The sequence below is a fragment of the Engystomops pustulosus genome, chromosome 10 (genome assembly GCF_040894005.1).
Source record: "Engystomops pustulosus chromosome 10, aEngPut4.maternal, whole genome shotgun sequence".
Taxonomy (NCBI): Eukaryota; Metazoa; Chordata; class Amphibia; order Anura; family Leptodactylidae; genus Engystomops; species Engystomops pustulosus.
In genome coordinates, this window is record NC_092420.1 from 89,126,499 (window position 1) to 89,183,543 (window position 57,045).

At 50.8% G+C, this 57,045-nt stretch overlaps 3 protein-coding genes across 5 annotated transcripts in view; all 3 read right to left on the minus strand.

Moving 5' to 3' along the window:
• Positions 1 to 262: 262 nt before the first annotated feature.
• LOC140105153 (vitamin D3 hydroxylase-associated protein-like) lies at positions 263 to 31,471 on the minus strand. 2 transcript variants are annotated; one of them, XM_072129084.1, is made up of 15 exons: positions 31,217 to 31,471; positions 20,396 to 20,509; positions 18,832 to 18,975; positions 14,079 to 14,212; positions 13,764 to 13,970; positions 12,917 to 12,957; positions 6,444 to 6,568; positions 5,694 to 5,819; positions 5,424 to 5,521; positions 5,046 to 5,145; positions 2,488 to 2,531; positions 1,417 to 1,456; positions 1,128 to 1,236; positions 837 to 982; positions 263 to 763 (listed from the first exon to the last, which is right to left on the minus strand). In XM_072129084.1, the coding sequence occupies exons 1-15, from the start codon at positions 31,421 to 31,423 to the stop codon at positions 638 to 640; spliced, it is 1,761 nt and encodes a 586-aa protein (XP_071985185.1). In that variant the 5' UTR covers positions 31,424 to 31,471; the 3' UTR covers positions 263 to 637. The 2 variants fall into 2 exon arrangements, with proteins under 2 accessions (XP_071985185.1, XP_071985186.1); XM_072129085.1 differs by lacking the exon at positions 31,217 to 31,471 and adding an exon at positions 30,003 to 30,435.
• A 10,942-nt stretch (positions 31,472 to 42,413) lies between these two features.
• Positions 42,414 to 52,167, minus strand: LOC140104941 (fatty-acid amide hydrolase 1-like). Of its 2 annotated transcripts, none has more exons than XM_072128736.1 (15): positions 51,930 to 52,167; positions 50,015 to 50,128; positions 49,764 to 49,907; positions 48,567 to 48,700; positions 48,092 to 48,298; positions 47,441 to 47,481; positions 46,171 to 46,295; positions 44,683 to 44,808; positions 44,500 to 44,597; positions 44,326 to 44,425; positions 44,068 to 44,111; positions 43,849 to 43,888; positions 43,188 to 43,296; positions 42,887 to 43,032; positions 42,414 to 42,809 (listed from the first exon to the last, which is right to left on the minus strand). In XM_072128736.1, exons 1-15 carry the CDS (start codon positions 52,125 to 52,127, stop codon positions 42,684 to 42,686), a joined length of 1,752 nt encoding a protein of 583 aa, XP_071984837.1. In that variant the 5' UTR covers positions 52,128 to 52,167; the 3' UTR covers positions 42,414 to 42,683. The 2 variants fall into 2 exon arrangements, with proteins under 2 accessions (XP_071984837.1, XP_071984838.1); XM_072128737.1 differs by lacking the exon at positions 51,930 to 52,167 and adding an exon at positions 50,238 to 51,915.
• A 2,237-nt stretch (positions 52,168 to 54,404) lies between these two features.
• NSUN4 (NOP2/Sun RNA methyltransferase 4) overlaps positions 54,405 to 57,045 on the minus strand; it is a 2,725-nt gene continuing 84 nt past the window's right edge. The window contains exons 1-6 of the mRNA XM_072128738.1: positions 56,980 to 57,045; positions 55,704 to 56,038; positions 55,403 to 55,554; positions 55,175 to 55,329; positions 54,979 to 55,103; positions 54,405 to 54,873 (exon numbers count right to left, since the gene is read on the minus strand). The exon at positions 56,980 to 57,045 is cut by the window's right edge and continues 84 nt beyond it. Of these exons, the coding sequence (XP_071984839.1) occupies positions 54,597 to 54,873; positions 54,979 to 55,103; positions 55,175 to 55,329; positions 55,403 to 55,554; positions 55,704 to 56,038; positions 56,980 to 57,045 (1,110 nt within the window). The 3' untranslated portion in view covers positions 54,405 to 54,596. The remainder of the gene's footprint in view (positions 54,874 to 54,978; positions 55,104 to 55,174; positions 55,330 to 55,402; positions 55,555 to 55,703; positions 56,039 to 56,979) is intronic.

A 57,045-nucleotide genomic window follows, 5' to 3' on the forward strand; every position in this document is an offset into this window, starting at 1 on the left:
ACCTAGCACCCAAATTATGCCTTACACCACCCTACAAGCACACACTGAGCACCCATACAATGCCCCACACCACTTTACCAGTGCACACCCAGCACAAAAACTATGCTGTACACCACCCTGCTGACCCCCAGTAGATAGGTAGACCAGCACACACCGTCCCCCAGTAGTCCCACTAAACCCCCCTGATGGCGGTCCTCCTGGTGACCTCAGCACTCGCTTCCTTCAGGGGTCACCTGTAACAAATAACCTTAGAGACTATGGGTGTCAGCACAGAGGGAATATTTTATTATGTGCAGAGATCTTAGCAGTCATAGAGGAGACCTGGCAAGAGAGGAGCAATCAGAGATGTCCCATCAGCTGGAGCCATCAGAGATGGTGAGGAGCAATCACAGTGGTGACCAAACAGAGGAAGGAGCCATCAGAGTTGACCCACCAGGTAGAGGAGAACCTGCAGGTGACAGGACTAGATGGGGAGCATCTAAATATGTGACCTACAACCGATGTCACTTGACCATTGCGGTATATGTACTACAGATTTTAGAAAATTAGAAGATGAATCCACACTGGAGGGGATGAGCTCTATGGTATGTGGTTGGGGGTAGGGTCCAGAGCAATGGGGCGATGATCTTAGATGTCCTCACTTGGGGCTACGGCCACGGGTCACAGTCTCCACTTCCTTCATGAGGCGCAGACATTGTTCTTCCTGCCACTGTAAGGCCACGCACTGCACCCCGACCGGCAGCCCGACCCCATCCTCCATGCCCTGAAATACACCAGGATCTAGTTATGTCACTCCAAGGTGATCAGGGCGGCGACCTCACACTATGGCTACTTACCTTAATGACCTCTTTGTCCCAGGGGTCATTGAAATAACCCTTATAATGCTTCAGCTCCTCCTCATCCTCAGGGGACACCGTGGTCACAGGAAGGACACCAGTAGGGAAGTTTAGGATGTTGAAGAGCATGGTGAACCCAAAGCCAGCTAAAACAGACCAACATGACCCCATGAGATCTCCAAGAGTAGCCCAAATATAGCACATATGGTGGCTCCGCCTACATGACACCCGAGGAGGGGAATAACAGGTGTCAGGGTAGGGGGAAATCGGAAATAGGAAGAAAGCTCATACCAAAGAGTTTTCCGGGGTGGCCGATATTAAAAGCAGGGCCGAGCATGGGGCAGAGCAGGGCATCGAGACCGAGCTTCCTCCATTCCTTGATGTAATCGCAGCGATATTCCTGGAAAGAAACATCCCTGCCATCAGTATCATTCCCTGTGCAAGAGATTCATATCTCAACATGGTGCAATATATGGGCATCTAACCAAGGGGCAAATAATAGTGCACCCCGGCCTACTCTATGTGATCCCTAGGGTGCATGTAGCCCCTACCCAATGACGAGTGACCCCAAAGATTTTACCTTAATGGCTGTGTAATGTTTCCACAGATCCTTCACAGAACTAAAACAAAAGATTAAGAAGTTGAGGGAATGAGTCCTGTGCGTGCACTCCTCCACACTTTCCTGCAGCGTGTGCGCCCTGATAACTCCCTGTGTCCCCCATAACATTCCTATTTCCTGTGCCTGCGCATGCTGACCCAACCTTGTGTCCTAATCCTGCACATCCTTATTACTCCCTGCGTCCTGTGCCTGCACCTCCCGACACCTCTCTGCGTCCTGTGTCTGCACCTCCTGACTCCTCCCTGCGTCCTGTGCCTGCACCTCCTGACAACTCTCTGCGTCCTGTGCCAGCACCTCCTGACTCCTCCCGGTGTCCTGTGCCTGCACCTCCTGACTCCTCCCGGTGTCCTGTGCCTGCACCTCCTGACTCCTCCCTGCGTCCTGTGCCTGCACCCCCTGACTCCTCCCTGCGTCCTGTGCCTGCACCTCCTGACTCCTCCCTGCGTCCTGTGCCTGCACCTCCTGACTCCTCCCTGCGTCCTGTGCCTGCACCTCCTGACTCTTCCCTGTGTCCTGTGCCTGCACCTCCTGACTCCTCCCTGCGTCCTGTGCCTGCACCTCCTGACTCCTCCCTGCGTCCTGTGCCTGCACCTCCTGACTCTTCCCTGTGTCCTGTGCCTGCACCTCCTGACTCCTCCCGGTGTCCTGTGCCTGCACCTCCTGACTCCTCCCTGCGTCCTGTGCCTGCACCTCCTGACTCCTCCCTGCGTCCTGTGCCTACACCTCCTGACTCCTCCCTGAGTCCTGTGCCTGCACCTCCTGACTCTTCCCTGTGTCCTGTGCCTGCACCTCCTGACTCCCCCCTGCGTCCTGTGCCTGCACCTCCTGACTCCTTCCTGCGTCCTGTGCCTGCACCTCCTGACTCCTTCCTGCGTCCTGTGCCTGCACCTCCTGACACCTCTCTGCGTCCTGCGCCTGCACCTCCTGACACCTTCCTGCGTCCTGTGCCTGCACCTCCTGACTCCTCCTTGCGTCCTGTGCCTGCACCTCTTGATGACTGATCACAGAATCAGAGAATAAGCGTCATTTTACCTGCAGCCGCAATGCGCCTCCACGTGATCGGCGATCCTGGGGAACTAAGAAGAAGAAAAGGTCAAACACTGCACGTCAGGAGGCGTCTCTCTAGTTGTTCCAGTGAAAATTCAGTGTATGATACTGGGGCCTGTGTTTTGGTTCCGCTTTTTGTGTTTTTTTTGTGACTCTTTGTTGCACATGTGCATTTATTCACCCTCCATAGTTCGCCATTGTCTCCTGTCAGCAGTGTTCCCTGTGTTATCACCTGATCCCGGGAGGTCGAGGAGCAGCGCTACCCAGAAGTAGCCATATACAACTTATATTCTCGTTATCAAATCAATAATATATGCTAAACACCACACAAAAATGTGGAAGTGTGCACCAAGCCAGTACAGTGGCGCCCCCACCTGGCCGGGACCACAAGGACAATGAATGTACATAGGTACCAGAGAAATACACAATTCAGCTCAGGAACTTATAAACTACTGATGCTCATGAGAAAGAGCCCAAAATATCAAAAATTAGCAAAAAGTGACACAAAAGATCTTAAGTCAAATGCTAAAGTCATAAGTTACCTTACGTGATGCGTCCATATAAGGGGGCATGCGTATCACCCTCAGTGGCTTTGTCAGGGGACCCATAGATAATTTTGCTAATTTTTTATATTTTTGGCTTTTTCGCATGAGCATCAGTATAATTTAGGAGTTCCTGAACCTAATTGTGTATTTCTCTAATTCCTATGTACATTCATTGTCATTGTGGTCCCAGGCATGCTGTGCCTTCCTACAGGGTGTGATTTTGGCGAGTTTTCACCTTTATAATTGTTTTTATTTTTTTTGTAATATTTAGTCTAAATGATTGATTTAATAAGAATATTAGAAGTTGTATACGGCTGCTCCTTTATTATTTATACATGTTTAAGTTGTGATTTTTTGGGCATTTTTTTTTGCAACTGTTGGTTCAAAAGTCAGAATTTAAGTGAAATGTAATTTTAAAAAGGCAAAGATAAATGTTTCCCATGAAACATACGGGCCCACATTTACTAATGGCTTTGCGCCAGTTTTCTGTCGGACTTTGCAAGTTTGCATCTATTTTAAAAGGGTCCGAGATGCATTTGTGTGGCTTGCAACCCTTTTGTGGCGCAGCTGCACACGCTACACAAATTTATGCACTGAAAGGGGCATTTCCGATGCTCAGTCAGACCGTGTGCCATATTTATTATTTAAAGTCCGACAGCCCATGATGCACTCTGTCGGAGCAGTGCAGGAGGCTCCAGATTCATGCAGAGTGTGCGCCACAATTCGGCAATGTCTCCATCCATGTGAGATACTGGGGCTAATTTACTAAGGGTCCTCGGATGCACTTTCATCAGAATTTCCGATGTTTTCGGGTTTTGCACGGCTGTGACAGGTATTTAACAGGGGATTGTGCTGTACGAAATCAGATTGTGTCGCAGCTGTGCTGCTTTCATGCGGCTGAAATCGGGGGACGTGCCATCAGACGATCTGATGGATTCGGACTGAGCGTGGGATATAACTTTCAAGTTGTGTCGCATCCAATGCACTCACATGCACCGGGAAGAAGAAGGTGAACTCCGGCGGACCTGAGCGGGGAAGCGACACATGCAGGATATCGGGCACACGATCTTAGTGAATCGCGGCACAGTGCATTATACACGGACAATGCACTTTCTGTGAACTCCTCCGGATGGGTAAGTAAATGTCCCCACTGTATCACAGTGCATCTTCCGACAGAATAGTGTCTGATAGTCGCGCTTCATCCAGCTTCTAAAACCATCTAACCTGCAAACACTTGTATTACAGTGAATTTGAGGGTCCGACCCAACATCTTCTTGGTTACTGGGCTATACAGCCTTGACACATGAACCAATCGCTGCAACCACCAACCTCAATATGGCGTCCATGTCTGTACGTAGAGCGCCAGCATCGCCACCATGAACATGATATCAGCTTCCACCAGCACAAAGCAAGGAAGTGCTCGATGGAGACTACAACTGAAGGCACAGCCCCTTCCAAACATGGATGATGGGAGGATGTTGGGAAGTCGTTCTCCATAAGAAAATCTCAGCCATAACCAGTGTGGACATAACTTGTACCGGCAAACTTATGTCGTCACCAATAAGTCATTGGGGTTGGCCCTCAAATACAGTTTAATATGAGATGGTGGGGTACGGGATTTTTAGGTCCCGGATGAAACGTATCTAATATGATCACGAATGGAGCTTGAACACAGAAGAGCAAGTGCTGCTCTCTTTATTCTCCTGGGTGCAGCAGGGAAAGCCTCTGGAGTGGATGTTCTTCCTTGTTCTCCTCCTCTCACCCTTGTCCCCCCACCCTTCTTCCTTGTTCTCCTCCTCTCACCCTTGTGCCCCCACCCTTCTTCCTTGTTCTCCTCCTCTCACCCTTGTGCCCCCACCCTTCTTCCTTGTTCTCCTCCTTTCACCCTTGTCCCCCCATCCTTCTTCCTTGTTCTCCTCTAGAGTCACAATTTGATTGCAGCTCTGGATGTGACTAGAGTATAAGTCAGGATTAGATCAAGGTTGTGATTGGACTCACCACTGGTCTCATGAAGAATGCCCCAATTTTCTTGACAATTCTCGGGATCTTGTACAGGAACAGCTGCTGCTTCAGGTTAGGATCCACGATGTCTGGGTTACTGTCGGACACATGGAAATAGATTCCTAATATCACTTTCCAACCATGGAAATATAGGCCCCCCTCACCTGGCCCCAGATACCACTATCCAACCACCGAATTATGACTCCCCTCACCTGCCCCCAGATACCACTATCCAACCACAGAATTATGACTCCCCTCACCTGCCCCCAGATACCACTAACCAAACACGGAATTATAGATTATGAATCTTTCTTTAGCGCTGGACCCCACGTGGGTGCCAGATCCTGCCCCATCATCACTAAGCTCATTACTCACAACTTTTCGGCAAGGGTCGACCCTCCATCAGCAAAAAAACCTCGGATGCAAAGCTCATTCAGGGCGTACTCAATCCTCGGAGGAGTGAACGGGACCAGCTGTAGGCAGAGTGAGGAAGAAGAGTCATTATCATCCTTAATATCACTCTCAACATCACCATCCTCCACCTCATTATCACTCCCATCATCACCATCTTCGTCCTCACTATCACTCTCATCATCACCATTCTCCTCCTCATTATCACTCCCATCACTCTCATTGTAGCAGCACCTTGTGTCCGGCCTCCTCCAGCAGGGTCTTGGTCTCCTGCACGGCTCGTCTCATGCTCGGGTGCGGGAGGAAATATCCATCAGTGTCATAGAAGCCAATGGTCAGGGGTTGTTTTCTGTTATAAATCTGTGACATCAGGATCAAGTCAGGAACTTACAGACTATACAATAAAGTTACCCCATCACCAAAAAGCGGCCATAGTGACTGCTCGTCCAATGCCCCAATTGTGAGGTGAAAGTGTCCCCCATTACAGGATAGGAGGCGGCCATAGTTACTGCTTATCCCAAAATGGAATAGTGCCCCCAGTGGTCAAATAGAGTAGCTGGGAATGATTGGGCGCAGTACAATGGGGCTCATTTACTAAGGGTCCACTGGAAGCATTTTCGTCAGGTTTTTGTTTTGCGCCGAATTGCCCCGGGATTTTGCTGCACTCAATCGGATTTTGCCGCATCGGCGCCGGTTTGCACGCAACAAAAATCAAGGGGCGGGCTGTTGGACAACCCGACGGATTCGGACAACGCGTGGGATTTAACATTTAGAATTGTGTCGCAAGAAACGCACTTACAAGCACCGGGAAGAAAAGGGTGAACTCCAGCGGACCTCGGCGCTGAAGCGACGGATGCAGGAACTCGGGCACACAATCTTAGTGAATCGCGGTAGACCCCAATCCTCGTCGGACAACGCACCTCGGGATCGCGACAGGACCGGATAAGTAAATCTGCCCCATTGAGAAATACATGATCACCGCACCTCATCATTGAATGGGACTGGTGGAACAGTGGGGTCAAGCTGGAACAGGTCATCACACACAAGGGCTTTCATGAACAAGGCCAAGCTGTCCACATCCCGTGCCATGGGACCCGTCATGGACACCGCTACAAGTACAGAAACAAAGCAGTCACATAGAGAACACAAAGCATGACATTCACACACTGAGCAAAGTAATCACAGAGAAAATCCCAAGGATGTAACTAGAAGAGGCCTGACCCCTACCCCCTCAGAAAATATACATATTTGCAGCCGCGAGACAAAACGGTGAAGAAACTTCTTAAATACAAGCAGTTTGCACCTTAAAGAACTTGCAAAGTCCGACAGAAAACTAGTGCAGGGACCTTAATAAATGTGCCCCAAGAAGGGTGGGGTGAAACAACGCTAAAGGGTGAGAGGAGGAGAACAAGGAAGAAGGGTGGAGGGGACAAGGGTGAAAAGAGGAGAACATGGAAGAAGGGTGGGGGAACAAGGGTGAAAGGAAAAGAACAAGGAAGAAGGGTGGGGGGACAAGGGTGAGAGGAGGAGAACAAGGAAGAAGGGTGGGGGGACAAGGGTGAAAGGAGGAGAACAAGGAAGAAGGGTGGGGGCACAAGGGTGAGAGGAGGAGAACAAGGAAGAAGGGTGGGGGGACAAGGGTGAAAGGAAGAGAACATGGAAGAAGGGTGGCGGGGACAAGGCTAAGAGGAGGAGAACAAGGAAGAAGGGTGGGGGGACAAGGGTGAGGAGAACAAGGAAGTAGGGTGGGGGGACAAGGGTGAGAGGAGGAGAACAAGGAAGAAGGGTGGGGGGACAAGGGTGAAAGGAGGACAAGGAAGAAGGGTGGCGGGGACAAGGGTGAGAGGAGGAGAACAAGGAAGAAGGGTGGGGGGACAAGGGTGAGAGGAGGAGAACAAGGAAGAAGGGTGGGGGGACAAGGGTGAGGAGAACAAGGAAGAAGGGTGGGGGGACAAGGGTGAGAGGAGGAGAACAAGGAAGAAGGGTGGGGGGACAAGGGTGAAAGGAGGACAAGGAAGAAGGGTGGCGGGGACAAGGGTGAGAGGAGGAGAACAAGGAAGAAGGGTGGGGGGACAAGGGTGAGAGGAGGAGAACACGGAAGAAGGGTGGGGGGACAAGGGTGAGAGGAGGAGAACAAGGAAGAAGGATGGGGGGATAAGGGTGAGAGGAGGAGAACAAGGAAGAAGGGTGGGGGGACAAGGGTGAAAGGAGGAGAACATGGAAGAAGGGTGGCGGGGACAAGGGTAAGAGGAGGAGAACAAGGAAGAAGGGTGGCGGGGACAAGGGTGAAAGGAGGAGAACATGGAAGAAGGGTGGCGGGACAAGGGTGAGAGGAGGAGAACATGGAAGAAGGGTGGAGGGGACAAGGGTGAGAGGAGGAGAACAAGGAAGAAGGGTGGAGGGGACAAGGGTGAGAGGAGGAGAACATAGAAGAAGGATGGGGGACAAGGGTGAGAGGAGGAGAACAAGGAAGAAGGGTGGGGGGACGAGGGTGAAAGGAGGAGAACAAGGAAGAAGGGTGGGGGCACAAGGGTGAGAGGAGGAGAACAAGGAAGAAGGGTGGGGGGACAAGGGTGAAAGGAAGAGAACATGGAAGAAGGGTGGCGGGGACAAGGCTAAGAGGAGGAGAACAAGGAAGAAGGGTGGGGGGACAAGGGTGAGGAGAACAAGGAAGAAGGGTGGGGGGACAAGGGTGAGAGGAGGAGAACAAGGAAGAAGGGTGGGGGGACAAGGGTGAAAGGAGGACAAGGAAGAAGGGTGGTGGGGACAAGGGTGAGAGGAGGAGAACAAGGAAGAAGGGTGGGGGGACAAGGGTGAGAGGAGGAGAACAAGGAAGAAGGGTGGGGGGACAAGGGTGAGGAGAACAAGGAAGAAGGGTGGGGGGACAAGGGTGAGAGGAGGAGAACAAGGAAGAAGGGTGGGGGGACAAGGGTGAAAGGAGGACAAGGAAGAAGGGTGGCGGGGACAAGGGTGAGAGGAGGAGAACAAGGAAGAAGGGTGGGGGGACAAGGGTGAGAGGAGGAGAACACGGAAGAAGGGTGGGGGGACAAGGGTGAGAGGAGGAGAACAAGGAAGAAGGATGGGGGGATAAGGGTGAGAGGAGGAGAACAAGGAAGAAGGGTGGGGGGACAAGGGTGAAAGGAGGAGAACATGGAAGAAGGGTGGCGGGGACAAGGGTAAGAGGAGGAGAACAAGGAAGAAGGGTGGCGGGGACAAGGGTGAAAGGAGGAGAACAAGGAAGAAGGGTGGCGGGGACAAGGGTGAGAGGAGGAAAACAAGGAAGAAGGGTGGCGGGGACAAGGGTGAAAGGAGGAGAACATGGAAGAAGGGTGGCGGGACAAGGGTGAGAGGAGGAGAACATGGAAGAAGGGTGGAGGGGACAAGGGTGAGAGGAGGAGAACAAGGAAGAAGGGTGGAGGGGACAAGGGTGAGAGGAGGAGAACATAGAAGAAGGATGGGGGACAAGGGTGAGAGGAGGAGAACAAGGAAGAAGGGTGGGGGGACAAGGGTGAAAGGAGGAGAACATGGAAGAAGGGTGGCGGGGACAAGGGTAAGAGGAGGAGAACAAGGAAGAAGGGTGGCGGGGACAAGGGTGAAAGGAGGAGAACAAGGAAGAAGGGTGGCGGGGACAAGGGTGAGAGGAGGAAAACAAGGAAGAAGGGTGGCGGGGACAAGGGTGAAAGGAGGAGAACATGGAAGAAGGGTGGCGGGACAAGGGTGAGAGGAGGAGAACATGGAAGAAGGGTGGAGGGGACAAGGGTGAGAGGAGGAGAACAAGGAAGAAGGGTGGAGGGGACAAGGGTGAGAGGAGGAGAACATAGAAGAAGGATGGGGGACAAGGGTGAGAGGAGGAGAACAAGGAAGAAGGAAGGGGGGACAAGGGTGAAAGGAGGAGAACATGGAAGGAGGGTGCCGGGGACAAGGGTGAGAGGAAGAGAACAAGTAAGAAGGGTGGAGGGGACAAGGGTGAGAGGAGGAGAACAGGGAAGAAGGGTGGGGGGACAAGGGTGAGAGGAGGAGAACAAGGAAGAAGGGTGGCGGGGACAAGGGTGAGAGGAGGAGAACAAGGAAGAAGGGTGGGGGGACAAGGGTGAGAGGAGGAGAACAAGGAAGAAGGGTGGGGGGACAAGGGTGAGAGGAGGATAAAAAGGAAAAAGGGTGGGGGGACAAGGGTGAAAGGAGGAAAACAAGGAAGAAGGGTGGGGCCACAAGGGTAAGAGGAGGAGAACAAGGAAGAAGGGTGGCGGGGACAAGGCTGAGAGGAGGAGAACAAGGATGAAGGGTGGGGGGACAAGGTGAGAGGAGGAGAACAAGGAAGAAGGGTGGGGGGACAAGGGTGAAAGGAGGAGAACATGGAAGGAGGGTGGCGGGGACAAGGGTGAGAGGAGGAGAACATGGAAGAAGGGTGGCGGGGACAAGGGTGAGAGGAGGAGAACACGGAAGAAGGGTGGGGGGACAAGGGTGAGAGGAGGAGAACAAGGAAGAAGGGTGGGGGGACAAGGGTGAGAGGAGGAGAACAAGGAAGAAGGGTGGGACCATAAGGGTGAGAGGAGGAGAACAAGGAAGAAGGGTGGCGGGGACAAGGCTGAGAGGAGGAGAACAAGGATGAAGGGTGGGGGGACAAGGTGAGAGGAGGAGAACAAGGAAGAAGGGTGGGGGGACAAGGGTGAAAAGAGGAGAACAAGAAAGAGGGATGGGGGGGACAAGGCTGAGAGGAGGAGAACAAGGATGAAGGGTGGGGGGACAAGGTGAGAGGAGGAGAACAAGGAAGAAGGGTGGGGGGAAAAGGGTGAAAAGAGGAGAACAAGGAAGAAGGGTGGGGGGACAAGAGTGAGAGGAGGAGAACAAGGAAGAAGGGTGGGGGGACAAGGGTGAGAGGAGGAGAACAAGGAAGAAGGGTGGGGGGACAAGGGTGAGAGGAGGAGAACAAGGAAGAAGGGTGGGGGGACAAGGGTGAGAGGAGGAGAATAAGGAAGAAGGGTGGGGGGACAAGGCTGAGAGGAGGAGAACAAGGATGAAGGGTGGGGGGACAAGGGTGAAAAGAGTAGAACAAGGAAGAAGGGTGGGGGGACATGGGTGAGAGGAGGAGAACAAGGAAGAAGGGTGGGGGGACAAGGGTGAGAGGAGGAGAACAAGGAAGAAGGGTGGGGGGACAAGGGTGAGAGGAGGAGAACAAGGAAGAAGGGTGGGGGGACAAGGGTGAGAGGAGGAGAACAAGGAAGAAGGGTGGGGGGACAAGGGTGAGAGAAGTAGAATAAGGAAGAAGGGTGGGGGGGGCAAGGGTGAGAAGAGGAGAACAAGGAAGAAGGGTGGGGGGACAAGGGTGAGAGGAGGAGAACAAGGAAGAAGGATGGGGGGACAAGGGTGAGAGGAGGAGAACAAGGAAGAAGGGTGGAGGGGACAAGGGTGAAAGGAGGAGAACAATGAAGAAGGGTGGGGGGGCAAGGGTGAGAGGAGGAGAACAATGAAGAAGGGTGGGGGGACAAGGGTGAGAGGAGGAGAACAAGGAAGAAGGATGGGGGGACAAGGGTGAGAGGAGGAGAACAAGGAAGAAGGGTGGGGGGACAAGGGTGAGAGGAGAAGAACAAGGAAGAAGGGTGGGGGGACAAGGGTGAGAGGAGGAGAACAAGGAAGAAGGGTGGCGGGGATAAGGGTGAGAGGAGGAGAACATGGAAGAAGGGTGGGGGGACAAGGGTGAGAGGAGGAGAACACGGAAGAAGGGTGGGGGGACAAGGGTGAGAGGAGGAGAACAAGGAAGAAGGGTGGGGGGACAAGGGTGAGAGGAGGAGAATAAGGAAGAAGGGTGGGGGGACAAGGCTGAGAGGAGGAGAACAAGGATGAAGGGTGGGGGGACAAGGGTGAAAAGAGTAGAACAAGGAAGAAGGGTGGGGGGACATGGGTGAGAGGAGGAGAACAGGGAAGAAGGGTGGGGGGACAAGGGTGAGAGGAGGAGAACAAGGAAGAAGGGTGGGGGGACAAGGGTGAGAGGAGGAGAACAAGGAAGAAGGGTGGGGGGACAAGGGTGAGAGAAGGAGAATAAGGAAGAATGGTGGGGGGGGCAAGGGTGAGAAGAGGAGAACAAGGAAGAAGGGTGGGGGGACATGGGTGAGAGGAGGAGAACAAGGAAGAAGGGTGGGGGGACAAGGGTGAGAGGAGGAGAACAAGGAAGAAGGGTGGGGGGACAAGGGTGAGAGGAGGAGAACAAGGAAGAAGGGTGGGGGGACAAGGGTGAGAGGAGGAGAACAAGGAAGAAGGGTGGGGGGACAAGGGTGAGAGAAGGAGAATAAGGAAGAAGGGTGGGGGGGGGCAAGGGTGAGAGGAGGAGAACAAGGAAGAAGGGTGGGGGGACAAGGGTGAGAGGAGGAGAACAAGGAAGAAGGATGGGGGGACAAGGGTGAGAGGAGGAGAACAAGGAAGAAGGGTGGAGGGGACAAGGGTGAAAGGAGGAGAACAATGAAGAAGGGTGGGGGGGCAAGGGTGAGAGGAGGAGAACAAGGAGGAAGGGTGGGGGGACAGGGGTGAGAGGAGGAGAACAAGGAAGAAGGATGGGGGGACAAGGGTGAGAGGAGGAGAACAAGGAAGAAGGGTGGGGGGACAAGGCTGAGAGGAGGAGAACAAGGATGAAGGGTGGGGGGACAAGGGTGAAAAGAGTAGAACAAGGAAGAAGGGTGGGGGGACATGGGTGAGAGGAGGAGAACAAGGAAGAAGGGTGGGGGGACAAGGGTGAGAGGAGGAGAACAAGGAAGAAGGGTGGGGGGACAAGGGTGAGAGGAGGAGATTAAGGAAGAAGGGTGGGGGGACAAGGGTGAGAGGAGGAGAACAAGGAAGAGGGTGGGGGGACAAGGGTGAGAGGAGGAGATTAAGGAAGAAGGGTGGGGGGACAAGGCTGAGAGGAGGAGAACAAGGATGAAGGGTGGGGGGACAAGGGTGAAAAGAGTAGAACAAGGAAGAAGGGTGGGGGGACATGGGTGAGAGGAGGAGAACAAGGAAGAAGGGTGGGGGGACAAGGGTGAGAGGAGGAGAACAAGGAAGAAGGGTGGGGGCACAAGGGTGAGAGGAGGAGAACAAGGAAGAAGGGTGGGGGCACAAGGGTGAGAGGAGGAGAACAAGGAAGAAGGGTGGGGGTACAAAGGAGGACACCTGTGCAAGCAGTTTGCACGTAAAAGAACATGCAAAAGTCCAACAGAAGACTGGCGCACAGCCCTTGGTATATGTGCCCCATTATGCTGTACAATGTTCTGCATAATATGTACATAATGGCGCATATCCTACATTCTTTATTGTACAAGGTTGGATGCAGGGGCCCCCTGATACTGCGTGCCCCGTAGCAGCTGCTACCGGTGTAGTTACACCCCTGGAATATCCTTAAAAGACTCATCACACTGAAAACTGTGGAGACATCATACAGGAGAAACCACAGCCTGAACTGCAACCAAGACACCAGAAACATGACAAACCTGACTTCATCCCACTGACTGGATTGAGAACACCAAGATTACTGCAAAAGAAACAGAAGAGAGTTACAAGAGAAGGGGAGACAAGGGAGAAGGGTGGGGGAGACAAGGGAGAAGGGTGAGAGGAGGAGAACAAAGAAGAAGGGTGGGGAAGACAAAGGAGAAGGGTGAGAGGAGGAGGAGAACAAGGAAGAAGGGTGGGGGTGGCAAGGGAGAATGGTGAGAACAAGGAAAAAGGGTGGGGGGAGGCAAGGGAGAAGGGTAAGAGGAGTAGAACAAGGAAGAAGGGCAGGGGGAGACAAGGGAGAAGGGTGAGAGGACGAGAACAAGGAAGAAGGGCAGGGGGAGACAAGGGAGAAGGGTGAGAGGAGGAAAACAAGGAAGAAGGGTGGTGGGAGAAGGGTGAGAGAGTGGGAAAACCAGCAAAAAACAGGGGGGACAGAAAGAACATGGAAGAAGAGTGGGGGGAGAGAAAGGAGAAAATGAAAGAGGAGGAAAACAAGGAGGAAATAGGGGGGAGACAATGGAAAAGGGTGAGAGGAAAAGAACAAACAAAAAATATGGGGGACAGAAAGAGTAAAAAAGAAAGTAGGTTGGGATGAGATGAGAGAGGGGAAGAACAAGGAACAAATGGGATGGGGGCCAAAAACAAGGAAGAAGGTTGGGGGGTGAAGTAAAAGGAAGAAGAAAGGTGAGGCAGAGGGATACGATAGCATTCTATGGAGGGAATGAAGGAGGAGAGAACGAATTAGGGTATTATAATGAGATAATAGATGCTTCTTCCTGCCATTACATGAAGGGGCAGGGTATCTATCCTCTGGGCCACCTCTCAGTTGCCTCCTTCGCTTACGTCAATCTGTTTCCAGAAGGCCTGAATCCACAGATCCCACAGAAGCTTGAGGGCATCCGGATACTTCCCAGAACATCTGTGCCAACACCAAGGATTGAGCCGCCACCTGCGATCAGAGCCCCCTCGCCACCGCTGGAGCCTCCACAGGTCTTCTTATGGTTGTGCGGGTTCAGGGTCTGACCATAGATGGAGTTACTGCAGTCAAAGCTGTAGAAGGAGATAAGCCATGATGGCCATGACACTTTCCACACGCCAGCAGCATATGGCCCCAGGCCAATGTGCCGCGTCACTGCAATGATGACGTCTTGCTCTTACTTGATCAGGGACTGTGGGATATTGGTCTTCACGAAAGGTATGGCTCCCTGCTTCTTCAGAACCTGGACAATCACACTGTCCTCCGGTTCATCGACCCCCAGGAAGTGGACAAGGCCACAGTGAGAGTTGTGCCCCTGAACCAAGGCAAACGGCTAGTTATAAGGGTAGAAGACAGATCCCCAATTCCTTTCCACCGGGTGAAGCCAGAGCCCAGGGTACTGTCTCACATCTCCCAGACATCACCCCTCATCCTTAAAGGGAATCTACCACCACGATTCTACCTATAAAGATAGTAGTAGGCGGATGTATGGGACGTGAGGATAGCCTAATATGTTAATTTTCTTAAGCGGCTACCAGGGCATGGAGTAGCCGGACATGAAGCTGCACGCCCGGGAAGCCTGCGTTCTGCGATATATTCAGGAGAGGACACAAGCCATGTGAGGGGTTATATACAGGAGAGGATACAAGCCATGTGAGGGGTTATATACAGGAGAGGATACAAGCCATGTGAGGGGGTTATATACAGGAGAGGATACAAGCCATGTGAGTGGTTAGATACAGGAGAGGACACAAGCCATGTGAGGGGTTATATACAGGAGAGGATACAAGCCATGTGAGGGGATATATACAGGAGAGGATACAAGTCATGTGAGGGTTATATACAGGAGATGACACAAGCCATGTGAGGGGTTATATACAGGAGAGGACACAAGACATGTGAGGGGGGTTATATACAGGAGAGGATACAAGCCATGTGAGGGGTTATATACAGGAGAGGATACAAGCCATGTGAGGGGTTATATACAGGAGAGGACACAAGCCATGTGAGGGGTTATATACAGGAGAGGATACAAGCCATGTGAGGGGGTTATATACAGGAGAGGAAACAGGCCATGGGAGGGGGTTACATACAGGAGAGGAAACAGGCCATGTGAGGGGTTATATACAGGAGAGGATACAAGCCATGTGAGGGGGTTATATACAGGAGAGGATACAAGCCAAGTGAGGGGGTTATATACAGGAGAGGATACAAGCCACGTGAGGGGGTTATATACAGGAGAGGATACAAGCCATGTGAGGGGTTATATACAGGAGAGGATACAAGCCATGTGAGGGGGTTATATACAGGAGAGGATACAAGCCATGTGAGGGGTTATATACAGGAGAGAATACAAGCCATGTGAGGGGTTATATACAGGAGAGGATACAAGCCATGTGATGGGGTTATATACAGGAGAGGACACAAGCCATGTAAGGGGTAATATACAGGAGAGGACACAAGCCATGTAAGGGGTAATATACAGGAGAGGACACAAGCTATGCGAGTGGTTAGATACAGGAGAGGACACAAGCCATGTGAGAGGTTATATACAGGAGAGGATACAAGCCAAGTGAGGGGTTATATACAGGAGAGGATACAAGCCATGTGAGGGGGTTATATACAGGAGAGGACACAAGCCATGTGAGGGGGTTATATACAGGAGAGGATACAAGCCATGTGAGGGCGTTATATGCAGGAGAGGATACAAGCCATGTGAGGGGTTATATACAGGAGAGGACACAAGCCATGTGAGGGGGTTATATACAGGAGAGGATACAAGCCATGTGAGGGGTTATATACAGGAGAGGACACAAGCCATGTGAGGGGGTTATATACAGGAGAAGACACAAGCCATGTGAGGGGGTTATATACAGGAGAGGATACAAGCCATGTGAGAGGTTATATACAAGAGAGGATACAAGCCATGTGAGGGGTTATATACAGGAGAGGATACAAGCCATGTGAGGGGGGTATATACAGGACAGGATACAAGCCATGTGAGTGGTTAGATACAGGAGAGGACACAAGCCATGTGAGGGGTTATATACAGGAGAGGATACAAGCCATGTGAGGGGTTATATACAGGAGAGGACACAAGCCATGTGAGGGGTTATATACAGGAGAGGATACAAGCCATGTGAGGGGTTATATACAGGAGAGGATACAAGCCATGGGAGGGGGTTACATACAGGAGAGGAAACAGGCCATGTGAGGGGTTATATACAGGAGAGGATACAAGCCATGTGAGGGGGTTATATACAGGAGAGGATACAAGCCAAGTGAGGGGGTTATATACAGGAGAGGATACAAGCCACGTGAGGGGGTTATATACAGGAGAGGATACAAGCCATGTGAGGGGTTATATACAGGAGAGGATACAAGCCATGTGAGGGGGTTATATACAGGAGAGGATACAAGCCATGTGAGGGGTTATATACAGGAGAGAATACAAGCCATGTGAGGGGTTATATACAGGAGAGGATACAAGCCATGTGATGGGGTTATATACAGGAGAGGACACAAGCCATGTAAGGGGTAATATACAGGAGAGGACACAAGCCATGTAAGGGGTAATATACAGGAGAGGACACAAGCTATGTGAGTGGTTAGATACAGGAGAGGACACAAGCCATGTGAGAGGTTATATACAGGAGAGGATACAAGCCAAGTGAGGGGTTATATACAGGAGAGGATACAAGCCATGTGAGGGGGTTATATACAGGAGAGGACACAAGCCATGTGAGGGGGTTATATACAGGAGAGGATACAAGCCATGTGAGGGTGTTATATACAGGAGAGGACACAAGCCATGTGAGGGGGTTATATACAGGAGAGGATACAAGCCATGTGAGGGCGTTATATGCAGGAGAGGATACAAGCCATGTGAGGGGTTATATACAGGAGAGGACACAAGCCATGTGAGGGGGTTATATACAGGAGAGGACACAAGCCATGTGAGGGGGTTATATACAGGAGAAGACTCAAGCCATGTGAGGGGGTTATATACAGGAGAGGATACAAGCCATGTGAGAGGTTATATACAAGAGAGGATACAAGCCATGTGAGGGGTTATATACAGGAGAGGATACAAGCCATGTGAGGGGGGTATATACAGGACAGGAAACTAGCCATGTGAGGGGTTATGTACAGGAGAGGATACAAGCCATGTGAGGGGTTATATACAGGAGAGGACACAAGCCATGTGAGGGGTTATATACAGGAGAGGATACAAGCCATGTGAGGGGGTTATATACAGGAGAGGATACAAGCCACGTGAGGGGTTATATACAGGAGAGGATACAAGCCATGTGAGGGGGGTATATACAGGACAGGACACAAGCCATGTGAGGGGTTATGTACAGGAGAGGATACAAGCCATGTGAGGGGGTTATATACAGGAGAGGATACAAGCCATGTGTGGGGTTATATACAGGAGAGGACACAAGCCATGTGAGGGGTTATATACAGGAGAGGATACAAGCCATGTGAGGGGTTATATACAGGAGAGGATACAAGCCACGTGAGGGGTTATATACAGGAGAGGACACAAGCCATGTGAGGGGTTATATACAGGAGAGGATACAAGCCATGTGAGGGGTTATATACAGGAAAGGATACAAGCCATGTGAGGGGTTATATACAGGAGAGGATACAAGCCATGTGAGGGGTTTATATACAGGAGAGGACACAAGCCATGTGAGGGGTTATATACAGGAGAGGACACAAGCCATGTGAGGGGTTATATACAGGAGAGGATACAAGCCATGTGAGGGGTTATATACAGGAGAGGATACAAGCCATGTGAGGGGTTATATACAGGAGAGGACACAAGCCATGTGAGGGGGTTATATACACGAGAGGACACAAGCCATGTGAGGGGTTATATACAGGAGAGGATACAAGCCATGTGAGGGGGTTATATACAGGAGAGGATACAAGCCATGTGTGGGGTTATATACAGGAGAGGACACAAGCCATGTGAGGGGTTATATACAGGAGAGGATACAAGCCATGTGAGGGGTTATATACAGGAGAGGATACAAGCCATGTGAGGGGTTATATACAGGAGAGGATACAAGCCATGTGAGGGGGTTATATACAGGAGAGGATACAAGCCATGTGTGGGGTTATATACAGGAGAGGATACAAGCCATGTGAGGGGGTTATATACAGGAGAGGACACAAGCCATGTGAGGGGTTATATACAGGAGAGGATACAAGCCATGTGAGGGGGTTATATACAGGAGAGGATACAAGCCATGTGTGGGGTTATATACAGGAGAGGACACAAGCCATGTGAGGGGGTTATATACTGGAGAGGATACAAGCCATGTGAGGGGTTATATACAGGAGAGGATACAAGCCATGTGAGAGGGTTATATACAGGAGAGGATACAAGCCATGTGAGGGGTTATATACAGGAGAGGATACAAGCCATGTGAGGGGTTATATACAGGAGAGGATACAAGCCACGTGAGGGGTTATATACAGGAGAGGATACACAATGTAAGTATAACACAGTTAACAGATGTAACTACATAGGTAACATAGATGGAATAACAGGTAAAATAGATGGAATAACCATCTTATAATAACATAGGTAACAGATGTGTAATGTCAGCTTGTGATTGCATGTGTGCAGCAAGTTGCTCAGTGAATCGAAATACAATTTCAAAATGTTTCCTGCTTATTCACACTAGAAGGATGGTTATACCCAAACAAAGAAAGTTTTAAGTCCTGCAGTTTCTGTCAAGTCTATCTGGACATTCTGGAGTCTCCACACTCCTCCATGTGTGGCCTTTAGAGACAAGTTTTCCTTAAGGAGTTAAGTTTCTTCCCTGACCTGAGTCTAAGGGTCTATACAGAAAGTTTGTAGAACTGTATGATATGGGATGTGGAGACAGAATGGAGAAGGCACCACAGTACTCTCACCTTGTATCCAACATTGTCCTTCAGGGAGATGGGCACCCCATAGAGGAGTCCCTTCACTGGCTGCTTCTTCAGCTCCTGCACCTGCGCTTCACACTCCGCCATGAAGTCCGTCACACAGTTCACCTCCTTGGTCACCTCCAAAGCCTTCATCATAGTAAGAAGGAGGAATCACTATATCATCTCCAGCCAATCAGTATTGCGGGAATGCTGCCTCATAGACCGGCCAGGGGTTTGGGTACGGGGACATTACCTCATACGGTACCCAGGAAAGTGGACATGGGCACATTACCTCATAGACAGGCCAGGAGTGTGGGCACAGGGACATTACCTCATAGGCCGGCCACTAGAGTGGTCACGGGGACATTACCTCATAGACCGGCCAGGAGTGTGGTCACGGGGACATTACCTCATAGACCGGCCAGGAGTGTGGTCACGGGGACATTACCTCATAGACCGGCCAGGAGTGTGGGCACAGGGACATTACCTCATAGGCCTGCCAGGAGTGTGGGCACAGGGACATTACCTCATAGGCCGGCCATTAGGGTGGTCACCAGGACATTACCTCACAGACCGGCCAGGAGAGTGGGCACAGGGACATTACCTCATAGGCCGGCCACTAGGGTGGTCACGGGAACATTATCTCATAGAACGGCCAGGAGAGTGGGCATGGGTACATTACCTCATACATCAGCCAGGCCAATAGGCAGGGGGACATTACCTCAAAGGGTGGCCTGGAGAGTGGGCACAGGAACATTACCTCATAGACCGACCAGGAGAGTGGGTACGGGGACATTACCTCAACGGGTGCACAGAAGTGTCGGCATGGAGACATGACCTAATAGGCCGGCCAGGAGATTGGGCGCAGGGACATTACCTCAAGTGATGGCCAGGAGAGTGAGAACAGGGACATTACCTCATACGGTGGCCAGGATAGTGGGCACAGGGACATTACCCCATAAACCAGGCAGGAGGGTAGGTATAGGGACATTACCTCATAGACCGGGCCAATAGATTGGGCACAGGGACATTACCTCATAGACCGGGCCAATAGATCGGGCACAGGAACATTACTCCATAGGCCAGCCAGGAGTGTGGGCACAGGTACATTACCTCATAGACCGGGCCAATAGATTGGGCACAGGGACATTACCTCATAGACCGGGCCAATAGATTGGGCACAGGGACATTACCTCATAGACCGGGCCAATAGATTGGGCACAGGGACATTACCTCATAGACCGGGCCAATAGATTGGGCACAGGGACATTACCTCATAGACCGGGCCAATAGATTGGGCACAGGGACATTACTCCATAGGCCAGCCAGGAGTGTGGGCACAGGTACATTACCTCATAGACCGGGCCAATAGATTGGGCACAGGGACATTACCTCATAGACCGGCCAGGAGAGTGAGCATGGAAACATTACCACATAGAGCATACCGGAAGGGGTAGGTGCAGTGACATTACCTCAGTCATTGGAAGGGAAGAGGGGGAGGCTTAGGAACAATACCCTAGAGGTCAAATGGGAAGGGGTTTAGGAGCGGGATGTGTTTGCTCCTCACCTTTTCCATGTAGACATGGAGCACAGTCTCCGGGCTCAGTGATCCCTTCTTCAGCTGCTCCACCAGCTCCAGCAGTGAGAGGGAGAGGATCCGGCTGGAGTCAACATCCCCGTGCTGCAAGACACAGATTGTAAAAAGATAATCAATTACACAGAGAGGGGTCCACAGGGGCCCGGGGCCACCATCCTCCCGGACGTGCACAATACTCTTGATATTATACAGCATAGCGCCCAGGGGAATGGAGAGGCCATCGTTATTGCCACAAGATGCCAGTGTCTTGATCCTACCAATGGTTCACTCTGTCTGATCATCATCATCCATCCTACTGAGAATAGTCAAGGTGGGCAGTGGCATAAAAAGGAATAAAACTATATAACAGCCGGAAGTATCAAACACACACCACATAATACACCGTATAACAGCCGGAGGAGTCCATCACACACCACATAATACACTGTATAACAGCCGGAGGAGTCCATCACACACCAGATACACTGTATAACAGCCGGAGGAGTCCATCACACACCACATAATACACTGTATAACAGCCGGAGGGGTCCATCACACACCACATAATACCCTGTATAACAGCCGGAGGGGTCCATCACACACACCACATAATACACTGTATAACAGCCGGAGGGGTCCATCACACACACCACATAATACACTGTATAACAGCCGGAAGGGTCCATCACACACACCACATAATACACCATATAACAGCCGGAGGAGTCCATCACACACCACATAATACACCGTATAACAGCCGGAGGGGTCCATCACACACACCACATAATACACCGTATAACTGCCGGAAGGGTCCATCACACACCACATAATACACTGTATAACAGCCGGAGGGGTCCATCACACACCACATAATACACCGTATAACAGCCGGAAGGGTCCATCACACACCACATAATACACTGTATAACAGCCGGAGGGGTCCATCACACACCACATAATACCCTGTATAACAGCCGGAGGGGTCCATCACACATACCACATAATACACCGTATAACAGCCGGAAGGGTCCATCACACACACCACATAATACACTGTATAACAGCCGGAAGGGTCCATCACACACCACATAATACACTGTATAACAGCCGGAGGGGTCCATCACACACCACATAATACACTGTATAACAGCCGGAAGGGTCCATCACACACACCACATAATACACTGTATAACAGCCGGAAGGGTCCATCACACACCACATAATACACTGTATAACAGCCGGAGGGGTCCATCACACACCACATAATACACCGTATAAAAGCCAGAGGGGTCCATCACACACCACATAATACACTGTATAACAGCCGGAGGGGTCCATGACACACCACATAATACACTGTATAACAGCCAGAGGGGTCCATCACACACCACATAATACACCGTATAACAGCCGGAAGGGTCCATCACACACACCACATAATACACCGTATAACAGCCGGAAGGGTCCATCACACACACCACATAATACACCGTATAACAGACGGAGGGGTCCATGACACACACCACATAATACACCGTATAACAGCCGGAGGGGTCCATGACACACACCACATAATACACCGTATAACAACCGGAGGGGTCTATCACACACCACATAATACACTGTATAACAGCCGGAGGGGTCCATCACACACCACATAATACACTGTATAACAGCCGGAGGGGTCCATCACACACACCACATAATACACTGTATAACAGCCGGAGGGGTCCATCACACACCACATAATACACTGTATAACAGCCGGAGGGGTCCATGACACACCACATAATACACCGTATAACAGCCGGAGGGGTCCATCACACACCACATAATACACCGTATAACAGCCGGAGGGGTCCATCACACACAGCACATAATACACCGTATAACAGCCGGAAGGGTCCATCACACACACCACATAATACACCGTATAACAGCCGGAAGAGTCCATCACACACCACATAATACACTGTATAACAGCCGGAGGGGTCCATCACACACAGCACATAATACACCGTATAACAGCCGGAAGGGTCCATCACACACACCACATAATACACCGTATAACAGCCGGAAGGGTCCATCACACACACCACATAATACACCGTATAACAGACGGAGGGGTCCATGACACACACCACATAATACACCGTATAACAGCCGGAGGGGTCCATGACACACACCACATAATACACTGTATAACAGCCGGAGGGGTCTATCACACACCACATAATACACTGTATAACAGCCGGAAGGGTCCATCACACACACCACATAATACACTGTATAACAGCCGGAGGGGTCCATGACATATTACCTCGCCCCCAATACAATGATCGTTATACGTATAACAATGACCCATCATTACATTTCTACTGACAATAGAGCATATGGATAATATGTGCACCTCCTTTTCAGTTTCCCAGAAAACATCCCCCAAACATTGTGACCCCTCTCCTCCTACCCCTTGAGATTATGGCCACTCTTCTCGAGCCGCTTGCACGGTGGCTCAGTGGTGAGCACTACCGCTTTGCATTGCTGGGGTCCTGGGTTCAAGTCCAATCCAGGTCAACATCAGCAAAGAGTTTGTATGTTCTCTCTGTTTTTGGTGGGCTTCCTCCAGGTACTCCGGTTTCCTTCCACACTCCAAAACATACCAGTAGTTTGATAAGATTGCACGCCCCATTGGTGATAGGGACTGATTTGGCTTCATCTGTGTAGTGCTGCGTAATCTGTGTGCACTATATAAAGAATTATTATTATAACGTGGTCCCTCTGCTCCTTCCTTTTAGAATCTTAGCCTCTTCCCTCCTACTATCTCCTAAGATTGTGTCCATTGAAATTGTGGTCCCATTCCTCCTACCCCTTGAGAATGTGGCCCCTCTGCTCCTTCCCCTTAAGATTGGGGCCCTCTCCTCCTGCCCCTTAGGATTGTGACCCCTTTCCATCTGCCCCTTGGGATCATGGTCCCTATTCTTCCATCCCTTTAGATTGTGGCCCATCTCCTCCTACCTCTTGAGATTGTGGTTCTTCTGGCTCCGCCCCTTGAGATTGTGACCCCCTCTTTCCTCCTGCCCCTTAGGATTGTGATCCATCTCCTCCCGTCCTTTAGGATTGTGACCCGTCTTCTCCTGTTCCTTATGGTTGTGGACCCTCTCCTCCTTCCTCTTGAGATTGTGGCCCCTTCTGGATTGAGGTCCCTCTCTCCCCCAGCCCCTTAGGATTGTGGCTTCTCTCCTCCCCTAAACATTGAGGCCCTTACCTCCAGCCCCCTAGGATTGTGGCCCCCCTCTCCCTCCTCCTGCCGTTTAGGATTGTGGCCCCTCTCCTCCACCCACTCCTCCTCCTGTTCCAGTATATTAAATAAAATAACATCAGATAATTACCTCTCCTCGTCCCACCCATAACAGTGCTGCCTCTAGTACACACTGCTCTGAAGTTGGCAGGTGTGAAGACATCACATTGTGCCTACCAGCATAAGTGACAGAGGACCTGTGATTATATGGAGAACTGACACTCTGTATCATTATAGTAATCAACTGTATCTGCCTCCAGAAGACCCAGAACCTATCTCATGCCGCCCAGGACAGCAGGACAGAACTAGAAATGCAGGACGGTTGAGATCTATAAATTAAATTCCAGACATGAGAGGAGGACGTCTCCCCTGGTGTCTGCGCAGGATGTCTTTGCCCCTCACATTGCAGGAACGTGTTGTCTTTCTCAAGCCCCTGTTTGTTTTGGACATGTTTCTCCTCACTGGTTTAGATTGGGGGAGGGCAGGAGAGCGAAGGTGAAGGGGAGAAAAGGGGAGCTGGGGGGCTTGTTTACAAGAATTCAGAACTACAAGTGATTGTTTTCAGTGCCAGGAGATGGAATGTAGGGGAGAGACTGCAGGACATGCTGCTAGCCTGGCTCCAGCTCCAAGTATTACCCAATACACCGGGGAAGGGCTGGCGGCCACCCTCACATAGGAACAGAGACATACACTCACCGGCCACTTTATTAGGTACACCTGTCCAACTGCTGGTTAACACTTGATTTCTAATCAGCCAATCACATGGCGGCATTTAGGCATGTAGACATGGTCAAGACAATCTCCTGCAGTTCTCCCGAGCATCAGTATGGGGAAGAAAGGTGATTTGAGGCCTTTGAACGTGGCATGGTTGTTGGTGCCAGAAGGGCTGGTCTGAGTATTTCAGAAACTGCTGATCTACTGGGATTTTCACGCACAACCATCTCTAGGGTTTACAGAGAATGGTCCGAAAAAGAAAAAACATCCAGTGAGCGGCAGTTCTGTGAGCGGAAATGCCTTGTTGATGCCAGAGGTCAGAGGAGAATGGGCAGACTGGTTCGAGCTGATAGAAAGGCAACAGTGACTCAAATCGCCACCCGTTACAACCAAGGTAGGCAGAAGAGCATCTCTGAACGCACAGTACGTCCAACTTTGAGGCAGATGGGCTACAGCAGCAGAAGACCACACCGGGTGCCCTCCTTTCAGCTAAGAACAGGAAACTGAGGCTACAATTTGCACAAGCTCATCGAAATTGGACAGTAGAAGATTGGAAAAACGTTGCCTGGTCTGATGAGTCTCAATTTCTGCTGCGACATTCGGATGGTAGGGTCAGAATTTGGCGTCAACAACATGAAAGCATGGATCCATCCTGCCTTGTATCAACAGTTCAGGCTGGTGGTGGTGGTGTCATGGTGTGGGGAATATTTTCTTGGCACTCTTTGGGCCCCTGGGTACCAATTGAGCATCGTTGCAACGCCACAGCCTGCCTGAGTATTGTTGCTGCCCATGTCCATCCCTTTATGAGCACAATGTACCCTGTAACATCTGATGGCTACTTTCAGCAGGATAATGCGCCATGTCATAAAGCTGGAATCATCTCAGACTGGTTTCTTGAACATGACAATGAGGTCACTGGACTCCAATGGCCTCCACAGTCACCAGATCTCAATCCAATAGAGCATCTTTGGGATGTGGTGGAACGGGAGATTCGCATCATGGATGTGCAGCCGACAAATTTGCGGCAACTGTGTGATGCCATCATGTCAATATGGACCAAAATCTCTGAGGAGCTTCCAGCACCTTGTTGTATCTGTGCCACGAAGAATTGAGGCAGTTCTGAAGGCAAAAGGGGGTCCAACCCGTTACTAGCATGGTGTACCTAATAAAGTGGCCGGTGAGTGTAAGAGACCTGTCCAGCATATCCATATCATCAATTGCACTCAGTGTCCACCACGTCTGCACAGTGCACCTCAAAATCCATTCCACCAACTGTCCTCCATTCCTGCAGCACAGTACACCTCAAAATCCATCCCACCTACTGTCCTCCCTACCTCCACCGTAGCTCATTTCAACATCTACCAACCAACTGTTTACTATAAATGCCCCTTGAGATTGTGGTACTTCTCTCCTCCTGCCCCTTGAGATTGTGGTACTTCTCTCCTCCTGCCCCTTAGGATTGTGGCCCCTCTCCTCCTGCCCCTTGAGATTGTGATACTTCTCTTCCTTCCTCTTAGGGTTAGGGTTGAGGCCCCACTCCTCTGGTTCCTTATGGTTGTGGCCTCTCTCTTCCGCTGCCCCTTGGCATTGTGGCCTCTCTCTTCCGCTGCCCCTTGGCATTGTGGCCTCTCTCTTCCGCTGCCCCTTGGCATTGTGGCCTCTCTCTTCCGCTGCCCCTTGGCATTGTGGCCGCTCTCTTCCGCTGCCCCTTGGCATTGTGGCCGCTCTCTTCCGCTGCCCCTTGGCATTGTGGCCGCTCTCTTCCGCTGCCCCTTGGCATTGTGGCCGCTCTCTTCCGCTGCCCCTTGGCATTGTGGCCGCTCTCTTCCGCTGCCCCTTGGCATTGTGGCCTCTCTCTTCCGCTGCCCCTTGGCATTGTGGCCTCTCTCTTCCGCTGCCCCTTGGCATTGTGGCCTCTCTCTTCCGCTGCCCCTTGGCATTGTGGCCTCTCTCTTCCGCTGCCCCTTGGCATTGTGGCCTCTCTCTTCCGCTGCCCCTTGGCATTGTGGCCTCTCTCTTCCGCTGCCCCTTGGCATTGTGGCCTCTCTCTTCTGCTGCCCCTTGGCATTGTGGCCTCTCTCTTCTGCTGCCCCTTGGCATTGTGGCCTCTCTCCTCCTGTTCCCTATATTTGTGGTCCCTCTTCTCATGCCCCTTAGAATTGTGACCCCTTTCTCCTCCTGCTCCTAAGGATTGTGGTACCTTTCACCCAAGATTTTAAGGATTGTGGTCCTCTATCCTGATGCTCCTTAGTATTGTAGCTCCTCACCTCCTGCTCCTTAGGATTATGGACTCTCTCTCCTCCTGCCCCTTAGGATTGTGGCTTCTCTCCTCCCCCAAACATTGCGGCCCTTACCTCCAGCCCCCTAGGATTTTGTCCCATCTCTCCTGCCCCTTAGTTACCTCCTCCTGCCTTTTAGAATTGAGGTCCCGCTCCTCCTGTCCTTTAGGATTGTGGCTCCTCTCTCCTCCAGCCACTTCAGATTGTGGCTCCTCTCTTCTTGCCCCCTAGGATTATGGCCCCTCTTCTCCTAACCCTTAGCATTGTGTCCCCACTCCTCCTCCTGTTCCAGTATACTACATAAAATAACATCAGATACTTACCTCTCCTTATCCCTACCCAACAGTGCTGCCTACTCTGAAGTCGGCAGGTGTGATGACATCACATTGTGCCTACCAGCATAAGTGACAGAGGACCTGTGATTATCCGGATAACTGACACTCTGTATCATTATAGTAATCAACTGTATCTGCCTCCTGAAGACCCAGAACCTATTTCATGCCGCCCAGGACAGCAGGACAGATGTAGAAATGCAGGACGGTTGAGATCTATAAATTCAATTTCAAAACATTCCAGACATGAGAGGAGGACGTCTCCCCTGGTGTCTGCGCAGGATGTCTTTGCCCCTCACATTGCAGGAACGTGTTGTCTTTCTCAAGCCCCTGTTTGTTTTGGACATGTTTCTCCTCACTGGTTTAGATTGGGGGCGGGCAGGAGAGCGAAGGTGAAGGGGAGAAAAGGGGAGCTGGGGGGCTTGTTTACAAGAATTCAGAACTACGAGTGATTGTTTTCAGTGCCAGGAGATGGAATGTAGGGGAGAGATTGCAGGACATGCTGCTAGCCTGGCTCCAGCTCCAAGTATTACCCAATACAGCGGGGAAGGGCTGGCGCCCACCATTAGATAGGAACAGAGACATGAGATCTGTCCAGCATATCCATATCATCAATTGCACCCAGTGTACGGCACGTCTGCACAGTGCACCTCAAAATCCGTCCCACCTACTCTCCTCTCTACCTCCTCCATAGAGCATCTCAACATCTATCCACCAACAGTTTACTATAAATGTACCAAATTGCACCCACTGTCCAATGTATCTCAATTTGCCCCAAAACTATAGTCCACTATATCATCTCCATACTGCACCTCAACATTGACCATATTTACACCTCATCGTACCCCAAATCTACTATCCAGCTTGACATCCATTGTACATGGCACTTCATGATCCCATCACCCACCATCCCTCCACCACTGAGCCCTTCATGATCCCATCACCAACCATCCCTCCACCACTGAGCACATCATTAACCTATCACCCACCATCCCTCCACCGCTGAGCACTTCACGATCCAATCACCCACCATCTCACAACCACTGTGCCCTTCATGATCCCATCACCCACCATCTCTCCACCACTGAGCACTTCATGATCCCATCACCCACCATCCCTCCACCACTGAGCACTTCATGATCCCATCACCCACCATCTCTCCACCACTGAGCACATCATGATCCCATAACTCACCATCCCTCCACCACTGAGCACATCATTAACCTATCACCCACCATCCCTCCACCGCTGAGCACTTCACGATCCAATCACCCACCATCTCACAAACACTGTGCCCTTCATGATCCCATCACCCACCATCCCTCTACCACTGAGCACATCATGATCCCATAACTCATCATCCCTCTACCACTGAGCACTTCATGATCCCATAACTCATCATCCCTCCACCACTGAGCACATCATGATCCCATAACTCATCATCCCTCCACCACTGAGCACATCATTAACCTATCACCCACCATCCCTCCACCGCTGAGCACCTCACGATCCAGTCACCCACCATCTCACAACCACTGTGCCCTTCATGATCCCATAACCCACCATCCCTCCACCACTGTGCCCTTCATGATCCCATCACCCACCTTCCCTTCACCACTGAAAACTTCATGATCCCATCACCCACCTTCCCAGCACCACTGAGCACTGCATGATCCCATAACTCATCATCCCTCTACCACTGAGCACTTCATGATCCCATCACCCACCATACCTCCACCACTGAGCACATCATGATCCCATAACTCATCATCCCTCCACCACTGAGCCCTTCATGATCCCATCACCCACCATCCCTCCACCACTGAGCACATCATGATCCCATAACTCATCATCCCTCCACCACTGTGCCCTTCATGATCCCATCACCCACCATCCCTCCACCACTGAGCCCTTCATGATCCAATCCCCTGCCATCCCTCCACCATTGAGCACTCCATGATCCCATAACTCATCATCCCTCCACCACTGAGCCCTTCATGATCCCATCACCCACCATCCCTCCACCACTGAGCACATCATTAACCTATCACCCACCATCCCTCCACCATTGAGCACTCCATGATCCCATAACTCATCATCCCTCCACCACTGAGCACATCATTAACCTATCACCCACCATCCCTCCACCATTGAGCACATCATGATCCCATAACCCACCATCCCTCCACCACTGAGCACATCATGATCCCATAACTCATCATCCCTCCACCATTGAGCACATCATTAACCTATCACCCACCATCCCTCCACCACTGAGCCCTTCATGATCCCATCACCCACCATCCCTCCACCACTGAGCCCTTCATGATCCCATAACTCATCATCCCTCCACCACTGAGCACATCATTAACCTATCACCCACCATCCCTCCACCACTGAGCACTTCACGATCCAATCACCCACCATCTCACAACCACTGTGCCCTTCATGATCCCATCACCCACCATCCCTCCACCACTGAGCCCTTCATGATCCCATAACCCACCATCCCTCCACCACTGAGCACTTCATGATCCCATCACCCACCACCCCTCCACCACTGAGCACATCATGATCCCATAACTCATCATCCCTCCACCACTGAGCACATCATTAACCTATCACCCACCATCCCTCCACCGCTGAGCACTTCACGATCCAATCACCCACCATCTCACAACCACTGTGCCCTTCATGATCCCATAACCCACCATCCCTCCACCACTGAGCCCTTCATGATCCCATAACCCACCATCCCTCCACCACTGAGCCCTTCGTGATCCAATCCCCTGCCATCCCTCCACCACTGTGCCCTTCATGATCCCATCACCCACCATCCCTCCACCAATGAGCACCTGATCCTTGTTGGACAGACCACATAACCCCAACACAAACAGGTGTCCAGATTCAGGAGCATCGGAGGCAGCCTGGTCTGCAGAGCTGACAATCTCAATGTGGCGGTGCATTGTTACCTGTCTCTTGAAGTCTGCAATACGTCTGTCCATCATATGCAGGGCATCCTCCCGCAGCTTCTGTGCCTTCTCGATCTTCAGGTTGCAGCGCAGTCGGTTGAAGCATCTTAAGACGAAGGTGGAAGCCACGAAGCAGCAGAAGAGGGCGAGCAGCAAATGGTTAACAGCAAATTCCAAAACTGACCACAACATGATAGTGGCGCTGCGACTCTCCAAACACTGACCAATGGACCTCGCAGTACCGAGTACTGACCACCAGCCCTTACAGAACCGAGTACTGACCACCAGACCCTACAGAACCCAGTACTGACCACCAGACCCTACAGAACCCAGTACTGACCACCAGACCATCCAGTACTAAACTGTGGATCTCATGTGGAGCTACAAGGTCCAGTACATGAAATCTCAGCGCCAGGGGCAGATCCCAGCATCAGACACTGGAGCAGAAGCCTCCCGAAAATAGAAGGTGGAGGGGTGCCAGGATGTGGGGGGGAGGTTAACCCTAGAGCTACTGGAACGTGGATAGAAAACCAGAAGTCTTATAATGCAGTGACTACAGGGAAAGATGGAGACAAATATGTGGCCCCACAGTCTCATCTATACACAATGTACATCCGGTATACACCTATACATACACATTACACTGTATATACATCCAGAATATACGCAGGTACACACCTACACATACACCCTGTTTACAACCCCTAAATACCCAGGTACACACCTATACATGCACCCCCTATATACCCAGGTACCCCATTTCACATACACCTTACACCCTATATAGTCCCTATACACCCAGGTACACCCCTATACATACACCATGCACCCTATATACACTCCCTATATACCCAGATACACCCCTATACATACACCATGCACCCTATATACACTCCCTATACACCCAGGTACACACCTATACATACACCATGCACCCTATATACACTCCCTATACACCCAGGTACACACCTATACATACACCATGCACCCTATATACACTCCCTATATACCCAGGTACACACCTATACATACACCATGCACCCTATATACACTCCCTATATACCCAGATACACCCCTATACATACACCTTACACCATTTATGCACCCCATATATATCCAGGTGGTACACACCTATACATACACCTTACACCCTATATACATATATACACCCCATACGGGTCAGGGTTTGGGATGATATTTGAGCAGTCTCATACCCAGGACTTATAGCGCAGGGTCTTCTTCTCCATGGCCTGCAGGGCGCTCTCCCTCTGCATCCTCGCCCGCTCTATCATCATCCTGGAGCGCCGCTCTCTCATCCATTGTATGACCAGGTAGATGCCGACCAGAACCAGGAGTAGGAGAACCAGAACCAGGTCCACAAGGAACTCAGGGAGCAGAAAGGCGAGGAGCCGCAGCAGCATGATGGCCTCTCCGGAGCCGAGACCCAACAAATGTCACCAAACATGTCACACCCCAGGCCAAGAGACCCTGGAGCCCGTCCCAGGAGACACCGGAGACCAGCAACATGCACTGCCAGAAGTGGTACTGTGCACTGCCCATATATACAAGGGAAGTAGTACTGTGCACTGCCCATATATACAGGAGAAGTAGTACTGTGCCCTGTCCATATATACAGAAGTGGTACTGTGCACTGCCCATATATACAGAAGTGGTACTGTGCCCTGTCCATATATACAGGAGAAGTAGTACTGTGCCCTGTCCATATATACAGGAGAAGTAGTACTGTGCACTGCCCATATATACAGGAGAAGTAGTACTGTGCACTGTCCATATATACAGGAGAAGTAGTACTGTGCACTGTCCACATATACAGGAGAAGTAGTACTGTGCACTGTCCATATATACAGGAGAACTAGTACTGTGCACTGCCCATATATACAGGAGAAGTAGTACTGTGCACTGTCCATATATAGAGGAGAACTAGTACTGTGCACTGCCCATATATACAGGAGAAGTTGTACTGTGCACTGCCCATATATTTATATACAAGGGAAGTAGTACTGTGCACTGCCCATATATACAGGAGAAGTTGTACTGTGCACTGTCCATATATACAGGAGAACTAGTACTGTGCACTGCCCATATATACAGGAGAAGTAGTACTGTGCCCTGTCCATATATACAGGAGAAGTAGTACTGTACACTATATATACAGGAGCAGTAGTACTGTACACTATATATACAGGAGCAGTAGTACTGTACACTATATATACAGGAGAAGTAGTACTGTGCCCTGTCCATATATACAGGAGATATAGTACTGTGCACTGCCCATAAATACAGGAGAAGTAGTACTGTGCACTACCCATATATACAGGAGAAGTAGTACTGTGCACTGCCCATATATACAGGAGAAGTAGTACTGTGCGCTGCCCATATATACAGGAGAAGTAGTACTGTGCGCTGCCCATATATACAGGGGAAGTAGTACTGTGCACTGCCCATATATACAGGAGAAGTAGTACTGTGCGCTGCCCATATATACAGGAGAAGTAGTACTGTGCGCTGCCCATATATACAGGGGAAGTAGTACTGTGCACTGTCCATAAATACAGGAGAAGTAGTACTGTGTACTGCCCATATATACAGGAGAAGTAGTACTGTGCACTGCCCATATATACAGGAGAAGTAGTACTGTGTACTGCCCATATATACAGGAGAAGTAGTACTGTGTACTGCCCATATATACAGGGGAAGTAGTACTGTGCACTGCCCATATATACAGGAGAAGTAGTACTATGCACTGCCCATATATACAGGAGAAGTAGTACTGTGCACTGCCCATATATATACAGGAGAAGTTGTACTGTGCACTGCCCATATATACAGGAGAAGTAGTACTATGCACTGTCCATATATACAGGAGAAGTAGTACTATGCACTGTCCATATATACAGGAGAAGTAGTACTGTGCACTGCCCATATATATACAGGAGAAGTTGTACTGTGCACTGTCCATATATACAGGAGAAGTAGTACTGTGCACTGTCCATATATATACAGGAGAATTAGTACTGTGCACTGCCCATATATACAGGAGAAGTAGTACTGTGCACTGCCCATATATATATACAGGAGAAGAAGCACTGTGCCCTGTCCATATATACAGGAGAAGTAGTACTGTGCACTGTATATATACAGGAGTAGTACTGTGCACTGTATATATACAGGAGAAGTAGTACTGTGCACTGCTCATATATACAGGAGAAGTAGTACTGTGCACTGCCCATATATACAGGAGAAGTAGTAATGTGCACTGCCCATATATACAGGAGGAGGAGTACTGTGCACTGCCTATATATACAGGAGAAGTAGTACTGTGCACTGTCCATATATACAGGAGAAGTAGTACTGTGCACTGTCCATATATACAGGAGAAGTAGTACTGTGCACTGTCCATATATACAGGAGAAGTAGTACTGTGCACTGTCCATATATACAGGAGAAGTAGTACTGTGCACTGTCCATATATACAGGAGAAGTAGTACTGTGCACTGCCCATATATACAGGAGAAGTAGTACAGGCAGTCCCCGGGTTACATACAAGATAGGGTCTGGAGGTTTGTTCTTAAGTTGAATTTGTATGTAAGTCGAAACTGTATATTTTATAATTGAAGTTCTGGACAATTTTTTTTCTTTTGTCCCAGTGACAATTGGAGTTTCAAAATTTTTGCTGTAATTGGACCCAGGATTATCAATAAAGCTTCATTACAGACACCTTACAGCTCATCATTGCAGTCTGGGGCTATAGTAAAGCATCCAGAAAGCTTCACCAGAGGTCACAGTGGGCAGAGGGGTCTGTCTGTAACTATGGGTTGTCTGTAAGTCAGGTGTCCTTAAGTAGGGGACCGCCTGTACTGTGAACTGCCCATATATACAGGAGAAGTAGTACTGTGCACTGTCTATAGACACTGGAGAAGTGGTACTGTGCACTATATATATATACACACAGGAGAAGTAGTACTGTGCACTGTCCATATATACAGGAGAAGGAAGTGGTCAGTGTGTGGGTGTGGTTCTGATTGAAGCCCAGGTGCTCTCTCTGTGTTTGTGATCCAGCAGAACCCAGTATTTTCTCCCCAGAGAGTGCCGGTCCTGGGTAAGAACATCGGACGCCAGTCTAAGGCCTCCAGTTCCCAGACTAGGCCGGCGGGAGCTGGAGAGATACAGCAACCGGCCAAGCCAGCGGTGATGAGGAGATCGGAGCGGATTCGCGGCAGTGCAGCTCCACGCAGGTTGCAGCCTGAGAGTCATGGACGCCAAAAGGTCCCATGTGGAGGTGAAGAGGCAAGATCAAGCAGCACTCCTTCTGGAGCAACCTCACAGCTAAGTACTCACGGGGGTGACCAGGAGTGATGGGTGCGGAAAGCCCGGGAGCCTGATGTCAGCTACATCACCCGCATTTTTGAGAGCCTCCGTGAAGAAGCCAGTAAGACCTTGTGGCGGTTCCGGGAGGAGCTGCGAGAGACCCGGGCAAAGATTGCTACAGCGACCAAGGCTAGCAAAGTGGAGCTTGTGGAGCTGGTGAATAGGCTCAAGACCGACATCAACTCTCTGGAGGGAAGGAAGATCATCATCCTGCAGCACAGGAGAACCTTCAGATAGAAGGTGGAGAACGACGACCGGTTCCGATAAATGGAGGAGGATAAAATCAGAAGACTGAAGGGGCTCCAGTCGCAGATGGATGAGGAGGTCGTAGAAGAGACTGCCCCGGAGCATCAGCTGTATCCATCAGACTACGTAGAGAAGGCCCCCTGCAGAGCGGGTGGCTTTACCATCAGACTTCAGCTCTGCTGGTGAGGGGGAAGACAACTACAGCCATCATGGTGTGGATACGCCTCCTCGAGTCTTTGGTCCACATGCAGAACTTATCGTTTGGTGATGATCTGGGACCGGAGATGAAAATGAAGATCAAGGCTAAGAAGATCTCGGCCACAGAGGAGGTAAGACTGGTGTATGTTCCCCACCCTGTGCACCTCCCACCAATGTAAAATGGAAAGCCCATTGTACAAGTCCCACTTCCCGCTCGAGTTCTGTTGTGGACAAGAGAGTGGGAAGATAAAACCTGTATCAAAGCTAATGGCAACAGACATCATCTCTGATCGTGGTAGCAAAGGTGACATGGGGCCGAAATCAGCAATGAGGCTTAATAGTGAGGGCAGGCCGGCAGCGGGCGCAGCATATCTTGGTTCTGGTGTTCGGGTTCGTCCCTCAGTGTGAGGGGGGGCGGCCTGGCACTAGAGCCAACAGCGAGTGCTCCAGCTGCAAAGGCAGTTGGGGCAAAGGGACCAGATCCTCCTGAAGCAAAAAAAAATGGAAGCTGGAGTGAAGGTGAATTGGACTGTCTCAAGCCAGGGGTCGGCTGCCTGTCCTGGGGAGATGAAGGGGAGACACGGTGTGGTGTGTGGGCTCATAGGAATGTGGTAGTAGAGCTCCTTCTGAGGATGAACTTCAAGACAGTTGACATCTTTGCCTTGATACATCCCTATGGCACCCACATTTTTTACATCAGCTTTGTTCGGCCGGAGGGCCTTGAGCTCTTTTGGTAGAAATTATGAGCTGAGGTGCAATGAGCCCGGATGGCAGGATTTCACTGTACAAGCAGTGTCCTGTCAGAATGAGGTCAAGAGGGTGACCGTTTTAAAATGTAATGATTCCCTTTCATGCATGGATATTATGACCTGGTTGAACAGGTATGGTGAAGTGTCAGTTCCAAAAAAGAACTTGGATGAGTTTGGCATCTGGTCAGGAGGTGTTCAGGAGGCACGATCACCCACATTCCCTTCTCAACTTTCTTGGGGAGGGACAGAATCCTGATCTTTTACCAGGGGCAGCCAAAAGTTTGCCACAGATGCGGTGATCCCACGCACTTTGTCGCCAACTGCCATGTGCAGAAGTGCGCAATGGTCATCTTGCCGCAAACTGTGAGCAGATCAGGTGTCATCTGTGTGGTGAGCTTGGTCACCCATTCAGTCGCTGCACTCGCTCCTTAGCCAAAATAGTTGGAGCCCCAGTGGGAGAGAGCAGAGTGGTTGCTCCTGCTGTGGATGGTTCTGCTAGGGCTGAAGGGGCACAGGGCCAAGGAAGAAAGGCAAAACTATGCCGCCCTTGAGGCGACTTGTAGGTCGTCGAAGGAGCAGAGAGCTTGGGGATCCCCAGGCTGCTGGGGGAGCCATAGCCCTGTTACAGAGAAAAGTGCTACCGCAGCCGAGGCCCTAGGGGAACAGGACTCCGATGAAGAGGCCATCGCCTATGGTTCCTCACTTTATGAGACTATGGGTAAAGACAATAGGAGGTGGCTAGATGAAAAACATAAGAAGGGTGCCAAAAAGAAAAAATGCAAAGCTATAAAAGCTTCTGCCGCTTCAAAGGAAGGCCAAAGCCCCTCCCCTTTGATTGTTCTGTCTAACCGTTTCCAAGCCCTCAAGCATATCTCCTCTGAAGAGGAAGGTCTGGAGTCAGTGACGGAAGGTCCTGAGGGGGGCGCCGAGTCTCCCTCCTTGGAGGATGAAGGTCTTCAAGGGGACATACTGACCCGAAATCTGCTGATGATGACGAGGAGTCTGACGGTGGGGTGACCAAGGAGGCAATGGATATATCCGTCTCCCTTAAGCGTAGAGGTTGCTCCCCATCAGACGGTGGCAAGGAAGGGGGAGGGAAAAAGTACGACATCCAACTCAATCACTCATGATGGCGGCACCCACTCCGTTGACACTGGCATCCATTATTGTTGCCAGTATTAAGTCTGATGCGGCTAGATTTGCGGGCTTCGATTTTCTTGACCACGTTGAAGCCGACATTTTATTTTTGCAGGAGATCAGGCTGCCAAATTTGGCAGTCATGTATAGGGCTAAGAGGGAATGGAGACACGGGCCTTCCTATTGGTCTCTTGCGGCCGAGCCGTATAGCGGAGTGGCGGTCCTTTTTACAGCACCGGTAGAATGCAGACAAGTTATTGAGTTAGAAATGGGGAGGTGCCTGATCCTGGATGACCTCATGAAGGGACAAGAACTTCGTCTTATTAACATTTATGGTTCCCAGTATAGAAAATGTCTCTTTATGAGGATCAAGCCCTACCTTTTTACAAGTCGGCAGGTGGTCTTTGGAGGGGACTTCAATGCTGTCACGAGGTCCCAGGATAGGGGAGGTTCCAGAGACAAGCTGACTTATGATAGCGTAGCACATAATAGCATAGCTAGTGAGGCTCGCCTGGTGGATGTCCACATCCGGCACACCCCAGGCCATGCGGGGTTCACCTATTATAGGGGTAGCTGCAGGTCTAGAATAGACAGGTATTATTTAAAGGAAGAAGCCATTTCTTCAGCAGTTTCTGTTGTTGAGGTGGAGTTCTCCGACCACTGTCTAAGGCTACATTCACACACATGTATGGGGGACGTATATACGGCCGATATACGTCCCCCATACATTTCTATGGGCTCACGGCCCTGTACGGGAGAGGTACATAGCCCGGGAAAAGATAGGACATGCCGATGTATGCCCGCCGCATTGTGTGAATGTAGCCTTATTTTGTTTTCTCTGAATGTTACAAAGACCCCCTGGATGGGAAGAGGCTACTGGAAGCTCAATTAATTTTTTCATGGATGAAGCAGAGATAAAACAATGCATTGAGGACTTTCTTCAGAGCCAGGTGGTTTTCTGAACCCGTCGGGTTTTCGTACGGCGACGCCCCACGATTTCTGTTGCGTGCACGCCAGTGTCGATGCGCCACAATCCGATCGCGTGCGCCAAAAACCCGGGGCAATTCAGGGAAAATCGCAGCAAAACGGGTAAAAAGCCATAAAAACGCGATTCGGGCCCTTAGTAAATGACCCCCATTGTCTCAACTGGAGGTAGTCGTGAGGACATCTCCAGAGTGAAATCTTTGCTGAAGAGGTGTCAGTACGAGGTGGTTTTCGATAGGGATTACGGGAAATACCGCTCACCCGACCCGGACAGGAACTGCAAGATGTCAGTAAGTAGTAAAGTTGTTACAGCTCTGGTTGACAGTACGGGGTCCCTGAAAAGGTCCAGATCGTGGATCCTGGAGGTTGCAAGATCCTTTTACTCACACCTCTTGGGCATGTAGAATATAGATCTGTTCCCGAGTTAGGAGTAGCCCCCTCTCTTGATGTTTTGACAGGGATAATCAGGGACAAGGAAGTCAGCCTGGCAATTAAAGGGCTTGCCCTCAACAAATCGCCGGATTCGGATGGCTTTTATAAGACCTTTAACCCCTTAACGACTTGGCCTTTTTTAGTTTTTTCACTTCCATTTTTCACTCACCACCTTCATAAATCTATAACTTTTTTATTTTCCCACATAAAGAGCTGTGTGACGGCTTATTCTCTGCGTAACAAATTGCACTTCGTATTGACAGTATTTAATATTCCATGCCCTGTACTGGGAAGCGGGAAAAGAATTCCAAATGCAGTGAAAAAACACATTTGCGATGTTTTCTTGTGGGCTTGGATTTTACAGCTTTCACTGTGCGCACCAAATGACTAAAAAAATGACCAAAGTCTACTTTATTCTTTGGGCCGCTACGATTACGGGGATACCAAATTTGGATAGGTTTTATAATGTTTTCATACATTTAAAAAAATTAAAACTTCCTGTACAAAAATTTTGGGGGGGATTTTGCCATCTTCTGGCGCCAATAACTATTTCATACTTTGGTGTACGGAGCTGTGGGTGGTGTAATTTTTTGCGAATTTTGATGGCGTTTTCATTGCTATAATTTTTAGGACTGTACGACCTTTTGATCACTTTATTAATTTTTTTTATATTTTTCAAAATGGCAAAAAAATGCCATTTTCGACTTTGGACGCTATGATCTCCCGCTCATGATCTCCTGGACACTCTTGCAGGGCCCCAATACTCTGACAAAATACTTGGCATCGAATTTGACCCCATGCAAAACTGGGACGGCAGGCTTATGATCGCTGCTCAGAGACTTAGCCAGTAGAAGGGTTGATCTTTGACCCTCAGGGATAGGGTAAACCTGATCAAAAGTTACCTGCTCCCGTTACTGATATATTAGGGCAGTGTGTGCCTCTCTGGGCTTAGGTCTACGGTCTGGTCTTCCAGCTGTTATGGGAGAAAAGGCTGAACCTAGTCAAGAAGGAGGGTTGTATATGGTCAACCCTGCAGTATTCTTAACGAATATGTTAATATAAATCAATGTTGCAAACCTCTGGAAAGAGAGGGCGCCTCTGTGGGTATACTTCTGTAGGGAATGGCTGTGGCCTTCCTTCCTGGAATGGGAGACAGGAGGACAAGTGAAGGATCTTCGCACACCACATGGGTATTTTTGGCTTATGTTACCCGGTTCTGAAGGTGATTTGCCAGTGGGGTCTGGGAACTCCTTGACAAGAGGGTTCTGTTGACCCATTTCCAGAAGCCTTTGGCCCTCAGGGATTGCCCAAGTCGGGATCTGGGGGTGGGTTTGAGACTTCTGAATTCCATCAGGATCCCCTTGAAGTTTTGGGACTTGGCTTGGCGTTGCTTCCACGGAAAGCTGTGTGTGAAGGACGATTTGAAAAATAGGAGCTCTGAGGAAAGGGGTTGTCCCCGGGAGGAGTGCAGTGGTCTGCTGGAGAGCATGGACCACTTCCTGCTTCATTGTCCCTTTAACACAGAGGTGTACAACCGGGTGGGCGCTTCCATCCATTGGCCCGGGTTGGTCAGAGGCCTGGGTGGCCGGGACCGCTGCACGTTATACCTAGTTAGCCTAGTGGTCAGGTACCACACGTGGAACGCACAGTGTTTAGTATCGACGCAGCGTAAAATCCTCCCGGTGGATGAGGTGGTTAGGAACATTCTGGGTGACCTGGTGAGGGTGCGCTCTCTGGAGTATGAGAGGCTGGGCACGGGGAGGGCCTCTCTCCTTTGGAGGGGGTTCTCCTTTAGTGTCCCCTAGTCTGTCATCTCCGCTCCTCGTGTTGGGCTGAAGCTGACACTGAAGAATTTTTAGGGCTTTGTGGAAATGATAATTTGTGTAGCTGTTGTGTTCTAGTGTTTGTATTATTATTCTTTTTATGTATTAATTATGTCATAGTAGGGGGTACGTTAAGTAGGGTGGGGGGTTTCCTATGGGTCCTAGACCAAACATTTGTATTGAAGACCCTATGTTAGGGTTTTGTTTTTCATAAAATTGAAAATTCGATAAATACAGTTGAAAAAAAAAGTAGGGGGGGGGGGGGGTGAAAAAGCCTTACACTGTGGACAATGAGCTCTGGGACTTGTGTAGGAAATAGAGAGAGTGCGAAAAAAAAGTATGTTGTCACCATTACTGTTTTTCTTTATATTTATTGTATATATCATATTGATTATTCTTGGTTTATTCGTGTTTTATTTTAATGGCATTGGACCTGTGCAGAACTTGTCGTTTGAGGATGATCTGGGTCCATAGATGACAATCAAGGATAAGAAGATCTTGGTCAGAGAAGAGGTAAGTCTTATGTATGTTCCCCATCGAGTGCAATCCAAACAGGCAGCAGGGCCAGTTTGTACGGGTCCCACTTCCTGCCCCAGCCCAACTTATCTTGTGGACCCGTAACAAGGGAGCGGGAAAAACAAACCTGTAGCATCACCCCCGGGTGGTCCGTCACTGGAAAGAGCAAAAGAGCCCCGATCCTCCCGGACAAAGGAGAAACGTGGCCCAGCATCCATTGAGTTAAAAAGTAAAGCTCGTACTTGTCAGACCCGTTTTCATACAAAATTTGACTATGGACTAATGATCTGCAGTTCGCCAATTATCTGCTGATCAGTGCGGAAGTCAAAATTGCAATGGGAAGATTGTGCCCTTCCCGCTGCTGTTGGGACATCTTGAGGTAGATAAACATACTGCACACAGAGAAAAGGAGGCAGGAAGACAAGACTGCTCAACTGTGAGCCCCTCCCTCTTCTTACTGACCCGACTGCTGCAGGAGAGGGAGAGACAAAGCTTTACTAGTGCTTATGTGTCTCGTTCCTCTGTCTGGCCGTGAGCTTTAGGGTCAGTGGGGGCTGGTCCATCTGCCCCCCGAGTGGCGGCATCTCAGACTTGTAGTTATGCGAGTGTCGCTGCTGGTGTATCCTCCCAGTCACCAGACTTTGGGGATGGAATAATGCGATGGCGCCTCCTGGGGGCTCTCAGAACAGGAGAGAGAACAATAAATGTAGGGGGGGGGGGCAGGAGGTTGATATATGCATTTGGACAGACAGATTTGGCCCGTCAGCCTTCTAAGAGGAAAGAGGGGCAGTGACCACACAACAGGGCCCGTCAGGGCTCATAAGAATATGGTTCATCCTGGAGGGGCAGTGTTGCGTGTCCTTCAAGGGAAGAAGTAGTAGAGCTCCGTCTGAAGCTGAACTTGTAGAAGAAGAAATTCTTCAAAAACTTCTAGATATTCTACTACTCTGACTACAATGACATTGAGGTTTTCTCTAGGTTCATGAAAGCTCCCATAGTGGTGAGAAGAATGGATGGGCCTGTGCCAATATGGCAGACAAAAGTAACTTCTCCATTTCCTACCTCCATCTTATCAGCCCTTCAATATCCCATGCTCTTGCCTGAAACCAGAACCGCCTGTACTGTAGAAGTTGTCCATTTCACAAGACTAGCGGGTCTCTGGAACAAGAACCGAGACTATAAGGACAACTTCATATTCGAGAGGAATGAAAAGCAAGATCCATGTCACCAAGTCCCAAGAAAGGTCTATAGGGAGAGCATGAGAGCTAAAATAATGTGCCCGTACAAGGTAGGGTGTTATTTGGTTAACTGGGCACATCTAAGAAAAACGCAGTAACTCACAATATACACTGCTGTATAACTGAGAACATCAAATTATAGCGGCAGTATTATAACAGTTTTATTCCTGTACATAGGGGGCAGTATTATAGTAGTTTTATTCCTGTACATAGGGGGCAGTATTATAGTAGTTTTATTCCTGTACATAGGGGGCAGTATTATAGTAGTTTTATTCCTGTACATAGGGGGCAGTATTATAGTAGTTATATTCTTGTACATAGGGGGCAGTATTATAGTAGTTATATTCTTGTACATAGGGGGCAGTATTATTCTGAATATCAACCTATGGTCTTTAAGATTTTTATAAGGATGAAGAGAGAAGGCTAAGTACACAGTCCTCCTAGAAGGCCTAAAAGTTTATGGCTCTAGCTGCCATTGTGATGTTTTACTGAGGCATTATGGAATTAATAACAGACAGCAAAGAGAGAAATCCACACAGTAAAGAAATTGATGTCTTTCACTCTCCGCTCTTCTAGTATGTACATTGTAGTCAGGTAAGGAATGCAGGAATGGATATTTTTGGATGTGAAAGCTGTTGGGTTCTGGGTTTTTGAATGTTTGTATGGTCTCAAAAAAAAACTCAAAAACCTTAATAAAAATATGCTAATCAAAAAAAAAGGAATGGACATTTTTTAATTTTGTTGGAGTGCTTCCAGGCTTGGCATTGTCCTTCTGGGATGATGTCTGCCCCCATCGGGGTCATATGAGGTTCTGCTGTTGGTTTCTCCCCATTTGAATTTGCACCTTTATCCTGATACAGTGTACTATATCCATATACCATAGCGCCCCCCCCAGGCTGGGTCAGCGCATTACGAGCTCATACAACAATAACTTCTCACAGTGATGTCGCAGGCAGGTGAGGTCTTCGTTCATGGTCGTCTCTCCAGTTTGGTTAAATTTTCTACTTCTTTCATCAGACGGAGACACTGCTCCTCCTGCCACGGAAGGGCCACACACTGCACGGCCACGGGCAGGCCAACGCCGTCCGCCACCGCCTGTGGGACACAGAAAGGTGTTACTGATGCTGTTCCCACACTCAGCCCAGTGATGATGGACTTAGCTAGTGCAGCACCTTCTTCAGGAGCTTGTCCCACAAGTCCTTATAATGGCCCTCGTAAGTCTTCAGGGACTCCTCATCCTCGGGGGTCACTGTGGTAACGGGCAGCACCCCAGCCGGAAAGTCCACCAGATTGTAGAGGATGGTGTAGGACACGGCACCTACGGTCAGACATCGCAATGATCAGAGCACATGCCGTGATTTCCCTTTAAGTAGCAGTATTCAGCCTCCCCCCCCCCCCGGCATGGACAGTATGGCGACAGCTGAGGAGCTGGCGGCCGCGTGCACTGTACCGCCATCTGAGAAGGCCACATACTTGACAGTTTTCCAGGGTATCCGATGGTCAGAGCAGGACCCAGAATAGGGCAAATAAGGGCATCCAAGCCTTGGGCCCTCCACAGGGCGATGAACTGCTGCCGGTAAGACTGCAAATACACAGGAACAGTAACAGTACAGGATCCCTCCTACAGTATCAGCTAAGGGTCACAACATTGGGGGCCCCTCCTACAGTATCAGCTAAGGGTCACAACATTGGGGGCCCCTCCTACAGTATCAGCTAAGGGTCACAACATTGGGGGTCCTTCCTACAGTATCAGACAAGGGTTCCCGACATTCGGGCCGCTCCTACAGTATCAGCGAAGGATCCCGACATTAGGGTCCCTCCTACAATATCAGCGATGGGTCACGACATTGAGGACCCATTCTACAGTATGAGAGCTGGGTCCAGACATAGGGGGCCCTTCCTACAGCATCAGTGCTGGGTCCAGACATAGGGGGCCTACAGTATCAGCGAAGGGTCAAGATATTGAGGGCCTCCATCTACAGCATCAGCGCTGGGTTCTGACATTGAGGGCCCCTTCTACAGCATCAGTACCAGGTCCAGAAACTGGGGGCCCTTCCTACAATATCAGTGCCGGTTCCAGACATTGGGGGTTCACTGGTGCACCTGTATAGTCAGATTTTAGTGTGATATTTACCTCCACCTCTGAATGATGTTTCCAGAGCTCTTTCACTGAACTAAAATAAAAGACATGAAAGAGTTAATGAGATCTGTACTTGGCGGCTCCTCTAATAGTCTCTGTGTCTACTGCAGGATCTCTGCTTGCCCTCACTGAATAAACCAGACATTGGAGCAGGACCCATCACTGATGTTCTCATTCACAGTAACATGGCCCCCCACATACAGGATGTCTCACCTCACCCCCCGCGTGTTCTGAAGAACCATCGAGAGTCTGGGGAACTGTAGAGACAGATGCAAGATATCAGAATCTCCAGCCATAGACTGTGTCATCAATACTATGGGGTCGTCATCTGGGATAAATGCGGGAGGTGGAGATTGTCAGCATAAGGAGCAATTTCTCAGGGCCCTCGGTGGGCGTGGGTCGGGAGCAGTCAATGCCCAGCATGAGTGAATTTTAAGGGGTGAAAACATAGACTTAATTAGGGCTACCCACCAGTGGCTTGACCACGACTGATAGTAAGCTCTTCAACCAAGATGGTAAGCTGTAGGTGGTGACCTGTGTCCTCAGGTTGGCGTCCACTCGATCTCCTTTGCTAAAAATAAAAGTGGCGCTGTTTGTTACTGTTCCCCGTGTCAGAACCATCATCTCTGCAGATAATATACTCACAAGTTATCCAGGAAGGTGGAACCTCCATCGGCCAGAAGCCCCTTCATGGCCAGCTCGAACAGCGATGATGCCACCATAGGTGGATTGAACTGTACCAGCTGAAGGAGGAAGAAGTGACAGTCATGGCCGAAAAGGTGGTCGCAATGACTACCGAGTCCTACAGGGTGTCATATGACTACAAACCTGATGACCTGCTTTCTCTAGGAGATCCTTGGTCTGAAGGACGGCGCGTCTCATGGAGGGAGTGGCCATGGTGGATCCATCCGTCTCATAGTATCCTATGCGCAGAGGTCGAGTGCTGGAGAAAACCTAAGGAGGAAAGGAGGGGAAAAAGTCTCAGAAGGAAGAGGAATCAGAGAAGGAGAAAGAAACCGAAGAGAAGGAAGAGGAATCAGAGAAGGAGAAAGAAACCGAAGAGAAGGAAGAGGAATCAGAGAAGGAGAAAGAAACCGGAGAGAAGGAAGAGGAATCAGAGAAGGAGAAAGAAACCGAAGAGAAGGAAGAGGAATCAGAGAAGGAGAAAGAAACCGGAGAGAAGGAAGAGGAATCAGAGAAGGAGAAAGAAACCGGAGAGAAGGAAGAGGAATCAGAGAAGGAGAAAGAAACCGGAGAGAAGAAAGAGGAATCAGAGAAGGAGAAAGAAACCGAAGAGAAGGAAGAGGAATCAGAGAAGGAGAAAGAAACCGGAGAGAAGGAAGAGGAATCAGAGAAGGAGAAAGAAACCGGAGAGAAGGAAGAGGAATCAGAGAAGGAGAAAGAAACCGGAGAGAAGGAAGAGGAATCAGAGAAGGAGAAAGAAACCGGAGAGAAGGAAGAGGAATCAGAGAAGGAGAAAGAAACCGGAGAGAAGGAAGAGGAATCAGAGAAGGAGAAAGAAACCGGAGAGAAGGAAGAGGAATCAGAGAAGGAGAAAGAAACCGGAGAGAAGGAAGAGGAATCAGAGAAGGAGAAAGAAACCGGAGAGAAGGAAGAGGAATCAGAGAAGGAGAAAGAAACCGGAGAGAAGGAAGAGGAATCAGAGAAGGAAAAAGAAACCGGAGAGAAGGAAGAGGAATCAAAGAAAGAGAAAGAAACCGGAGAGAAGGAAGAGGAATCAGAGAAGGAGAAAGAAGCCGGAGAGAAGGAAGAGGAATCAAAGAAGGAGAAAGAAACCGGAGAGAAGGAAGAGGAATCAGAGAAGGAGAAAAACCGAAGAGAAGAGGAACCTGAGGAGCAGGAAGAAGAATCTTAGGAGGAAGATGAATCTCAGAAGAAGTAACATGAGGAGGAAGTAGAGGAACCTGAGAAGTTGGGTTCACACCACGTTTTTTTGGACGCACAAAGCATAAAAGTTGGGAAAGCACCCGATGTATACGCTTAATGTATACATTGACAAATCGTGGCAGATGGAGACATAGTTGTTGCCTCCCTCTGGCCACTAAACATTCTGTCCACCAATACGTCTGAGCGACGTATGGACGGCAGCGTATTACATCTCTACCTCTGATCTCTGAGCCCAGAGAGTGATGGAGGCCAATGGTTCCTACAATGGGACTTCCTCCAGGCCTTTGTTGTGCTGCATCGGCCACCATTACTACACCGGCCACATGTTTTCTTACAGGGAACACACTAAACACAATGCAGGCAGGAAAAATGGGATTCAAAGTTCAAACAACACCAAAAGAGATTCACCTCATCATTAAATGGGATGGGTGGGACAGTGGGGTCCAACTGGAACATGTCATCACAGAGTAAGGCTCTCATGGCCACCACAAGACTGTCCACATCTCTTGCTATTGGCCCAAGCATTGCTGAAACTGGGGATAGATGGGAAGAGGCAGAGCATTACTTACCCAAGCATCCTACAGATTATACAGCCACCACTAGGGGGAGTTCACTACATACAGATTATACAGCCACCACTAGGGGGAGTTCACTACATACAGATTATACAGCCACCACTAGGGGGAGTTCACTACATAGATTATACAGCCACCACTAGGGGGGGGGGAGAGCTCACTACATACAGATTATACAGCCACCACTAGGGGGAGCTCACTACATACAGATTATACAGCCACCACTAGGGGGAGTTCACTACATACAGATTATACAGCCACCACTAGGGGGAGTTCACTACATACAGATTATACAGCCACCACTAGGGGGAGTTCACTACATACAGATTATACAGCCACCACTAGGGAGAGATCACTACATACAGATTATACAGCCACCACTAGGGAGAGATCACTACATACAGATTATACAGCCACCACTAGGGAGAGATCACTACATACAGATTATATACCACCACTAGGGGGAGCTCACTACATACAGATTATACAGCCACCACTAGGGGGAGCTCACTACATACAGATTATACAGCCACCACTAGGGGGAGTTCACTACATACAGATTATACAGCCACCACTAGGGAGAGATCACTACATACAGATTATACAGCCACCACTAGGGGGAGTTCACGACATACAGATTATACAGCCACCACTAGGGGGAGTTCACGACATACAGATTATACAGCCACCACTAGGGGGAGCTCACTACATACAGATTATACAGCCACCACTAGGGGGAGCTCACTACATACAGATTATACAGCCACCACTAGGGGGAGCTCACTACATACAGATTATACAGCCACCACTAGAGGGAGCTCACTACATACAGATTATACAGCCACCACTAGGGGGAGCTCACTACATACAGATTATACAGCCACCACTAGGGGGAGCTCACTACATACAGATTATACAGCCACCACTAGGGGGAGCTCACTACATACAGATTATACACCACCACTAGGGGGAGCTCACTACATACAGATTATACAGCCACTACTAAATGTGTGGTCTTCTCACAGAGGTTTAATTTACAGGGACACCAGATACAATGCAGCGCCATATTGTGCTGTTCTTGTGTTCTTCATACTGCTGCTCACCCGATTTCTGTCCTGGGCAGCTCGATACAAGACCAATTTTACTGCAACACAAGGGAATCAGAAGTTAATGGAAATCTCCCATCACAATCCATAAACCAGGGGCACTTACTCATGGATACAGGCACCAGGACTGTGGTAACCATCTTATATTTGTTATCCATGGCTGCAAGAGCTGGGGGAGGGTGAGACAGTGTAACAGCCTGTAAAGCTAAATCACAGAGGGGCTAGGGTAGCCACTAAAGCTCATCTGCATCATTTTAAAAGTTGATTTTAGAAGGAAGGAGGCCATGGATAACAAATATAAGAAGATTCACACAGTCCCGGTACTTGGATCTATGAGTAATGTCCCTGATTAATCAGGATGGATTGTGATGGGAGATTTCCTTTAAAGCAAATGTAATCAGTGATGGCACCAGCTTTTCAGATCACATGTCCTGACACCATGAAGCCGGATGTTTTGGGACCCCCCACCCTCCCCTGGATCGGCACAAATCACCTAACTATAAGCCGGTGGATACACAGGTCTCATAATGATAGTTCTGCATCACCATCTGCTGGTCATTAACAGTATTACACATTAGCACCCAGTTACCATCACATTAGTATCATTTCTATGAGTAAGTCCCCCCTTATGCCCACTCCAGAACCCACCTGAGCCTATTTCCAGTCGGTTTGAATGCACAGACTCCACAGAAGGCGCTCGGGAAGCGGAGACTCCCTCCAATGTCCGACCCAAAGCCCAGGATGGAGCCGCGTGCAGAAATGAGAGCCCCCTCTCCCCCAGAGGAGCCTCCGGGGGACTTCTTGTGATTGTGCGGGTTCAGGGTCTGTCCGTAGATGGGGTTACTGCAGTCATAGCTGTAGGGGCAGGAGAGCGGCAACTTGTCATCCTGATCGTGGTGGATCTGTTACAATGTATCAGCAATAACATTCTGTATCTATGAAGGCTGTGGGGGTCCTACTGCACCCCAAATTTGATTGGGGGACATGTGTTTTGTGGTAATAAGTACAAGCAGGATGTAGGGGTTGCCACACACTAGGGGGCAGGGTTCAGCCTCATTATGGGCCGCCCTTCCCCCGCATGTGTCCCACCCCTCCATTCCCTGTACTGTGGCTGCAGGCTTACTTCAGCATGGACTGTGGGATGTTGGTCTTCACAAATGGCACGGCCCCCTGCTTCTTCAGCACCTGGACAATGACGCAGTCTTCCGAGGCCGGACGCTCCAAGTTCTTTATTAACCCTAATGTGGTGTAATGACCCTGGAGAACACGGAGAGTTACGGCAGCACATAATACTTCCCCGGAAAATGCTCCCACCCTGGCTGAGTAGTGTCTACATGGGGTGGGGCAACCGTTTACAGGACAACTTCTGCTTATATCTGTGCAGTGACCCTGGCCCCGGGTGGGCGCAGCCAGGTTGGATCCTGACCCCGTGCGGATGCAGCAGGTGGGTGCAGTGAGCTTTGGATTTTGGGTCATGTCTAAGCAGTAAGTTCTGGTTATAGAAGTTATAGAATCCATGTGCTCAGCCTGGCTCTGGTACTGTATGTAGTAAGGGTGGTTCTGAGTCCTCTCTACATCATGAGGAGGTTCTGGTAATCCATGTCCTCAGCCTGACTCTGGTACTGTATGTAGTCAGGGTGGTTCTGAGTCCTCTCTACATCATGAGGAGGTTCTGGTAATCCATGTCCTCAGGCCGACTCTGGTACTGTATGTAGTCAGGGTGCTTCTGAAACCTCCCAACATCCTGAGGTTCTGGTAATCCAAGCGCTCAGCCTGGCTCTGGTACTCTAGGTAGTAAATGTGGTTCTGAAACCTCCCTACATCCTGAGGAGGTTCTGGTTTATCTACACTTTCATTTAGCTTCTGACACAGAAAAAGAGATGATGAGAGATGGATATAACACACAATGACACACTTCAGCTCTGCTATCTCACCTATAACACACACTGTGAGCTCTGCTATATGCCTCCCTCCCCTGGATAAAGACCTTATCTGTCTGTAGGTTTACTCTCCTCACGCTGCTGCTTGCCAGCAGGAAGTCTGCGTCTGTGCTCATCTTGGAATGCAAAGGGAGGGGCCACTGCAGAGAGTCAGACGGGAGAACGATCTGTCCTGCCTGATCCAAGACTTCCGATTTAGGATCGGATACTGGGACAACCAAAATTGTGTACAGTAGAAATGATGGAGACAGGTTGGAATTATATCTGTGGAATGCTGGATTTTGGTTAATAACAGTGACTTAGAGAATGTGTTATTTTGTTATCCTGAGTGTATATATAAGAATCTTGTCTGTGTGGGAATACCCCTTTAATGCACCTACCTGGTAATTATAATTATCCTTCAGACTGATAGGGACCCCGTACAGAGGACCCCGGTCGCTCCGCTCCTGCAGGCTCTGCAGCTGCTCTTCACACTCCGGCAGAAAGTCGGTGACACAGTTCAGCTCTCGGGTGACTTCCAGCGTCTGTAGAGAAAACATCAACTCAAAAGCACGGAGGGAGGAGAGGAAGCAAAACCACGAGGAGTCAGGACAAAAAATGTGAAGAAATGGGAGAGCCCGGCGTCACTGACCCGACTCATGTAGGTGCCCAGAACCATCTCCGGGGTAAGGGCCCCTGCCTGAAGCTTCTCCGTGAGCTCCACCAATGACATTGAGAGAATTCCTGACGGATCAGTCACCGGATGCTGGAATAATATAGAGCAACAGGTCAGTAGGACGACCCATACACCACCTCGTGTATCAGGACACGACTGTCCACAGACACAAGAAGGACACAGAACGAGAGTTGCTAACCTGAGGACACAGAAATCACAGGAAACAAGAAGCCATAGACGGTGGAAAGCACCTCTGCTGCCTGGCAGGTGTATGTAGTATCCATACATCCCAACCGCCCCGGATTCCGCGGGACAGTCCTATTTGAGTGATGTCCCGTTGTCACAGGTAGTTGGTAGAATGTCAGAGGTTGCTCCTCTCTCCCCCGCATTATCCCGCCTCATTCTAGTGCATTAGAGCTGCAATGCAGCCAATGCATTGGGGTCAGGAGGAGGCAAGATCAGCCACTGCTACATCCTCACATGTTTGAATGAGTCATGTGAGGAGGTAGCTCCGCCCCCTCCGAGTCAGTCAGACCCCAGGAGAAGTAGTGACTGCTGCCAGGGAACAACAGGAGGTAAGCAGCCGAGGTTTTTTGTTTAATACCATAGGGCAGGAGGCCGGAAGAGAGGGGGAGTATAGAAGACAGGAGGAGGCTGGGGAACAGGAGACCACAGGAGGAGGAGGCCACACAATGTGAGGAGGAAAGGGGGTAGGAATACAGATATTATTATGCATAAGTTTGGGTAGATAAATAAGAGTGGAGAACCAAATGTAAAGGGAGGATAAAATTAAAGAGGGTTTTATAAGTTGCATTAGAGGGGATTATATGGGTCCATAGGGGCAGGCCATAGGAAGGGAGCATTATATTTTGTGGGAGCCATTATGGTCGATTTTACATTATGTTTGTGGGTGTGGCTACGGGCGTGGGACTTTGTATCCCTTTTTCTCTCGCCAAAAAGTTGTGAGGTATAATAATACCCCTGCTGCCTGCCCGGCCCCGGGCTACCACCTCTGCTGCCTGCCCGGCCCCGGGCTACCACCTCTGCTGCCTGCCCGGCCCCGGGCTACCACCTCTGCTGCCTGCCCGGCCCCGGGCTACCACCTCTGCTGCCTGCCCGGCCCCGGGCTACCACCTCTGCTGCCTGCCCGGCCCCGGGCTACCACCTCTGCTGCCTGCCCGGCCCCGGGCTACCACCTCTGCTGCCTGCCCGGCCCCGGGCTACCACCTCTGCTGCCTGCCCGGCCCCGGGCTACCACCTCTGCTGCCTGCCCGGCCCCGGGCTACCACCTCTGCTGCCTGCCCGGCCCCGGGCTACCACCTCTGCTGCCTGCCCGGCCCCGGGCTACCACCTCTGCTGCCTGCCCGGCCCCGGGCTACCACCTCTGCTGCCTGCCCGGCCCCGGGCTACCACCTCTGCTGCCTGCCCGGCCCCGGGCTACCACCTCTGCTGCCTGCCCGGCCCCGGGCTACCACCTCTGCTGCCTGCCCGGCCCCGGGCTACCACCTCTGCTGCCTGTCAGCTCTCGGGTTACCACCTCTGCTGCCTATCAGCTCTCGGGTTACCACCTCTGCTGCCTGTCAGCTCTCGGGCTACCACCTCTGCTGCCTGCCCGGCCTCGGGCTACCACCTCTGCTGCCTGCCCGGCCTCGGGCTATCACCTCTGCTGCCTGCCCGGCCTCGGGCTACCACCTCTGCTGCCTGCCCGGCCTCGGGCTACCACCTCTGCTGCCTGCCCGGCCTCGGGCTACCACCTCTGCTGCCTGTCAGGTCTCGGTTTACCACCTCTGCTGCCTGTCAGGTCTCGGGTTACCACCTCTGCTGCCTGTCAGGTGTCTGGTTACTACCTCTGCTGCCTGTCTCTGTGTAGTACACGTTATACAGGGGTCACCTGGGCGCGCAGTGCGCACGCGCTCCTCTCCATGTGCTGTAGCGCCGTCTCCCTCCGCTCCCGGGCGGATCGGATTGTGTTGCGGATTCTCCGTGCAGTCACCCATCGGGACAGCAGCCACACAGAGGCCGCGGAGCCGCCCAGGAGGAGGCACAGGGCCCTGGGCTCCCGGAGATCCGCGCCTGACAGCAGTCGCATCCTGACTGCTGACCCCGGGGCCAGAGTGCAGCCACCTGCTGACATCCCGACCAATCGCAGAGCCCCACTGCACGGCCCCCACCAATCACAGCGCTTCACTGATCCGCCCCCACCAATCACAGCGCTACTCAAGAACTCCGCTCCAGGCAATCACTTCTCACACACTGAGAGAGAGAACGAAGTGCCGGAGGACGTGACCGGCCACACGACGTTATACACAGGAAATAACAGGATCACACCTTATATACAGGTCTTCAGGCAGGTTATATACAGGTCGGGTCATGATCAGGCGGGTTATATACAGGTCAGGTCACGATCAGGCAGGTTATATACAGGTCAGGATCAGGCGAGTTATACACAGGTCAGGTCACGATCAGGCGAGTTATACACAGGTCAGGTCACGATCAGGTGAGTTATACACAGGTCAGGTCACGATCAGGCGGGTTATATACAGGTCAGGTCACAATCCGCCGGTTTATAAACAGGTCAGGTCATGTTACGCCAGGCGGGTTATATACAGGTCAGGTCACGATCAGGCGGGTTATATACAGGTCAGGTCACGATCAGGCGGATTATATACAGGTCAGGTCACAATCAGGCGGGTTATATACAGGTCAGGTCACGATCAGACGGGTTATATACAGGTCAGGTCACGATCAGACGGGTTATATACAGGTCAGGTCACGATCAGGCGGGTTATATACAGGTCAGGTCACGATCAGGCGGGTTATATACAGGTCAGGTCACGATCAGGCGGGTTATATACAGGTCAGGTCACGATCAGGCGGGTTATATACAGGTCAGGTCACGATCAGGTGAGTTATACACAGGTCAGGTCACGATCAGGCGGGTTATATACAGGTCAGGTCACAATCCGCCGGTTTATAAACAGGTCAGGTCATGTTACGCCAGGCGGGTTATATACAGGTCAGGTCACGATCAGGCGGGTTATATACAGGTCAGGTCACGATCAGGCGGATTATATACAGGTCAGGTCACAATCAGGCGGGTTATATACAGGTCAGGTCACGATCAGACGGGTTATATACAGGTCAGGTCACGATCAGACGGGTTATATACAGGTCAGGTCACGATCAGACGGGTTATATACAGGTCAGGTCACGATCAGGCGGGTTATATACAGGTCAGGTCACGATCAGGCGGGTTATATACAGGTCAGGTCACGATCAGGCGGGTTATATACAGGTCAGGTCACGATCAGGCGGATTATATACAGGTCAGGTCACAATCAGGCGGGTTATATACAGGTCAGGTTACGATCAGACGGGTTATATACAGGTCAGGTCACGATCAGACGGGTTATATACAGGTCAGGTCACGATCAGGCGGGTTATATACAGGTCAGGTCACGATCAGGCGGATTATATACAGGTCGGGTCGCGATCAGGGGGGTTATATACAGGTCGGGTCGCGATCAGGCGGGTTATATACAGGTCGGGTCGCGATCTGGCGGGTTATATACAGGTCGGGTCGCGATCAGGCGGGTTATATACAGGTCGGGTCGCGATCAGGGGGGTTATATACAGGTCGGGTCGCGATCAGGCGGGTTATATACAGGTCGGGTCGCGATCAGGCGGGTTATATACAGGTCGGGTCGCGATCAGGCGGGTTATATACAGGTCGGGTCGCGATCAGGCGGGTTATATACAGGTCGGTCGCGATCAGGCGGGTCGCGATCAGGCGGGTTATATAGAGGTCGGGTCGCGATCAGGCGGGTTATATAGAGGTCGGGTCGCCATCAGGCGGGTTATATAGAGGTCGGGTCACGATCAGGCAGGTTATATACAGGTCGGGTCGCGATCAGGCAGGTTATATACAGGTCGGGTCGCGATCAGGCGGGTTATATACAGGTCGGGTCGCGATCAGGCGGGTTATATACAGGTCGGGTCGCGATCAGGCGGGTTATATACAGGTCCTACCCAGGCCAACATTTGCAAAGAGTTTGCATGTTCTCTCTGTGTTTGCGTTCGTTTCCTCCGGTTTCCTCCCACACTCCAAAAACATACTGATAGAATCCCCAATGAGGACAAGAACCAATTTGTCATGCCTTGTGCAGCGCTGCATAATCTGTAGGTGCTTTATAAATAAATAGTTCTTATGATCAGGCAGGCAGGTTATATACAGGTCAGGTCACACTCAGGCGGGTAATATACAGGTCAGGTCACGATCAGGTGGGTTTTATTATTATTACCTGACCTGTATATAACCCATCACGTCCTCTGCCCCCTCAGGCATGGCCTCAGCACCTACTCTCTGTTATCAGCCACTTCATCCTGTGGAGAGGAGATTGTACAAGGGGGATACAATCAGGCATTTCTCACTGGCTGCAGGTCCCCCCCCTCCCCATATCTTTATCTGTGAGTGTATGATACAACCAGTGCAATACCATTGTTGTGGTCACAAGAAATATATTACAAAGTGTTACAGTCACGTGACACATTTCACGGTTTAGCGCAGTCGGCGGATCTTGCACAGGTAGATGGGGCCGTAGTTAGCGGTCAGGTTCGGCAGCACTAGTTCTCCCAAGCGACTTTCCTGATAAAAATTAAACGTCTTCCTGAAAATGTCACGGAAATTGCGCAAATCCTGGACTACTGCGTGGATCCCAAATTCAGACGCTGCCAGCCCCAGGACTCGCTCCACCACACACTCGTTCTGGAGTGCAGACAGCGTACAGGTGGAGTAGACCACATCACCTCCCGGAACCACTGCCCGAAGTCCTGACCTGGAAAGAGATGAGAACAAGAGCTGCAGGCAGGCAGGGAGAGATGTGCAGTGCTCTGCAGTCAATGTTGAGCGTCCATGTTCCTGGTGGGGGGCACATACTTACAGAAGAAGCTGACTTTGGAGCAGGGGTAGTCTCTGGCGCTCCTTCATCCTCAGACGATGGAAGATGTTGTTCTCCTCCTCCAGGAGTGAGTGGCGGTCAGTTGTGCAGGGGACATCCACTAGAACCTAGCAAGTCAAAGTTCAAATGTCACAACACGCCCACTGGGTGACCCCGCCAAGTGCCCCCTTATACTGACCCGGTCATAGATGCCTTCCTCCGGCCACTCAGTGCCATCCCAGGAGGTGACCCGCAGTCTATCCTCGGAGCGCAGCTCACGGGGCACGTAGGACTGCAGGACACGGCGCAGGCGGTTACAGCGGGAGATAGAGGTGTCATTGGCGGACAAATATCCTGCAACAGAGAGCAGAATGTAACGACACCTCCGCAAGGTGACATTGATGAGCCCAGACAGCACAGCACTTACGGCAGCCCTCCAGCAGCAGCGCCAGCATCTTTCCACCCGGAGCAGCGCACAGGTCAAGGACGCGGTGCCCAGGGCGGACATCAAGGGCGAGGACAGGGAGCAGCGAGGCTGCATCCAGCAGGTAATACTCCAGGAGGCCCAGAGCGCTGCACCTGAGACAAGAGGTCGCACCATGAAGACCCCACACAGACAAGACAAGGCCCTCAGGGGCCCAGCAGAGGTCACAATAAGAAAACATAGCCCCCCCCCCCCCTGGATAGGATGTGGCCTTCAGGGGCCCAGCGAGGTCATGGGTCAGTACCTGGCTGGTGGGAAGCGGCTGATGTCTCCTCGGGGGAAGGTAAAACATGTCAGGTTGGAAGTGAGAAGTGATTGTGCCGATGCTTCCTCCATCATTCCTGGGTTGTCCGCCACCACCCCCCGTGCCTCCTGGAGGAGGTCCGTGGAGCTGAGGTCGCTCAGCCTGCGGGTCACCGCCTCCACGCTGGAGAAGTTATTGATGAGGGCACCATACTTCTGCTCCGACAGCAGCCCGACCCGCACCGAGGGCCAGAGCGACCCCAGCTGAGCCCCGTAATTCACATCAAAATACTGAAGGGCGAGACGCGGAGGCGATGGGGCAGCAAAACTGGTGGCCTGCAAGAGAAGACATGGGGTAATAACACAAAAGTATAATAAGAGTAATAATATGTAATAAGAAGGAGCCCCATGTATCACAGGACCCGGGGATAATAAGAGGGGGGAGCCCCATGTATCACAGGATCCGGGGGTAATAAGAGGGGGGAGCCCCATGTATCACAGGGCCCGGGGGTAATAAGAGGGGGGAGCACCATGTATCACAGGGCCCGGGGGAAATGAGAGGAGGGAGCCCCATGTATCACAGGGCCCGGGGGTAATAAGAGGGGGGAGCACCATGTATCACAGGGCCCGGGGGAAATGAGAGGAGGGAGCCCCATGTATCACAGGGCCCGGGGGTAATGAGAGGAGGGAGCCCCATGCATCACAGGGCCCAGGGGCACGAAGCGTGGGGAGCCCCATGTATCACAGGGCCCGGGGGTAATAAGAGTGGGGAGCCCCATGTATCACAGGGCCAGGGGGTAATAAGAGTGGGGAGCCCCATGTATCACAGGGCCAGGGGGTAATAAGAGTGGGGAGCCCCATGTATCACAGGGCCCCCATGTAATAAGAGGGGGGAGCCCCATGTATCACAGGGCCCCCATGTAATAAGAGGGAGGAGCCCCATGTATCACAGGGCCCCCATGTAATAAGAGGGGGGAGCCCCATGTATCACAGGGCCCCCATGTAATAAGAGGGGGGAGCCCCATGTATCACAGGGCTCGGGGTTAATAAGAGTGGGAACCCCATGTATCACAGGGCCCCCATGTAATAAGAGGAGGGAGCCCCATGTATCACAGGGCCCCCATGTAATAAGAGGGGGGAGCCCCATGTATCACAGGGCCCGGGGGTAATAAGAGTGGGAACCCCATGTATCACAGGGCCCGGGGGTAATAAGAGTGGGGCGCACCATGTATCACAGGGCCCGAGGGTAATAAGAAGGGGTAGCCCACGTGTCTCACCCACTTCTTCTTGTAGCGGTGCCGGCAGAATATCCGCACTGCTGCCCGCACTCTCCGCACTAGCAG

What these genes read in the sequence shown, in the direction of transcription:
- LOC140105153 (XM_072129084.1), bottom strand. Translation starts at nt 31,423, where the DNA reads ATGCTGCTGCGGCTCCTCGCCTTTCTGCTCCCTGAGTTCCTTGTGGAC. An exon ending in CCCTGCGCTATAAGTCCTGG is followed by an intron (nt 20,510 to 31,216) that starts GTATGAGACTGC and finishes TGTGTCTTGCAG; the next exon opens with CACGGGGATGTTGACTCCAG. An exon ending in CATTCTTCATGAGACCAGTG is followed by an intron (nt 2,532 to 5,045) that starts GTGAGTCCAATC and finishes TCTTCTTCTTAG; the next exon opens with TTCCCCAGGATCGCCGATCA.
- LOC140104941 (XM_072128736.1), bottom strand. Translation starts at nt 52,127, where the DNA reads ATGCGACTGCTGTCAGGCGCGGATCTCCGGGAGCCCAGGGCCCTGTGC. An exon ending in TAGAGAAAGCAGGTCATCAG is followed by an intron (nt 44,598 to 44,682) that starts GTTTGTAGTCAT and finishes TTCCTCCTTCAG; the next exon opens with CTGGTACAGTTCAATCCACC. An exon ending in GGGACAAGCTCCTGAAGAAG is followed by an intron (nt 42,810 to 42,886) that starts GTGCTGCACTAG and finishes TGTGTCCCACAG; the next exon opens with GCGGTGGCGGACGGCGTTGG.